The sequence below is a fragment of the Calonectris borealis genome, chromosome 31 (assembly GCF_964195595.1).
Source record: "Calonectris borealis chromosome 31, bCalBor7.hap1.2, whole genome shotgun sequence".
Taxonomy (NCBI): Eukaryota; Metazoa; Chordata; class Aves; order Procellariiformes; family Procellariidae; genus Calonectris; species Calonectris borealis.
In genome coordinates, this window is record NC_134342.1 from 912736 (window position 1) to 979536 (window position 66801).

Consider the following 66801-nt stretch of genomic DNA (forward strand, 5'->3'; position numbering starts at 1 on the left):
GATGCCGCAGACACGGGGGACCCCCCGGGGAGGGCTGGGCTGCGCCGTCGGTGCCGCGGGGCCTGGCTGGCACCCAGCCATAGCCAGTAATGCCGGGACGGGGCGGGGGGGGCCATGATTTGGGGCGACGTCCTTCGTCATGAGAAAACCCCTGCGGTAGCCGGAGCCTTCCCGTTGTGGGACACCCTGTTTGGGGGGGTCGTGGCGAGAAATCCCGCCGAGGCGGGTGCTTCTGGCTATTGCCAGCGCCGATCGCGGTTGTGGGGGGTGGTGGTGGTGGTGGGGGATGATCCCGGTTTGGGGGGTGTTCGAGGAAGGAGCTGGCACAGCCCGTCTGGGTCTCGCCACCGTGTCGCCCCCGGCAGCGCCCACCCCGGCCCCCCCGGAGCCACCGGCAGAGCCGTTGGGGGCTCACCGGCCTGCTCCCCCCACCTAAACCAAGTCCCAGCCATGAGAGTCTTTCCCCGCAGCCCTCGACCCATTCCATTGGGATCCCTAGGGATCCTTTTCGGGATACCATTCCCAGCCGGGCTTCTGCGGAGGATGAGCGCGGTGGCCTTCGTCGCTGCAGCCCTGCGCGTGGCGGTGGGGTCTCACCGGGCACCACCAAACAGGCAATCATGTTGCAGGGTAATTAGCGGCGCTCGGGGGTAAAGCAGGCGCTGCTCTACGATAATTGGCTAATCATTAGTCACTCTTTGGTGTTCGTTGTAAAAATCATTAATCAGCGGGAAGGAGCGCGGCCAATGCAGCTGTAACGGGCTGGTGCCACCGCCCGCGGCAGCCGCCGGAACGGCGTGCCGGACCGTGGGGTGCGCAGGGCCGCCGGCGCGGCCGTGGCGGGGAGCTGACGCCCTGGGTGCGGAGCTGATCTCCCGCCTGGGTTTAGCAAGTCAACGCTTTTCTCCTGGGTGCTGAAATGAGCCGGGCTTACCCAAAAACTGGTGCTCGCCTCGGTTCTGGGCACGGTGATGCCCGGCACGGCCTTTCGCCGTTGTTCGGGGACTCTCGAAGCCCCTTTCTAGAAAACAGCGGTCGCTTTTCCGCTCCGAGCTCCAGAGCCGGCTTCACCCAGCCCAGACCCGGGTGCTCCCGTCAGCCCGGCCCCGTGGGACGCCGGCTCTTGGGGACGCCGTCGCTGCGGATCCCGGCGCTGGAGCAGGCAACGGCTCTTGACTTGCCGTGGAGGAGCGGCACCGCGCTCCGGCCGGTGCTGGGGAGAGACCGGAGCGTCCTCTGCAGCGGCTCCATCGCCTGCCCCGGCGCGGTCCCGCTCCAGAAAGAGGGGGCACAGACACGGAGGGGCTCTTGCCTTTACCGCCCGTGCCGATTCGGGGTGTCCTGGCTTCGAGGGGCGCTTGGTCAGACCCCCACACCCCCGGCCTGAGGCAAGGGGCCGAGTGGGCTGCTTGGGGACCCCCGTGTCACCCATGAGAGGGGTCGGGGTGCTCTGAGAGCCCCCCGATTCCACCAGGCACCGGCTCCCTGGCAGCTCTGCACCGCGGCCGAGGGCGTCAGCAGTTTCTCCTCTCCCGAGCCGCGAGCCGGCAGCTTTCCCGGGGAGCTCTAATTAATAACCCGGTGACAGATTGCACAGCCTGCGTTTAACCTAATAACACGGCCGGCAGCAGCCGCCGCCTCCAGGCCCCCGAGCCGCAGTGGGCAGGCGCGGGCAGGGCTGCCCTCCACCTCCATCCCTGGGGGTTATCCGCAGGGAAGGGGCTGGATACAACCGGGGAGCTGCATCTTCCCGGTAGCTGGGCTCTCATCCACGGATGCTCGCCCGCATCCCGGGGCTCCTGGGGATGGACCCCAGGGTTTCTGCCGCCCAATCTGGCAGGCGGAGGAGCTCTGCCAGCCTTCAGAGCGATGGTTCTGAGCGCTGCCTGCCCGCATCCTGCCCGCCCCAGGCTGCTGCCTGGCGTTAATTATGCATTAGCCCTCTATAAAGTATTTACGTCTGCCTGCCGCTCGGCCGCGGCCAGAAGGGTCCCGGGTAACGGGAAATGGTTCCTCGGTGACTGCGGATGCTCTGCCCGGGTTTGCTTCGGGCTCTTTCATTTCAGTAGCTTTTTTTTTTTGGGAGGGGGGGGAAGAAATGAAGCTTTTGGTGCAGTGGGTGCTCCCCGGGTGGGAGATGCCAGCCCTGTGCCATGGCCGGAGCAGCTGGGGGGGACCCCTCCTGCCACGGGGACCCCAGTTTCGGTGGGTAGGGGCACACAACGCCGTGCGTTAAGTCTTTCTTTATGTCTGTCTGATAATTGTTCATCGCATTAATTCACCTGCCGTAGCAGCGAGCCGCCGGCACGACGCCGTCCGCCGGCGCTTTCCTACGGACTCGTTATCCCGCGATGCGGCTCGTCACCAGCCGGGGCTGCCGAGGGCTCCCGGCCCCCCGCGCCGACCGGGCTCCATCTCCGCTGCCTTGGGAGCTGGGCTGGATAAATCCTTTATTCACCTCCCCCTGCGATAACTCAGGGATTTCCTCGGTTAAGGGCGAGTTTTACCCCGCCGTCGGTGAATTCATTCTCGTTGCGCTGGAGGTTAGAGAACGGCGTTTAGCCACCGCCGCGTCCAATAAATCCCTTCCGATGTGAAACATGAAGTTAAAACCGCGGCGTGTAAAGTAAAGTATCGTCCCCGGCTTGTTACAGGGAACGGGTCATTTATCTTCGCCCGCCTCGGTGCAGAAGGCGCTTGGAGAGCGATGAGTTTGCTCTTGATTTTCATAATTAATAATTATGAATTACCCATGAAATGCTAAATGGCCCAGCGCAAAAACGCCGGGTTATGGCCTGAATAAAGCAGGCAAAAGAGAAGAGGGCGGGGGGGGGGGGTGGATGTTGCTCCGCTTGGTTTTCGGGGACGAGCGTGGTGGGACCCAGCCAAAAACGGGGGGAGAGCGGGAGCCCGCGGTGCTCACCCCCGTCCTCGGCTGTGGTGGGAGACCAAAACCAAAACCCCGAGCCTGGAGCCGCTTGGAAAAGCTGCAGCTGGATGGAAAAATCCCGAAAAAGCAGCAGGGCTTGGTGGGATGCTTGGCTGGCCGGGGATGCTCGGGTGCCCGCCTGGGTGCCCGCCTGGGTGCCCACCTGGGTGCCCACCCGGGTGCCCGCCCGGGCAGGGGGATGCGCTGGTGTTTCCCTGTCGCTGTCGAAGGGATTTGAAATTCAAAGGGAAGGAATTAGCGATTTGTACTCGTAGCTCCGCTCCCCTCCAGGGGCGAGGCGGCCGCGGCGGAGGAAACCCCTGCCTCGTTCAACTCCGTTGGTGGGAAATAACACCCAGGGCTGGGTCTGCGGGAGGAAGAGGAGGGACTGCGGAGCGCTGAAGAGCGTTTCCTCATCGTTCCCTCCCATCCCCATCGGCGGGACCCGCCGGGAAGCTGAAATCTCTGTGTTTGGAGCAGATCGCTGCGGCGAAATGAGTCTTGGAAAGGGGGGGCGGAATAAAAAATTAAATGACCTGGATAAAAAACCTAAAAGGAGGGGGAAAAAAATGCAAAGCGGCTCCAATCCACCGGGATGAGGACGGGATTTGGAGGAGCCGCGTGGGAGGCAGGGCAGGACCGCGGGGTTGTGCTGCCGTGGGATGCGCTCGGCACCGGGCTTTGCCGGCGCCGCGGGGGGATGGTGACGGTTTGGCGGGCTCCTCCCGGCGCCGGGACGTGGCTCCCTCGCCGCCTCGTCCCCAGCGTGACGGCGAGAGGGGAGGATGCTCCGGTGTCTTGCCACGCCGCTGCCAGCCCTGCCCCAACCCCTGCGGTTTTGGGGAGCCCGGGCGAGCGGCTCCGGCGCCCTTCGGGGCTCTGACATCTCCTCCTCTCTCCCGCAGACCCTTTTCCAGAGCCCCGACGAGGGCTGGCAGGTTTATACCTCGGCGCAAGCCCCCGACGGCAAATGCCTCTGCACGGCCGTCATCCCCGTCCAGGGCACGTGCTCCCGCGACCTGCGCAGCCACCAGCTCCGGCAGCTCATGGAGAAGGTGAGCGTTGGGCCGCCCGGCTAACGAAGCCGTTAATCGCCGGGTTGGGAGGATTGCAGAGCCTTGCCCAGTGGCGTGGAGCTCCCTCCTTCCCCGCAGCTCCCTCCTTCCCCGCCTCGTATCCCAAGCTGCGGTTTGCCGCTCCGAGCATCCTTCCCCTTCCCGCATCCCGCTGCACGGGGGAGCGTTCCCATCCTCCGGCGTTGGCCATCGGGTTTGCTGGAAGGGCGTCACCAGCGTCGGCCGCGCCACCAGCGCGCGGCGATGCCCTCGCCGCGCGAACCGAGTCCGCCGCGTGGCCGCAGAGACGAAATCAGCCCGGAGATAAATCCCAAGAATTTAGCTTGCAGCTCCCAAATGACGCGTAACGGAGCCCGGGCGGTTTTCCCGTAGGGAGCGGGGGACGGGTGCTTTCCCCCGGAGGGTTCCCGGCCCCTTCCCCCTGGGGTCTGCAGAACCGCGGGCAGAAGCCGTCAGCCCTCCCCCCGCCGCGGCGGGGAGCCGGGCAGAGCTCATTTCATTTCCCCCTGGTTTTTCCCCGTCCAGACGGGTGGGCGCACCGCAAACCCGATTAAAATTTTATCCTAACGCGCTGCAAAAACACCTCTTAAGCAGCTCCCTTCCGAGGCGGCGGCACCGTAAATACCAGTGGGGCTGGAGCTAATAAATAAATAAGCGTTTGAGGAACACGGCCACGTTCACGTCCTTTGAAAGCGCGGAAATAAAATAACTTTGCCGGCTGCGGCAGATGAAATTAAAGAATGAAAGCCGACGGAGCAGGCTGGGAAATGTGCGCTCGGGTGGTTTAAAGAAAAAAAAAAAAACAAATAGCAGCTGAAGCGGGATGAGTAAAAGGCGTTATTTGATACATTAAAGCTGCAGGGGGAAGAGTTTTCTTGCAAGCGTTTACGCAAACGCCGGCGCGGGGAGCTGCTCGTCCCGGGGGACGGGGACACCGGGGGCTGCGTCCCCACCAGCACCCGCTGACCTTGAGCTGGTCCTGGGGGCTGCTCTCCCTTCCCCGTCGCCTCTCGCCCCGCGTTTCCCCGGCTCAAACCTCTTCGTTAGCAGCAGAGATGGGGCGGGGGGCTGCGTTAATTAGAGCGAGGGTTTTCTCACCCCCCGCCGTCCCACCACGCAGGTGCAGAACATCTCCCAGTCGATGGAGGTGCTGGACCTCCGGACCTACCGGGACCTCCAGTACGTGCGCAACACCGAGGCCCTGATGAAGGGCTTGGACTCCCGGCTGAAGGTGGCCGCTGAGAGCCAGAAAAGCCTCAACGCCAAGAGCTTCCAGGTGAGCCCCCGGCCCCGCCGCCGCTCGCACCCCGTGGGACCGGCAGCGGTGCTGCGTGGTGCCACCGCACGGGTGGGCACCCTGGGAAGGGTCCTGCTTTCGGCGGTTTGGGTGGGCGAGCACCCCTGGGGTGGTCCCGGGGCCGAGCACCCCTGGGGTGGTCCCGGGGCCGAGCATTCCTGGGGTGGTCCCGGGGCCGAGCACCCCTGGGGTGGTCCCGGGGCCGAGCATCCCTGGGGTGGTCCCGGGGCTGAGCACCCCTGGGGTGGTCCCAGAGCTGAGCACCCCTGGGGTGGTCCCGGGGCCGAGCACCCTGGGGTGGTCCCGGGGTCGAGCACCCTGGGGTGGTCCTGATGCCCTGGGGTGGTCCCAGGGCCAAGCACCCCTGGGGTGGTCCCAGAGCTGAGCACCCCTGGGGTGGTCCTGGGGCCGAGCACCCCTGGGGTGGTCCCAGAGCTGAGCACCCCTGGGGTGGTCCGGGTGGTTGAGCATCCCTGGGGTGGTCCCGGGGCCGAGCATCCCTGTGGTAGCCCAGGGGCTGAGCACCCCTGGGGTGGTCCCAGGGCCGAGCATCCCTGTGGTAGCCCAGGGGCTGAGCACCCCTGGGGTGGTCCCGGGGCCGAGCATCCCTGTGGTAGCCCAGGGGCTGAGCACCCCTGTGTCACCTCAGAGCGCAGGGTGGGTGCAGTGCAGGAGCAGGAGAGGGTGCCCAGCCGCGGTGGGCGCCCAGCCAAAGGCGCAAAGGGCAAACCGACGGGGGGGGGGCCACATCCTGCCGCCTCCCCGGGTGCCGCCGGGGGAGCTGTGCCAGCGACGGGACGGCAGAGAGGGCCAATTCCCAGCCCATCTGGCTGCGGATCGACACCTTTAATTAAACGAAACGGGGCTCTTCCCCGGCGCAGCCACCATTTCCATCTGACGGGTGGCAGCCGCCAGCGCCCGGCGCTGACCGATGCGGCCTGCGAGTCAACGCTGCCCGTGCCGCAGCGGCTCTGCACCCCCCAGAAATCCCATTACCCACCCCCCCCCCCCCCGCCGGGGTACGGGTTTATTTTGGGAGCCTCAGGGCTTCATCCTGACAAGCAAAGAGCGGTGCTGTCGCGGGAGCGGTTGCACCGAAAGGGGCCGGGGGGTGCTCGGGTGGGTGCTGGATGCTGATGGGTGCAGAGAGGCGACTTTGAACACCGGAGCTGCAGCAAAAGGCTGGGGTGGTTTAATCCCGGCAGGAGGTGCTGAGCCCCACGAGCAGGATGCAATCCCGCCGCTGGGGTAACGCCGCCCCGAAATGAAAGGCAAAGCGGGAGGAAAGGTGCTGGCGTTCCCGGGAGCACCCGCTGAGCCGGGGGGCGGCCAGCGGGGCCGGGGCTCCGGAGGCGCCGGCGGGGGGTTCGCGGGGTCCTTGGGCGGAGGAGGCTGGGTGGGCCGGCAGCCAGGGCCGCCCCCCGCCGCGCTTCCCCCGCGCCGCTGCCCCGTGCCGTGCCCGTGCGGGGGCTGGCACGAGGCCGGCGGGATCCTGCGGGGCTCCCGGGGCGAGGATCCCTGCGGGCTCCTGGGCCAAGGATCCCTGTGGGTTCCCGGGGCCGAGGATCCCTGCGGGGCTCCCGGGCCAAGGATCCCTGTGGGTTCCCGGGGCCGAGGATCCCTGCGGGGCTCCTGGAGCCGAGGATCCCTGCGGGTTCCTGGGGCCGAGGATCCCTGTGGGCTCCAAGGGCCGAGGATCCCTGCGGGCTCCTGGGCCAAGGATCCCTGTGGGTTCCCAGGGCCGAGGATCCCTGCGGGGCTCCTGGGGCCCAGGATCCCTGTGGGCTCCCAGGGCTGAGCATCCCTGCGGTGGTCCCAAGGCCGAGGATCCCTGCGGGGCTCCCAGGGCCGAGGATCCCTGCGGGGCTCCCGGGGCCAAGGATCCCTGTGGGCTCCCAGGGCTGAGCATCCCTGCGGTGGTCCCAAGGCCGAGGATCCCTGCGGGGCTCCCAGGATGGAGCATCCCTGCGGCCATCCCAGAGCTGAGCATCCCTGCGGCATGCAGGGTGCTGGGTGCCCCCCTTGCCTGGAGCCGTCACCCACCCCCAGCACCCTCTCCCACCCCATACGTGCACCCTGTTCCCACGGTGGCGGTCGGGGACCTGCTCAGCCTTCGCCTGCCGGGCGGCTGAAGCCTCTCCTGGGCGCTGGTCCCAAAGTCAAAATCTCTCTTTAACCTTCTCCTTGCGCTAAAATAAACGGAGAGTTTTAAACCCTGGACCTGGCGTCGAACCCTGCCTGGTGCTTTTATTCCCCCAGCACCCTCCTGCACCCCTCCGTGCCCTCCCCGCTCTCCCGGCTGGCCGGGGACGGGGGCGGGGGGGGGATGTCACCCGTGCACCCACAGCAGGGTCCCATCCTGCCTCGGTTCCCGCGCTGCAGAGCGAGGCGATCGCGTCGGCTGCGGGTGATTCATTAGAAGATGCGAAGCCGCGTAATTGTTATTAATTACCAACCCAGGGAATAGGGCTCGTTAACGAGGTGGCTCCTGGGCCCCCCCCCACGGGGACGGACAGACAGGGTGGTGACAAGGGCTTAATTTAAGGGGGGGGGTGTGGGGTTTTTTCCCCCCTTGCACCCCTTGAACAGGAGCTCAAGGACAAGATGACGGAGCTGCTGCCGCTGCTGCCCGTCCTGGATCAGTACAAGGCGGACACGAGGCTGATCGTGCACCTGAAGGAGGAGGTGAGGAACCTCTCCGGGAGCCTGCTGGCCATCCAGGAGGAGATGGGTGCCTACGACTACGAGGAGCTGCAGCAGCGGGTGCTGGTGCTGGAGGCACGGCTGCACGCCTGCATGCAAAAACTGGGTACGATACCCGCCCCCCCCGCCACGGCCCCCGCGTGGGTGGGCACCCAGGACCCCCACCCCACCCCTGCCACGGCTCCGGCATGGGTGGGCACCAAGGACCCCCCCCACCCCACCCCTGCCACGGCTCCGGCATGGGTGGGCACCCAGGAAGCCCCCTCACCCACCCCTTCCACAGCTCTGGTGTGGGTGGGCACCCAGGACCCCCACCCCATCCCACCCCTGCCATGGCTCCGGTGTGAGTGGGCACCCAGGACCTGTCCCCACCCCTGCCACGGCTCCGGCATGGGTGGGCACCCAGGACACCCCCCCCCCACACCACCCCTGCCACGGCTCCGGCATGGGTGGGCACCCAGGACACCCCCCCCACACACCACCCCTGCCATGGCTCCGGCGTGGGTGGGCACCCAGGAAGCCCCCTCACCCACCCCTTCCACAGCTCTGGTCTGGGTGGGCACCCAGGACCCCCACCCCATCCCTGCCACAGCTCTGGCATAGGTGGGCACCCAGGACCCCTCCACACCCCACCCCTGCCACGGCTCCGGCATGGGTGGGCACCCAGGACCCCCCACCCCCCCCCCACCCCTGCCACAGCTCCAGCATGGGTGGGCACCCAGGACCCCCGCAGAGGCAGGGAAGCCCGGGGTCCCTGCCCGTGCAGGCAGGGTTCAGAGAACCCCGACCCCCGCTGCTGCCTGCGGCTGCCCGTGCGCGCCGCTCCTGGTTTGCTGCCGATACCTTCCGAAGAATAATAATAATAATAATAATAATAATAATAATAATAATACCGGCAACCCAGCGTCCTCCAGTATGTGCCGACGGGGTGTTTACTGGTGCAGCTGGGTCCCAGCTCCGTGCAGGAGCCGCCTTTCCTCCCTCGGGAGCCCAGCGGTGCCCTTCCCCATCCCGCTGCCCCGTCCCCCGAGACCCCTGGGGGGTCCCTGGGGTGAAGGGGAGCCCCGGTTCCTCCCCGCTCGGCGCGTGATGCCCACGGGACGGGGGGGGAGCTGGTGGTCCAGGACGTGTCCCCCCCTAATTCCGAACTCTTTTTTGCCCCCCTCCCAGGCTGCGGGAAGCTGACGGGCGTCAGCAATCCCATCACCATCCGAGCATCCGGCTCCCGCTTCGGCTCCTGGATGACCGACACGATGACACCCAGCGCCGACAGCCGGGTGAGTGGGGTGGCCACCCGTGGGGATGGGGTGGGGGGGACACAGCCCTGCCTGGGCTTCCCGCGGCTCCTACGTGGGTTTTTTCTGGGTATTTTTTCCCCAAAACCCTCCCAGGCCCAAGCAGAGGTGAATTTTGCAGGGGCGCAGCTCCTTTCTTAGCAGACCTGGCTCTGAATTTTTGCAAAAGCCCAGCACTGCATGGGCACCGCATCCCCTGCAACCCGCCGGGCTCGCGCTGCTGCATCCCTCCTGCCTGTGCCTCCACGTCCCCGGGCTGCGCGCTGCCTGGGCTGCATGCGCCCTGGAGCATGCTCCGAGGGATCCCTGCACCTCGGTGCATGCTCCCCGGGGTGCATGCTGCCCATGCACACTGCCAGGGGGCCATGCACCTCGGTGCATGCTCCCAGGGGTCCCTGCACCTCGGTGCATGCTCCCTGGGGTGCGTGCTGCCCATGCACACTGCCAGGGGGCCATGCACCTCGGTGCATGCTGCCAGGGGTCCCTGCACCTTGGTGCATGCTCCCCGGGGTGCATGCTGCCCATGCACACTGCCAGGGGGCCATGCACCTCAGTGCATGCTCTTTGGGCTGCACGCTGCCGGTGCATGCTCTCTGGGCTCCATGCATCTTGGTGCATGCTCTTTGGGGTGCATGGTGCCCGTGCATGCTTGCCAGGGGTCCTTGCACCTCGGTGCATTCTCCCTGGGGTGCATGCTGCCCATGCACGCTGCCTGGGGCCCATGCATCTTGGTGCATGCTGCCCATACACGATCCCTGGGGTGCATGCAGCCCGTGCATGCTGCCTGGGGTCCATGCACCTTGGTGCACGCTGCCCATGCATGCTCCCTGAGGTGCACGCTGCCCGTGCATGCTGCCTGGGGTCCATGCACGTTGGTGCATGCTGCCTGGGGTCCATGCACGTTGGTGCATGCTGCCTGGGGTCCATGCACGTTGGTGCATGCTGCCTGGGGTCCTTGCATGTTGGTGCATGCTGCCTGGGGTCCATGCACGTTGGTGCATGCTGCCGGGGGTCCATGCGCCTTGGTGCGCGCTGCCCATACACAATCCCTGGGGTCCATGCACGTTGGTGCACGCTGCCCATGCACGCTCCCTGCGTTGCACGCTGCCCATGCACGCTGCCCGGGCTGCAGGCACCGCGGTGCAACGCTCTCTGGCGTGCACGCTGCCCGTGCACCCGGGGTACAGACCGCCTGGGGTGCCCGCTCGCCGGGCTGCAAACCCTCCGCTCCCTTGCACGTGGGGCACGCGCTGCCTCCGCAGAGCTGCGCCAAGTGCAAACGAAGGAAACTGGGCTGCGGCGGTGGGAGGCTGGGCAGGAGCCTCCTCGCAGGCTCTGCAGGCTGGGAACTCAATCACGCGGGGTCTTTCTAACGACGCGCGCCCTCTGATTAAAAATTAGCCAAGCATTTCATCTGCAGAAAGAGCAGAAAAGACGTTTAACGGGGGGGGGGGGGAAGCCGGAAAAAAAATGCGTGGCCCGGTACGCGGCAGCAGCGTAAATGGCTGCATGTGCTGCGCGTGGGTCGTGTCCGTCTGTCCTGGGAGCCAGTCTTGGGGCGGGGGGAGCCCCGTTTTGGCCGGGTATCCCTGACCTGAGCCCGCTGCAGGTCTGGTACATGGACGGTTACTACAAAGGCCGCCGCGTTTTGGAATTTCGGACCATGAACGACTTCGTGACGGGACAAAACTTCGTGCAGCACCTCCTGCCGCATCCCTGGGCCGGCACCGGCCACGTGGTCTTCAACGGGTCCCTCTACTACAACAAATACCAGAGCAACATCGCGGTGAAGTACCACTTCCGCTCCCGCAGCGTCCTGGTGCAACGCAGCCTGGCCGGCGCCGGCTACAACAACACCTTCCCTTATTCTTGGGGTGGTTTCTCCGACATCGACTTCATGGTGGACGAGAACGGGTTGTGGGCCGTCTACACCACCAACCAAAACGCCGGTAACATCGTGGTGAGCAGGATGGACCCCCAGACGCTGGAGGTCCTGCGTAGCTGGGACACGGGTTACCCCAAACGAAGCGCCGGGGAGTCCTTCATGATCTGCGGCACGCTCTACGTCACCAACTCCCATCTCGCCGGCGCCAAGATCTATTTTGCCTACTACACAAACACTTCCAGCTACGAATACACGGATATTCCCTTCCACAACCAGTATTCCCATATATCCATGCTGGACTACAACCCGCGGGAGAGGGTGCTCTACACCTGGAACAACGGTCACCAGGTCATCTACAACGTCACGCTCTTCCACGTCATAAAGACGTCGGGGGAGCTGTGACCCCGCGCCGGACTCCTCCGCTCTCCCTCCCCCAGCGCGTTATTTTTCTAGACTTCAGCCTCAGCCATTCTCTCTAGGGGACGGGGCCTTCCTCCTCCTCCTCCTCCTCCTCCTCCTCCTCTTTGATTTTTTTTTATTTTCTTCTCTTTCTTTGGTTTCTTCCCGCGGTTCCTGGCGCATGGATCTCCTCTGCCTTCATTTCAGCTGACCTCGGTTCTTGTTTTGTTCGGGTTTTTTTTGGTTTTTTTTTTTTTTTCAATTTACATCTTTATTTTGACGGCAAATAAAAACGGTCTCTTTGACGTTTGATGGGGCTCGTGCTGATCTTTTCTTTTCTTTTTTTTCCCCCCCCGATCTTTTTAAAAATTATTGTTATTCTTTGTCACTCGAGGGCTTGGTCCCCCCCTTTTCCTGCACCTACAGCTCTCTCCCCCAGATGTGCGCCGGCAGCCAGCGACGTTGTTTATGGCCGTGTTTAATGCATGCGGGTGCGGCGCTGGGGAAATCGCAGCAGAGCTGGGAAATGATGGTGCAGCCGCGGCAAGGAGACCCTGCGAGGGGGGAGCAGCCCCTGCGTGGGGGGCTCCCCCAAAATGAGCAGCCAACGAGGCCGGGGCAGCAGGATCTCGGCGCTGGGGGAGAGCAGGAACCAGAGGTGAGGAGGGATGGAGGAGGTGTGGGGGTGGAGGAGATGGAAGGGGTGGAGGAGAAGTGGAGGGGATGGAGGAGATGGAAGGGGTGGAGGAGCTGTGGAGGGGGTGGAGGAGATGGAAGGGGTGGAGGAGATGTGGAGGGGATGGAGGAGAAGTGGAGGGGATGGAGGAGATGTGGAGGGGGTGGAGATGTGGAGGGGATGGAGGAGATGTGGAGGGGGTGGAGATGTGGAGGGGGTGGAGATGTGGAGGGGATGGAGGAGATGTGGAGGGGGTGGAGGAGATGGAAGGGGTGGAGGAGAAGTGGAGAGGGTGGAGGAGATGTGGAGGGGATGGAAGGGATAGAGAAGTGGAGGGGGTGGAGATGTGGAGGGGATGGAGGAGATGGAAGGGACGGAGAAGCTGTGGAGGGGATGGAGGAGAAGTGGAGGGGATGGAGATGTGGAGGGGGTGGAGGAGATGGAAGGGGTGGAGGAGAAGTGGAGGGGGTGGAGGAGAAGTGGAGGGGATGGAGGAGAAGTGGAGGGGATGGAGGAGATGGAAGGGGTGGAGGAGATGGAAGGGGTGGAGGAGAAGTGGAGGGGGTGGAGGAGAAGTGGAGGGGATGGAGGGGATGGAAGGGATGGAGGAGATGGAAGGGGTGGAGGAGAAGTGGAGGGGGTGGAGGAGATGGAAGGGGTGGAGGAGATGTGGAAGGGGTGGAGGAGATGTGGAGGGGGTGGAGGAGCTGTGGAGGGGATGGAGGGGATGTGGAGGGGGTGGAGATGTGGAGGAGATGTGGAGGGGATGGAGGAGAAGTGGAGGGGATGGAGGAGAAGTGGAGGGGATGGAGGAGAAGTGATGGGGGTGGAGGAGATGGAAGGGATGGAGGATGTGGAGGGGATGGAGAAGCTGTGGAGGGGGTGGAGATGTGGAGGGGGTGGAGGAGATGGAAGGGATGGAGGAGATGTGGAGGGGATGGAGAAGCTGTGGAGGGGCTGGAGATGTGGAGGGGCTGGAGATGTGGAGGGGGTGGAGGAGATGGAAGGGATGGAGGAGATGGGGTGGGAGAGGCCAAAGGGCTGGAGAGGACGCAGGGCTGGAGGAGGCAGAGGGGCTCGGCAGGCAGCCTCCCCCCTCGGGCAAACCTCCCGTGGGCACGGTCGGGTGTGAGAAAGCTGAAAATGGTCCTGGCAAATGGAGTTGCGGAGCCGTGCTCCCCAGGGCCACGGGGCTGCCCGCACCCTGCGGGATGCTTTGTGTCCCCCCCCCAAACCTGGCCAGAGAGCTGCGTGGGGACGCTGGCAGGATGGGGACAGGGACGGCGACAGGGACAGGGGGTGTTAAAGCCCACGGAGGTCACATCGTTCCCCCCACGGAGGTCACATCGTTCCCCATCGCAGCCCCGGGACCTTCACAGGCTTTGGGCAGGGAAAAAAGCTGGGGGGGGGGGGTGGGGGAACTGGTCCAGCCCTGGAACCCCATCCCTGCCCCGAGGACGGCACCACGGTGCCGGTGCCTGGGTGGAGAGCGTAAAATCCAGGCTGGAAGCACCCTGTCGGGTTTATCCCCCTCTTGAGAGAGGAGGGGGGGACAAGAGGATAATCCCCGCCGAGCCCATCAGCCCCTTGCGTGCAGGAGGAGCGGGTTCGGAGGGCGGCAGCGATGCTGGAGCTCGGCAGCCCCCCCCCCCACCCCGTGGTGCTGTGTTTTGGGGTGCTGGGAAGCTCGGCTCACCCCCCCGACCATGCCGATGGGCTCGTTGGGGGGGGGACCATCGGTAAGTCCTGGGGGAGGAGAAGACCCGTGTGTGCCCCTTCTGCAGAGCATCGTAGGGGAAGCACCTTGGTGGCGGCTGGGTGATGGGGACACATCAGGGTGCTGCTGGGTTCAGGTGCTGGGCTGCGCGGGCAGCGTCGGCTGAAGCACATCCCGGCTTTTCCAGCTTCGTTCCCGCATTCCGGCTGGGCTGCGACCCCGGGAAGGCGATCGACCCCACGGCGAAGCATCCCCGCCCCAGCCCCCGCGAGCGGGACGTGAAGGGTGGCTCGGCCAAGCCCCCGCCGGCCGCTTTTCACACCGTGGCTTGGGGCTCGCTCATGCGGGGAATTTAATTTGCTGTCGGAAGCACGTGCGGGCGGGCGGCCAAGAGCAGGCTCGGCTCCGGCGCCCGGCTTGGCGGGGCGAGGAGGGTTATTGAGCAGAGCCAGGCGAGGAGGAGGAGGATGGAGGCCTTTGCACCGTGCAAGGTGTAGCCACACGGCTCCGGGGAGCGGCTGGCAACCCCCCCGCCGCGGCTCTTCAGCCATCGGTGCCCGAGCAAGGCTCCCCGCCTCGGCGGAGGCTGTGTCCAAGCGACCTGTGGACCGGGATGTTGATGGGGGCTCAGCCCGCAGCACGGCTGCTGCTCGCCTGCGAGAAGCGCCCGTTTCTCACCCCGTGGCTTCCAGCAAAGCGAGGGTGGGTTGGTTTTTCCCCCCCCCCCCGACGGTGCCCACGGCAGGAGCACGCAGTGGGGTGCTGCTGCTGCGGTGCAAAGAGAGCAGGGAGCAGCAAGGGGCTGGCAGCGGGAGTGCACGCCGCCTCCTCACCCCCATCCTGTCCCCATCCCCATGCCATTCCATCCCTGTCCCCATCCCTGTCCCCATCCCGTCCCCATCCCCATCCCCGTTCCCATCCCATCCCCATCCCCATCCCCATCCCCGTTCCCATCCCATCCCCATCCCCATCCCCATCCCGTCCCCATCCCGTCCACATCTCATCCCCATCCCATCCCCATCCCCATCCCATCCCCATCCCCATCCCATCCCGTCCCCATCCCATCCCATTCCCATCCCCATCCCATCCCCATCCCCTCCTATCCAATCCCATCCCATCCCATCCCCATCCCCATCCCCATCCCCATCCCATCCCCGTCCCCGTCCCCATCCCTGTCCCCATCCCCGTCCCCGTCCCCATCCCCGTCCCCATCCCATTCCCATCCCCATCCCCGTTCCCATCCCATCCCCATCCCCATCCCCATCCCGTCCCCTTCCCTTCCCCGTCCCCATCCCCTTCCCCATCCCGTCCCCATCCCATCCCCATCCCCATCCCATCCCCATCCCCATCCCCATCCCGTCCCCGTCCCCATCCCCGTCCCCATCCCCGTCCCCATCCCGTCCCCATCCCGTCCCCATCCCATCCCCATCCCCATCCCCATCCCCATCCCGTCCCCATCCCATCCCCATCCCGTCCCCATCCCATCCCCATCCCCGTCCCCATCCCGTCCCCATCCCATCCCCATCCCCATCCCCATCCCGTCCCCATCCCATCCCATCCCCATCCCCATCCCCATCCCGTCCCCATCCCATCCCCATCCCATCCCCGTCCCCATCCTGTCCCCATCCCATCCCCATCCCCATCCCCATCCCGTTCCCTTCCCGTCCCCATCCCATCCCATCCCATCCCACCCCTTCCCACCCCACCCCACCATCCCCCGCGCAGCGAGCCCCGCCGCTGTCCCATGGGCACGGCTCTGGCCACCACAGAGGGTCTCCGGACCTCGGCAGCTCCGCGCAGGAGGCCCCCGTCCCGCCCTTAGGCATTCCCGGTGCCGGCGATGCTCCGTCCCGGAGCCGCAGGGGCGGCCATCCGCAGCCACCCCCCCCCGGCAGCATCTCTCCGAGCTTCTCCCCGCTTCTCCCCCTCCCCTGGTGCTCCCCCACCTTCAAACCCCGGCTGGATTCATCTCCCAAAATGCCACCGAGCTCGGTAACGAAGATTGATGGAGCCGAGATAACGCTTTGGGGAGGGGAGCAGGGACAAGGACGATGCCACCGGAGGGACTTTGGTCACCTTCCCCCCCCATCCCTCCAACCTTGGGTGTCCTTAGAGGGGGACCTTGGGGGGGGGGACACCCCCGCCGCGGCGATGCAGCGAGTGCTGCAGTGCAGCCGCTCTCCCGGGCACGTTCGGTCGGTGCCTACGGCCGGGCTTAAAAAAAAAAAAAAGAACCAAAAAAAAAGAAACACCCCCCCCACCAACCAACCCAACATCTTTTTCCTTTGCGCCGCTATTTATTAGGCTACAAAAAGGGGAAAAAAAAAAAAAAAAAAAAAGACAAAATAAATAACCCAGGGCACTTAATAACCTTACAGATGTAGAAACTCTTCTGGAAAAGAGGCTTTCTCCCTGCCCGCCATCGCTCATCCTGCGGGCTGGGTTTTTCCAGCTTATTGTAATTCCGGCGAAGGCTCAGCCCTAACGGGAGGCGAATTCGTTATTCAGCGCCGATCCCGGCTGGGGATGGAGTCGGATGGGGGGGGGGGAATGCAGCGCCCGAGCGGGGGGGGTTGGCTGCGGTTCCTTCGGATGGCGTTAAAAAAAGAGTTTCTAAAATATTGCGGGTTTTGAGAAACCCCCCCCCAAAAGGGTTACGATGGACCCCGTGGCTGGGTGCCCCCCCCCCACCCAAAACCCCGCGCTCGCCAGGCACCGGCCCTCCCGTTAATAACTTGCTTCGTCATTAAGCGTCAGCAAATCCACCCCCGCGCCGGGATACGGCACCGATCGCGTTTACCGCAGAGCCCCCGCCGCCGCCGCCGCCGCCCGCCGGGGACTCCCCCCCCCCAACGAAAAAGCAGCGGGAGCTCGTTAATTGGGGCTGATTTATGGGAGGGGAGCGGGGAGCGAGCCGCCGCCGCCGCCGAAACAGGGCCCCGGAAAAGCAAAAAGGCGTCATCGGTCCCTCGGCCCCCGGCGCTGGGGACCCCCCGACCCCTACGGGGGGTTCAGGGCCCCTCGCCGGGGAGAATGGGGGGGGGGGGCTCCCCCCGGGGTCAGATCGCTGCTGCTGGGGGAAGGCGTTGGGGCGTCCCCGGGGAGGGAGATGCCTGCTCTATAGATAGAGGTATATCTATAGTGTACCCGGCAATCTTGTCTGTAATAGATGGAGACAGCATCCGTAATGTGTCCAGGAGTCCTAGCTGTAACATACACAGAGCAGCTATGATGTACAGAAATCTTACCGATAATATATACGTATTAGCTATGATGTACAGAAATCTTATCTGTAATATATACGTATAGCTATAATCTACAGAAATCTTATCTATAATATATACGTATAGCTATAATCTACAGAAATCTTATCTGTAATATATACGTATAGCTATAATCTACAGAAATCTTATCTATAATATATATATTAGCTATAATGCATCTAGAAATCTTATCTATAATTCATAGAGATAGTATCTATAATGTATCTAGCAATCTTATTGACAATATATACGTATTAGCTATAATATACAGAAATCTTACCGATAATATATACATATTAGCTATGATGTACAGAAATCTTACCTATAATACATATTTAGCTATAATGTACCTAGAAATCTTATCTATAATATATACATATTAGCTATGATGTACAGAAATCTTACCTATAATATATATATTAGCTATAATGTACCTAGAAATCTTACCTATAATACATATTTAGCTATAATGTATCTAGAAATCTTATCTATAATATATACATATTAGCTATGATGTACAGAAATCTTACCTATAATATATATATTAGCTATAATGTACCTAGAAATCTTACCTATAATATATACGTATTAGCTATAATATACAGAAATCTTACCGATAATATATACATATTACTTATAAGGTACAGAAATCTTACTTATAATATATACGTTAGCTATAATATACAGAAATCTTACCTATAATATATACGTTAGCTATAATATACAGAAATCCTACCTATAATATATACGTTAGCTATAATATACAGAAATCTTACCTATAATATATACGTTAGCTATAATATACAGAAATCCTACCTATAATATATACGTTAGCTATAATATACAGAAATCTTACCTATAATATATAGGTTAGCTATAATATACAGAAATCCTACCTATAATATATACGTTTCAGCTATAACATACAGAAATCGTCTCTAATACATACATATCAGCGATAACACATAGAAATCTTATCTATATACATACCAGCTATAACATACAGCAATCTTGTCTCTAACGTATGCCTATCAGCTATAACGTATCCCGATATCTGGAACACCTCGAGGTACGATATATGTCTCAGCCATACGTCTACAGGGAAGCGCTGAAACCCCGGGGCGGGCGGGGGGCAGGGCTGAGCATCCCTCCCCCCGCGCAGAAGGGGAACGGGGACCCCCGCGAGAGCCCCCCCAAACCCCCCCCCCTCCCCCCGGCCCCGGGGCGGCTGAGGTCCCACTTGGGTATTTCGCGTGAGATGAAATCTAGGGGGATTTTTAAATTATTTTACTTACATCATTTTATTTATTTTATATTTGCGTGCGTCACAAAGCGAACAAGACTTGAGGCGCGCAGCGCGGGCCGGGTGACGCTCCCGCGGCCCCGGGAGCACCGCCGAGACCCCGCTTCCCGCAGGCCAAGCCGGCGGCGGGGGAAGCCGCGGGGATAAATTTGACCTCCCGTATCCCAGTTCTTTATTATTTTATTTTCTCTTTTTTGGATTATCCCAGCAATATTTACTCTCCAAGGGAATTAATCTCGGGGGGGGGGGGGGGTCCTTACGGAGGCGCCTGCTCCACGCCAGGCTCGGCTTTGGCAAACACAAACCCTGCGGCAGAGGGGCCGAGGCCAGGGGCAAAGCACGGGTGGGAAAAAACCTGCCCCCCCCCCTCCCCAAATCAAGGAAACCAATTTTCCTTCATCTTTAATTAATTAGCTCATGCTAATGAAAGCATCCCATTTCCATGACGACCCAGGATTCCCAGCCCAGTACCGCAGCAATAGTTGGAAATTAAACCAATAAATAATAGATGCTCCCCGTTAATGAACTGATTTAAAATGGAGATTTTAATTTTTTTTTATTTTTTTTATTTTTTTTAACTGCACAACTTTTCCCGCTCCCAGCAAAGCCGTTAGCACTTGCCTGGAAGCAGAATTAAGTCAGAGAACAGTAATCGATTCCTTTTATTAGCAAATCGAGAGGCGCTTTAATATTTATCAGCTTATTGTCAAGAAATCACCTGGGAGGAAAAGGCCCCCTCCCCCTCCTCCGCAAAACTCCACTTCGAATCCCACGCAAACTTCCCAGAATTAAATTTATTAGGGGTATAAATTTATAACGCCTTAACACGGCTGGAATATCTATTGCTAACGTCATTTCCCAAACCAGTGATGAGCGCGTCCGAGGGCTTTTTCTCTCTTTTTTGTTTTTTTTTTTTAATGGCAAAGTAACACAGACCAACGCCTCGCACGATGGCGAAATACATTAAATCTGTAGATGAACCACCAGAAAAAAATAAAATAGGTGTTTTGTTACACCCCGGGGGCTGAGGTGCTCGGTGGGGAGAAATCCAGCCGGGATTTCTCCGAGGATAACGGCGAGGTGCTTCCCCTCCCGAAGGCGGCATCTCCTCCGGAGCCCAACCGGAGCGGCCCAACAGGGCTCGTTACGCCCAAGGCTTTATTTAAACGAGGCTCATTTCAGTCTTCGGCACGGCGCGATGAGCGGGGTTGGCTTCGCCTCCTCCCTTTTCAGAGGCGGCGGAGGGCTGGGAGCCCCTGGAACACGCGTGAGCGGCCCCGGAAGCAAAAATGAAAGGGGGGGGGAAAAAGAAAAAAAATAATTAAAAAAAAAAAAAAAGACAAATGGGGTCTAATTGGCGTAATGGGGTCTAATTTGTTTTCAAAAGCCGTCATCTCTCTCTCTCCTGACCCAGGGAATTGGCACTGCGTGAAAAATACCTGCAGCGCGCAACGGAGCCCGGCTTCTCGGCAGCTTTATGGATCCCACCTGACACAAGCCCCTCGTTAAATCAAAACGGAGATAGCGCAGGAATTAAACTGTCAGGATAACGCATGCCGATAGGCGCCGGCTAGCGCCAGCGCCCGCAGCCGGATCCCGCTCCGGGTGGGATTGATGTGCCGGGGCAGGGCGTTATCCGAGAGGGATGGGGCAGGGGGGCAACCCCCCCCCCCCATAACTCCATCAGCAGCCACTTGCTGAGCGGAGAATTATTGCCGGCTGCCACAACCGCCTCGGCTCATCAATTATTATCTAATCCCCAGCGCAGCTTCATGGCTGGGAATCGTCCGCCCGGGTTCTGCGGGAGGCCGGGGTCCTTACCCAGGGGCTTATCAAATAAAAGAACGGAGGAAATAAAAGCGGCTTTGCAGCCTGCCGGGGCTCACGGAGGGGACGCTGGGCTGGCGCCGGTTCCGCCGGTTCACGAAGGTGAATCCGCCGTCGTTAAGCACAGCACCGGGCTGGTGGGGAAATGAAGGACTCGAAATCGCGGGTGCCTTCTGATGGGACCGGGCTTCAGCCTCACGTCCCGCTGGTGCCAGGCACCCAACGGCACCCACGGGCATGAGGTTGGGTGCTAGGGCATGGCCAGCTGCTCCCCAAAATGTCTGTAAGGAGCAAACCCCCAGCTCTGCTCCTCTTCTCTTCTCTTCTCTTCTTTTCTCTTCTCTCTTCTCTTCTCTTCTTCTCTTCTCCTTTTCTTTTCTCTTCTCCTTCTCCTTCTCTTCTTCACCTTCTCCTCTCTTCTCTTCTCTTTTCTTTTCTCCTTCTCTTTTCTCTTCTCTTCTCCTTCTCTTCTCTTTTCTCCTCTTCTCCTTTCTCTTCTCCTTCTCCTTCTCTTCTCCTTCTCTTCTCTTTTCTCCTTCTCTTTCTCCTTCTCTTCTCCTTCTCCTTCTCTTCTCCTTCTCTTCTCCTTCTCCTTCTCTTCTCTTTTCTCCTTCTCTTCTCCTTCTCTTCTCCTTTCTCTTCTCCTTCTCCTCTTCTCCTTTCTTTTCTCCTTCTCCTTCTCTTCTCTTTTTTCCTTCTCTTCTCCTTCTCTTTCTCCTTCTCTTCTCCTTCTCCTTTCTCTTCTCCTTTCTCTTCTCCTTCTCCTCTTCTCCTTTCTCTTCTCCTTTCTCTTCTCCTTCTCCTCTCCTCTCCTCTCCATCCCTCCCACCCTGCTGAGCATCCCAGCTCCTCCTAATCCCCAGCCCAGCTGGGGCAGGATGAGCCTATATTAGGAGCTCTGCCAGCAGCAGCTGCCCACGGCAGGGCTCAGGGAACAGATCCTGCCTGCACCTCGAGCTTCCTCCTCCTCTTCCTCCTCCCTTCTGGAAGATGCACCCAGGCGACAGCAGCTCTCGCCCGTTCAAGCAAAGGAAAAGCCTCGGTAGTTGACTGGGGACGAGGGGAGCAGCAGAGCAGGGACACGGCACTTATTGCTCCTTCTTTTCTCTCCCACAGCCACCAGGATGCACGAAGTGACGGAGATCCGGATAAAATATCCCAACAAGATCCCGGTAAGGGCTGCGCCCCGCTCGCTTTGGGGCCAGCTGAAAGAGGAGCTGTGAGAGCCTTTGCTCAAGACTTGAGGGCTCCACGCTGAAGACCACGGCTCTGCTCCTCTGGGTTCCCCCTGCGAGAGGGGTCCCAAGGTCTCCCAGTCCCTCTCTCCCCCTCCAGCATCTTCTCCCCGCTGCAGGTGGTTGTGGAGCGCTACCAGAAGGAGAAGACCTTACCCCCCTTGAACAGGACCAAGTTCCTGGTCTCCCAGGACCTGCCCCTGTCCCAGTTTGCTGTCACCCTGCGGTAAGCGGTTAACGACACAGAGCCAAGGCTGGCTTGGGGAAAGGTGGGGGTTCCACAGCCCTGGACCAGTACGAAAACCCAGTCTAGATGCAGCTGGTCCTGTGAAACAACTTGGCTTGGAAGCCACTTTGGCTGCTTTAGTGGGCAAAAGTGGTGTTTAGTGGGCAAGTGTTTAGAGTTAACCTAATGCAATTAGCCTTTGCAATTAGCCTTTGCAATTAGCCAAGAGCACGGGGGTGCCCCATAGCACCATTCCTCCAGCCTTGCTGGGATGAAAGGTGCCCATTAGCTCTTTTCCCGGGGCCCTGCAGCAGAGGTGAATTGCTAATTGGGGAGAGGTGATTAGCAGCCCTGCAAACGAGCCGCCCCCTTGCAGCCGATTTGAAACCTTTGTGCTCCCTCCCAAGGCCCAACACCTCCTGGGAGCACAGCTCGGGACGGATGGAGCTGAGAGCTCGTGGCTGGGGCTTGGCTCTTACAGAGGTTTTGGGGAGTGCCCTAGCACCCACCTTCGTGCCTGTGGGTGCTGGTGGGTGGCTGGCACCGGAGGGAGGTGATGCTGAAGCCCGGTCCCTTTGGCAGGGACCGCAAGCACCCTGTCCCCGCGGATGGGGAGAGATCCGTGATTGCCGCGCTGGGCAACGCTCACCCGCACGCCGCCTTCATCTTCCTCTCGGCAGGACGCGGCTCTGCCTGGCCTCCTCCCAGACCTTCTACCTGCTGGCGAACAACAAAGGGCTGCCGAACATGGCCGTCACCATGCAGGAGCTGTACCGCGACAACAAGGACGAGGATGGTTTTCTCTACCTCACCTACGCCTCCCAGGAGATGTTCGGCAGCTCTTCTGCCAGCCAGCCAGCGGCTGCTTGACCGCAAAACCTTCTGCCCCCACCGTCTCCTCGTGGCCGCTCGTCTCAGGACTCCGACGTTGGTGAGGTTGGGGACGTATCTCTCCAAACTTGGCTTAAAATCTGCGGGGAGCTGCAAATTGTGGCTGGACCCAAGCTCATCTCCTCTCTGGCTGCGGTTTGACAGGCTCGGCTTTGTAACGGTCTTAAAAACTACGCCTAACGTCTCCTTAATCTTGCGGCTTTAGTCACAAATTCTTCTCCGGACAGAGAAGATGGTGCTGGTTTAGTCTTGATCCAGGGGAAGGTTGTTCTTCTAATGGGCTCTTCTAAAGGGCTTCACAGCCTGCCACCCTGCCCAGGAGACTTAGGCTCCTCCTAAACGCCTCTCCTAACAGGATCGGGTTTTGGGGGGGTTTCATGGTTTGTGCAGGTTTTTGTTTAAGCTGCTGCTTAGAGCATCCGTGCTCTTGAAACGTGGAATAAAGAAAATTTGGCTGGGGCTTCCGAAGGCAGCGCGTCCCTCGGACGTGAAGCCAAGCTTAACCTCGGGGGCTTTGTCCCTGGCTTTGCTGGGCTGCCGGCAGCCGAGCTGGGGGAGCAGAAGCGCAGAGAAAGGCGAGAACCTTTGCTCCCACCCTTGCAAAAGCAGCCTGGGAGATTCCCTCCCGCAGAAAAGCAACTCCCCGGCTCGCTCCCCTCTGCAGAATAGGGGGGTTCACCCCCCAGCACCCCGAGGACGGGGTACGTAGCTAAAAGCCGCAGCGAAGATGAGCTGAGCTCGCATGGTAGCGGCGGGCTGTGAGTCAGGCGTAAACGCTTCCTGCCACTGATACTGCAAAACGCCTCTTAAATATTTAAGGCTTCCCTTGCCATAAAATGTATTGTCACCCTGGGTGAATATTTCATGCACGGTTCGTGTTAAAATGTTAATAAATAAGCTCTAAAATTAGCTGCCGCAACAGCAGGAGCCGGGGCCCTGATGCGCCGGGGGGAGTTGAGACAAGTCCCCCCCCTGCGGAGGGAGGGGGAGGGGGAGCTGGGCTCTCTGCTGTACCCCCTGCCTGGATGCACCCCCCAAATTTGGCAGCAGCAAATTTCTTCCCGAGCCTTTGGGCTGGCTCAAGGCTGAGCTGGGGCACCAGAGGTATTTTTTTTTGGGGGGGGATGACAGCTCCGGTGGCTGGAGATAAGGGGTGAACCCCGGCTTGGCACCTCGGGGTGCAGCTCATGCTCCGCTCCCGATGACCTGGCAGGGAAAACCAGGCAGGAGCACGGGGGGGGGCTGCTGGAAACCCTCCCGGCTGCTACGAAACCCCCCCCCGGAGCTGCAACCCTTAAAGCAAAGAGCGGGGACGGGGCAGAGCGTAGCAGATTCATAGCTCCTGAGGAAAGGAGCTCCAAAACCCCCCCAAAAAATTGCTGAGCTCCCGGCCCTCCTTAGCTGGTGCTGGGGGGGATGTTTTTGCCCGTGGGGGGAGCGTGCCCGAGCTCCATCCCCCCCCCCCAGCCTTTTTCCCCCTCTATCCCAACTCCAGCTTTTACCTCTGCAATTGCCGGAGCTTCCCGGGCGGACTCGCTCCCTGCGCAGCCACCTTCCTGCTTGGTGGGGTTTTTTGGTGGGTTTTTCCTCCTTTTTACAAACATATATTTAACTCGTCAGCCTGCAGCTTATACCTGAACCCGTCTCCCTCCCCGCCGAACAGGGAAGGGGCTGGAACGCCTCGCGGTGTTTGCAGACACGCACAGAGAACCTCCCCGCTCGGGTACCTCTCGGCACCCTGTAATTAAAACCGTGAGCTCTTTTGGGGGCCAGGACTCTCTGTTTTAGGTCTGTGTATTATTTATTAGGGTTCCCGCAGTCCTTTGAGCCGCCTGGATGTTCAATCCCCTTCCGTGCTGAATTGCCTTGATGCATGCGGGTGTACACGCGTTATTTTTCCCCGAGCGTCCCTCGGATACCTGAAAACTGCCTGGAAGCCCCACAAGCAAAATCAGAGAAGCAACGCGCGTTGTAGTAGGGAGGGGGGACGGGGGAGACCTCCCTCAATCCATCCTCGCCCGTCCCGAGCTCGCGTCAGAGCAGGATGGATGGGGCTGGCATTTGTTAGATGAAAACCTATTTTTTTCAAGAATTGCTTTTTCAGAAAAGCTGCTGCATTCAAAGAGCGGGGTTGAAAGCAAGAAGAGCCCCATCAGGCTCCTCCTGAAAGCTCTCAGAGCATCACCTCCACCCCGGGGTGGGGTGGCTTGCCCTGCCAGTAAAAAAAAAAAACCAGTCTTAATTAGAAGTTGAATTACTGGAAGGCTCCCAGAGCTGTGAGATGTGGCACCTCCTGGGTTCAGAGCAGGTTCAACTCCCAAGTTATGGAATAACAAAGGGGTCTGGGGCAGAGGGGGGGTTAAAGAAGGAGGAGTGCAGCCCCCTGACCTCCGGTGGGAAAGATCTTTTCTCACATATCTGATCCACTTTTCCTGCCTTTTTCCCGTTTCCCCTCATCACAAGGAGGAAGGGAAAGCCCAAAAAGCTGTTTCCTTGCAGATCTCGGGGTTTATTCCATGAGGATGAATCCTATGGGGAAGGCCGCACTCAAGCACCAAGCTGAAGGGTTTCCCACCCCCCAGCCCTCGTGGGACGAAGGACCCATGCGGGCATCGGGGCAAAAACCCCGGGATGCTCTGGAAGGGCTTTGCCGAGGCTCGCAAGGGACCCTGCTGCCTTCCAGAGTCATTGTTGAACCAATTCTGAAGCCTCGGAGTCCTCAGTAACGCTGGGCAAAAACAAAAATGCAGAAGAGGGAGGAGGAATCCCAGACTTTTGGCTTTTCCCCCACCCCAAATCCCCCCGCGGAGGCAGCTGGGGCAGGGCACAGCAGCGCAGATTGCTGGGGAATTTCCATCCAGCTCCCTCAGGATCCCACTTTGGGAAAGAGAGGAGACCAGGACCACACGCAGCCTGGGCTGGGCAGAGCAGGAGCACCTCTTCCCCCAGGCAGATGCGAGGATGAGGATGCTGGCGGACGGTCTTCCACGTGTTTCATTGCTTCTGGTAAATCGGGTAAAAAGAAAAAGCCAAGCAGCATTTTAGGGGACGCCGATGGACTTTTCGCTGGTTCATTTATTTTGCTAAACGCCATTCGTAATCGCAAGCCGCCCGTCCTAGTGCAAATATAATTACATATTTATTGCCAATATAATTCTGAGTTAATTATACGGCAACTAATTTCCTCAGCAGGGGTTTGCAATATTTGGGTGTAAAGGAGACAGCTGTAATTCTGAGCACTTTTCTCCCCCATTTCTTTAACGGACCATGCGGTGTTGCTCCATTATTCCCTAGAAGCACCAAAGGGGACCAAGCCGGCGTGCAGCGGGCGCAGGAGAAGTCTTCTTTCCAGATGCTGCCCAGCACTGAGATTCCCTGACGTGCGCTGCTGGACAGGAATTTCACCTCCTCGCTCCTCATTAAGATTCCCTTCGCAGCCCTTTTATGTGTTCATTAGCGGGTAAATATCTATTGTTGGACTCTTTATCAGTTGGAAGAATTGCCATGCCTTTGTTTTGGAAATTGTTCTTTCATCTCTGAAGATGCTGTTTGTGTGGGAAACACTGCTCCTGATTACACTCAGTTCCTTTTGTCTAGCCCCTCAATAGATGTTTTCCACGAGAGCCAGAATGACGAAGCCATCTCCAGATGATAAAGCTTCCTCTGGCTGCTTTTCGTCCCCATCTGAAATTTGGTGGCTTGTCAAATGAAGTGTCCGGCTTTTATTTTATTCCCGTTTTGCTTCTCCTGCAGCTGGAGGCTTCACGACGGTCGCTTGGATCCTATGTGATGAAGAAGGTAACCTAAACGGTTTCAACTCTTTGCTTCCCGGCTTCGGGTCCTTTGTGAGATGCTCTTACGCTCTCCACCTCCCTCAAAACCTTCCCCGACCATTGCAATGTTTTTTCTGCACCTTGTTGCTATAATTGGAGTTTGGGCGGTCCCGGTTGGTGCTTCAAAATAGCCCAAAATGGAAAACAAGAGGTTGGCTTGCTCAAGGTGCTTCCCGACCTTGCAAGTCCAGGAGCTCTTGGAAGTCAACGGAGCCCGAGCCCAGTCAGGCAGGACCTTACCCTCTGCCTCCACCGAGCCCAGGCGGACGCCACGAGCATCGGCCCGATGGCCAACGGCGCGGAGGTCCAGCCCCCGGGCCACCTTGCAGCACGACGCAGCTAATAAAGGCGTATTTTGAATCTTTTTAGGGGCAGGCGCTCAGCTGCTGCCCTTCAGAGGGTCCGACTACTCACAGAAATGGCAGCCAGAGCAGCAGAGCGCCTTTGCCTTGATCTGGGAGGCCAGCCTTGACGTTATCTCCTCTTCGGAGCCATTTGTTCACCTTTATTTATCCTGGGATCCCCCAAGGCTGTTTCATTTCAGAGTTAAATCCAGGTTGATCCAGCAGCAGTGATATTTCCTGCCTGCGTTCCTCCTCTTCTCATTACTTTATATTAAAAGTGATTTCACTTGCAGTCACATCTCGCGCTATTTATAACCCCCGAGAGGGAATATTTTATAGCAGAGCCGGTACCCGGCAGCTCTGACTCCAGCCGGGCTGCTCTGCCTGCGCCTGCACCAGGGCCAGGCGGGTCTGGGGCCACCGTGTCACCGAACCCTAGAATGGTTTGGGTGGGAAGGGACCTTCACAGGTCACCCAGTCCAAGCCCCTGCCGTGGGCAGGGACATCTCCAACCAGAGCAGGGTGCCCAGAGCCCCGTTCAACCTGACCCTGGGTGTCCCCAGTGGCCGGCTTTTCGTCCCCCCCCCCCGAGTCCTTCTCCACGGGGCTGCTCTCCATCCCTTCACCCCCAGCCTGGACGGATACCGGGGGCTGCCCCGACCCAGGCGCAGGACCCTGCGCTTGGCCTGGTTGAACCTCAGGAGGTTCACATGGACCCACTTCTCCAGCTTGGCCAGGTCCCTCTGTGCCAAGGGATGTCCCGGAGCGTCACCGCTGGAAAGGGACTCACCCTTCCACCGTGAGGGGCTGGGAGCAAGCACACGCCTTTGTGTGCGGACCCCCACCCACCCGGGCTCGCCCACCCTCCAACCGCATCCCGGCAGCGTGGAAAAAGCAGGATTTTGTTTCGGCTGGTGCTGGTTCCCTGGTCAAATGAGTAAGGAACAGCTCGGGAATGACTCCCCTTCCCTATGGGGCAATTAGCACCAGCTAATGAGCTGTCCTGTCTCTCGCCGGGCAGAGGTAAGATACATATTTAAAGAGCTCACGGAAATAAAAACACTAAACCCCCCTGCCACATCGCAGGATATTTTTAAAACGCAGCTTAATTATCGGGATGGACGGTGCCGGGATGAAGGGAGTTGGGGGGCCAGCAGGACCCCCCCCCCATTCCCAGCATCCAGGGAGGAGCAGGGCTAACGGTGGCCAGAGCAGACGAGCGACCCCGCTGAAGCTACCGGCCCCTCCGAAAGCATCCTGGCCCCTGTCAGAAGTCTAATCGACGCTCGTTATGAATAGAAACCTTCTAGGAATCCAGCATCATCTCCGGCTGGTTTATTAACGATTAAATGGCAGGTTGCCTTTCGAAATAAAGGCTTTAGATGTGATTTGGGGGGGGGGGGAACGCACCCCCTCAACTCACTGGGTTGTTTTGCTGCTGCAAGTGAGAAATGAGAGAGAGGTGACAAAAAAAGCCACGGCACAGGAGGGCACAGCAGAAGGGGAGCGGCTCCAAATTGCTCCGTTAACGCTGCTGCTAATTGCGTTCCTGCTGTTCGGCACAACAGCAGCCAAAAAAAAAAAAAAAAAGAAGTTAAAAAATTGTTATTTCAATCTGCAATCCCAGGCAGCGAAGCGCAGCCGCTTCAGGAGGATTCAGAGCGCGCCAAAGCCGAAGCCATCGCAGTATCGGGGACGGGGGGCACGGAGCAAACCCAGCAGCGGAAACGGGCGGCGGGAAGCGGGTCGGAAGCAAGGACCATCGAGAACGATGCCTGCGGAGAAGGGTAGACGGGGACAGCGTGGGAAGGAGGCAGGGAGAAGGAATGAGGAGAGGCTGAGCTCTGCCCGTCCATCCGCCCGCCCCGTGCCCACCCGCGGCGGGACACGGAGGAGAGCTCCAGCTGCCGCGCCGGGACACGAGGAGGACAGAGCTGGGAAGGACGTTCCTCTGGCTGCAAACCTGGCTTTATCCCTCCCTTTGCCCTGCAGACCCCATCGCTCCTTCACATCCACCCAGTCGGGTCAGCGGGGACCTCGGGGGCTCCCTTCGCCGCTTGATGAAAAGTTTGAAGAGCTCGAGAGCTCTGCAGAGGCTGAATAAGATCCCTGATGGTGAGGACCGTAAATCATCCGGTAGCTTCTACATCCAGCCCTGTTACACCAGAATGAACGAGACAGCCCCTGCTCCAGACGTAGCCGATCCAAAAGGAGACCACAGGCTGGAGCAAGGGCGTAAGGTCCCAAGTCCTCTTGAGGACACCCACGTAAACCCGGTGGGTCGCCTCGAAGTGCCGCTTTCTCTCCCCTGATGCCCAAGGGGTTGGGACGGCCAGCTCCAACGCAGCACAGAGAGATAAACCCCGGCTGGAAGGGCGTCTCCATCTGGTCCATCTGCTCCTCGGGTGCTCTCCGGTGGCCCTGGATAATGTTCATCCCGAGAGCAGCCCCGAACAACCAAGATGGAAAGTCGCGTCCCTGAGCGGGACCCGATCGATGGCAGATGCTTCTGCTCGGCCCGAATGCGCTTTCCTTCGCCGCAAGCTCCTGGCAAACAGGAGCAGATGCTTCCGTGAAGATAAAAGGGAGCAAGAACAGACAGACGCAGTCCCAGGAAAGACCTCACAGCACCAAGGATGCTCCAGACAAGATGAAGTTGGAGAGGAAGAAGAGCTTGTGTGTCGCAGAAGATGTAAACTCCACCCGGCCCTGAAGCTTCCAGGGAATTCCCAGGTTTCCCTGTCCATCCCCAGAAATCATCAGAGCTGCTTTGTTCAAATTAAGATTTCCCCGAGGGCCACAACCTGGCTCCTGCTTTGCAAATTTAAAACTGCTGGAGAAGGATTAAAAAAAACCACCAATGGTTTTTTTGCCGGCAAGTGTTCCCGGTGGGAAGCCTTGATGTCTGGGTAATTTTGTTATCCGTGCGCGAGGGGCCCCTTCCTTCTGCTCTGGCTCTTTCAGCACTTTGCATAATAAATAAGCAGAAAAAAGCAAAGGATTTTCAGCCCCTTCATTCAGTCGAAAACTACTGAGGCTCGGATGCCTCCACTGAACAGCCCAGAGCGAGGTGGGAAGGGGGTGCCCTACCCAAGAACCCACTAGAGATGCTGGGTAGGGAGGAACGGACCCAAAACAACCTGGGGATCACAAAACCTGCCACCTTCTCCTCCGAAAGCAACCCCTGCCTCTCAAACATCCGCAAGCAAACCACCAAGAGCAACCCGAGCTAAGTTGGAGATGTCCCTGCCCATGGACCAGGGGACCTTTAAAGGTTCCTTCCAACCCGAACCATTCTACGATTCTAAGATAAAACACCCCCTTGCACCACAGCTCGCCCTCCCAAGAGGAGATGCGAGGAAGCAGAAGCCTCATAAGCAACGTCACCCCTGCCCAAATCCGGCAAATCCATCTACCAGCTCAACGGAGGCAGCCACTGGATTAACGGAGAAGGAAGGTCATGGACCTGGGCGGGCTGGGTCCAGGGGCCCAGGCCAACGTGTGAGGGCCAACAAGGCCAAGTGCCGGGTCCTGCACTTGGGCCACCACAACCCCACAACGCTGCAGGTGGGGGAAGAGCGGCTGGGAAGGACCAGAGGAAAAGGACCTGGGGTGCTGGTCGGCAGCCGGACAGGAGCCGGCCGCGTGCCCAGGTGGCCAAGGGCATCCTGGCCTGTGTCAGCAGTCGTGTGGCCAGCAGGAGCAGGGAGGTGACCGTGCCCCTGTGCTGGGCACTGGTGAGGCCGCACCTCGAATCCTGGGTTCAGTTCTGGGCCCCTCACCACAAGAAGGACATGGAGGTGCTGGAGCGTGTCCAGAGGAGGGCAACGGAGCTGGAGAAGGGCCTGGAGCACAAGTCTGATGGGGAGCGGCTGAGGGACTGGGGGTGCTCAGCCTGGAGAAGAGGAGGTGAGGGGAGACCTCATCGCTCTACAACTCCCTGGAAGGAGGTTGGAGCGAGGGGGGGTCGGTCTCTTCCCAAGGAACAGCGATGGGACGAGAGGAAACGGCCTCAAGTTGCGTTGGGGAGGTTTAGGTTGGACATTGGGAAAAATTCCTTCACCCAAAGGGTCGTCAAGCCCTGGAAGAGGCTGCCCAGGGCAGGGGTCGAGTCCCCATCCCTGGAGGTATTTAACAGCCATGTGGATGAGGCGCTTGGGGACACGGTGTGGTGGACGTGGGGGTTGGGTTGACGGTTGGACACGATGATCTCAGAGGTCTTTTCCAACCTTAACGATTCTCTGACTTTTTCTACCCCGTCTACGCCTTCGTGGTTGTCGATACAATCACATCATGGCCCCGACCAACGGCCCAAGCTGAAAACACGCCTCTGGCATTGCTGAAAATTCATTAAATTCAGGCAAAAGCAGGGGACAAGGGGAGAGGCAACGACACCTGCCCAAATTCAAAGCCACGCTGCTTTTGCCCACCCAGGGCCTCATCCTGACGGAGCCAGCACGTTCATTCGGCATTAGCAGCACATTCCCTGGAAGTAATAAAAGCCCCTCAGGTCATTAATATGGAAATGTATTCCCACTCCACGGCAGCGCGATGTTTGCGCAGATTGGAAGCAGCTTGCTGAGATTTGCTTCTGAATGCGCGGACATTAAAGCCTCCCCTTACAATGTTGATGATTTCTTCCCTTTTGATGAATAGCCTGCCATAAATAGGCTCTGATTAATTGCGGCTGCAACTTGGAGGGCTGGAAATGCATCATTTGCTGCTATGGATGGGGATAATGGTCATCATCTGCCTTTGAGAGCCATTCAGCAGGAGAGGGGCTCGGCTCTGCCTGCGAAGCCAGGTGGCCGGTTTCGAGTTTTTGCGCCAAACAGAGCCTTGTTCGCAGAGGCAGCTCCGAATAAAGGGCTCGGGAGCCTCGCCGCGAGCGAATCGCCAGCTTTTTCTTAGTCATCGTCTCCGGCGAGGGGCAGAAGAGCCGGGAGGAAGCAGAGATGGGTCAAGCATCCTTGGGACCGGTGGGTTTAGAGGGGAGGAATGAGACGTGTCCAAAATCACCCCACGCTCGCACGCTCGAATACGCACAAGTACCCGGGCGAACGAATGCAAAAGGCACGGCACCGCGCCACGTCATAGAACCATAGAATCATTTAGACCTTTGAGATCATCAAGTCCAACCACAGAGGTGCCAAGTCTGCCTCTAAACCACAGAATCGGGGAACCGAATCATAGAACCGTTAAGGTTGGACGCCCCGGTCCCTGCAGCCTCCAGCCGGGGACCTTTGGATATCCTCGAGCATCGCATCCTCGTGACGCACAAGCACGGCAACCAAAATCCCCTCGTCCACCTTCCCGGAGGGCTGTCCCCAGTTGCACAGAATATAAAAATAATATATAAAAGGGGGCTTAGAAGAAAGGTGGGGACAAACTTTTTAGCAGGGCCTGTTGCGACAGGACGAGGGGGAACGGTTTTAAACTAAAAGAGGGGAGATTCAGACCAGATCTAAGGAAATTCTTCACGCTGAGGGTGGTGAGACCCTGGCGCAGGTTGCCCAGGGGGGTGGTGGATGCCCCGTCCCTGGGGACACCCGAGGTCAGGTTGGACGGGGCTCTGGGCACCCTGCTCTGGTTGGAGATGTCCCTGCCCACGGCAGGGGCTTGGACTGGGTGGCCTTGAAAGGTCCCTTCCCACCCAAAATATTCTATCATTCTATTCTATTATTCTATTCTATGATTCTATAAATAGAATAAATATAATTATATTTATTATATGAATATTTATGTCTTAAAACAGAATGTTATCTATATAAATATATATTCATATAATACGTATTTTTTTATATATAGAGCGAGACACAGACGTGTTTGGGTATGTTGCCTGAGCACAGGCAGGGCAGGCAGAGGAGGCAACGCTGCGCAGGGCCCCCCAGCTCTCCGCCGCAGCAGCAGCAGCAACGTGGATGCTCGGGGAGTTGCCATGGAAACCTCGGAGCCTTGGGATGCAGCTGAGCATCAGCGAGGGCTACAGCCGGGGCGGGACGGTGCCAGGCTGCGCTGGGTGCTATCGGGGCTCGGAGGGCTGCGTCCCTCTGCTCAAAGCCTGGCACCTTTGCTCCCAGTCCAAAACCGTTTCCCACTTCCCGCGCCACCGGCTTGGTTTACTCTTCGCTCGTTAAGGGGGCTGAAACGCTCCGCGCTAATTTTGCGGGATTTGCTTATTAATTACATCTCCGCATCCCTGGGAAGCTGTGCCAGGACACCAGGAAAATGCTGGTGGTCCCAGACCCGATGACCAGCCCCAGGAGGGCACCCGTAGCCACAGCGGGGCACGGGGGGGGACGGGAACGCAGGCACACGGACGGGAATAATAGGATTTTCAAGCTCTACCGGCTGAGCGGAGGCAAATGAGGTCTCAGTGATTAAAGCACGTAAGAAAATTACGGCAAGAGGGCTCTGCTGTCAGGGAAGGAGCTGAGAGAGCAGCGGGAGGGCAGGGCCGGCCACAGAGCCGCGGGGTGGCGTGGGGAGCGGGGACTGCAAACACGACCCAAAGGTCCTGAGCAGCCGAGCACCTCCCCTTGTCCTGCCCAACCCCACACCATCGACGCAACCCTGAGCTGTCCAAAGCATCGCTTGCAGTTCAGTTTTAGGGACGTGGTTTAGTGGGCGTGGGGGTGTCGGACTCGGTGATCTTAGAGCTCTTTTCCAACCTTAATGATTCTCTGATTCATTTTTGGGGAAGAAAATGAGGGTGAAACGGATTTCCAACCAGCGAAGCAGCAAACAACCCGGGACGATGCCTGCATCCGAGAGCCATGAAGCGCGTCTAGGCAGAAAGCCCCGCTCCAGCAGCCCCGCGCCGTTAACCCAAGGAAGGAAAAAACCCAGCCCACCAGACCGGGTTTTCTGGAGCAAAACCAGCTGAGGGCAAGATCCCGCTGCTGGTCTCTAAGGGAGGAGAAGCAGAGGGTTTAAACGGCTCCTTGCAGAGCGGCTCCTCCGTTACCTCCCCGAGGATCAGCAGGGTGCAAGGCTCCGGGCGGTTCCCTGGACTTCAAAGCCAGCAGATGCCACCACATCTCCCTGCTCCAGCACCGTCCCAGCGCAATTCCCCAGCCGCTGGCTGAGCTGGGATGGATATTGGAGAAGGAGACACCCAGCTCTAAGGCACGGAAGACCCTCCTCGCCTTTCGGCCAGCCGTTCCTACGGTTCGTTACTCCTACGATGTAAAAATAAAAAATATTCACCCCTTATTTCTGGTCTCAGTTTGTCTAACACCAGACCGGGGCACAGCCAGTGAACCTCACCCCACGCAAACCATTTCCACGTCGCATTTCTCTTGCTTAGAGCTTCCAGTCCTTGCATCTCCCCCTGGCCTTTCCTTGCATCTCCCCCTGGCTTTTCCTTGCATCTCCCCCTGGCTTTTCCTTGCATCTCCCCCTGGCTTTTCCTTGCATCTCCCCCTGGCTTTTCCTTGCATCTCCCCCTGGCTTTTCCTTGCATCTCCCCCTGGCTTTTCCCTACCGGGCTCAGAGCCGCGGCCCCCCTCGCAGAAGGGTTTCACACCAGGCAGACAGGCAGGAGAAGTCTCCAACCCCCCCCCAAAACCAAGAGAAAGACCCTTCCCAGTGTGTTTTTCCAATGCTGTAAATTTGGAAATACTTGTTTGAAGGGAGGAGGTTTAACGGGCCAAGCGAAAACCATAAAGCCAGGCACTAATTGGCTCAGTGGAAAAGCAAAAGGGGCTGAGCTCCGACTCTGGACCTTCTGCAGCTCCCATCACTCTCGTCAACCCGCTGGGGCTGACGGAGGAGCGGAACGTGCGGAGCAAGCGGTGATTAATCGGTACAGCCGGCGCTTTAAGACTAAAGAAAAATAAGCAAACGACCCACCAGGAAAAATCTGCTGGAAGCTGGAAAAAATGGAGAACTTCTCCGGACTGAAGAGGACCGTCTCGTTCCGTGCCGCGGAGGGGAAGAGCAGCTCCCTTCCCCGACGCCTCCCCGCTGGCCCTGCCTCCGAGGGCTTTCCCCGCTGATTCCAGGAGGGAACCCGGAGCGGCTCCCACCAGGACCAGGACGCAGGGACGGGCAGAGCGCGTACGGAAGCCAAACCTTCAGGACAGGATCCACCCTCTGGAAGAAAAGGGTTTAACTGGGGTGGCCCGGCCCTGCCTTCCCTCCGCACCAGCACCCGGGGCTGCTCCACAGGGACGGAGCGCGGGAGCCGGGCAGCGCTCGTCCTCCGGCACCCAACCTCGGGAGCAGCTTCCCTGGCCTCCCCTCCCGCCCAGTGCCTCCCCTTCAGCCCAGTGCCTCCCCTCCAGCCCAGTGCCTCCCCTCCAGCCCAGTGCCTTCCTCCTCCAGCCCAGTGCCTCCCCTCCAGCCCAGTGCCTTCCTCCTCCAGCCCAGTGCCTCCCCTCCAGCCCAGTGCCTCCCCTCCAGCCCAGTGCCTCCCCCTCCAGCCCAGTGCCTTCCCTCCATCCCAGTGCCTCCCTCCTCCAGCCCAGTGCCTCCCTCCTCCAGCCCAGTGCCTCCCCTCCCGCCCAGTGCCTTCCTCCTCCAGCCCAGTGCCTCCCCTCCAGCCCAGTGCCTCCCCTCCAGCCCAGTGCCTTCCCTCCAGCCCAGTGCCTCCCCTCCATCCCAGTGCCTCCCCTCCAGCCCAGTGCCTCCCCTCCAGCCCAATGCATTCCTCCTCCAGCCCAGTGCCTCCCCTCCATCCCAGTGCCTTCCTCCTCCATCCCAGTGCCTTCCTCCTCCTGCCCAGTGCCTCCCCTCCATCCCAGTGCCTCCCCTCCCGCCCAGTGCCTTCCTCCTCCAGCCCAGTGCCTCCCCCTCCAGCCCAGTGCCTCCCCCTCCAGCCCAGTGCCTTCCTCCTCCAGCCCAGTGCCTTCCTCCTCCATCCCAGTGCCTTCCCTCCTGCCCAGTGCCTTCCTCCTCCAGCCCAGTGCCTCCCCTCCATCCCAGTGCCTCCCCTCCCGCCCAGTGCCTCCCCTCCATCCCAGTGCCTCCTCTCTCCACCCCACTGCCTCCCCTCTCCACGCCAGTGCCTCCCCTCTCCACCCCAGCACAAGCACTGGGTCCTGCCATACCTGGGAGCCTGGTTTCCAACACCGCGTCGGGATTCACCATCACCACAGCCGGACAGACCTGTCCCAGCACCTCCCCGCTTCGGTAACAGCCTCCACCGGCGTGGAGTTGGGGCTCGATGGCCGGAGAAGGGCTGGAGATGGAGGCCATCCCCACCAGGCGAGATCCGAGCCTAACTGGGAGCAGCACGGGGCCCGTGGAAGGCGTACGCCCGCTGCCCTTCCTTCTCCCCCCACTAAAGCAATGGGGGGTGGAGGTGGGAGGCTGGATCCGAAGAATTAGGGTAACGATCACCCATCGGAATTTCCCCGCTTGTGTCCCGTTGGAAGCAGAACTACGTGCAGAAAGGCAATGCATTTGGGAAAGAAAAGCAGCTGCTTGAAAATAATAATAATAATAATGATAATAATGATAATAATGATAATAATGATAATAATGATAATGATAATAAATAATAATAATAACAATAATAATAATAATAACAAATAATAATAATAATAACAACAAAAAATAATAATAACAACAAGAACAACAACATTTAAAAGCAAAGCCGGCAAGTTTTGTGACCTAGCAAGAACAAAAGGCACTTTATAATCACCCGTGGGGGCTGCTGCCAGGACAGGGACTGCCAACCCACGAGCTGGACGTGCCCGACTTTCCGATGAAGAGGGAAAGGCAGGAGCAGCAATGGGGGGGGGGGACAAGGAGACCTCGCTCAGCTGAAGCGAAGGCCATCGGAGTCTTTGTCACATTTAAATGTTCTTTGAGACCTTTCATGGAAATAATGACCTAAATACCAGCCGGTGCTGGTGAACATGAATAAATCCCGTTCCCCCATCTATGATAGAGCAGCCGGGAGGCACACGGCACCCCAGGCTCCCCGCGCCGGTGCCACCCCGCTGCTCGCGTGGGCGAAGATCCGAGGTGGCAGACGCCCGGAGGAATTTGGCCTCAGCTGTATCGCCAAGCCGAAATTTCTCTTCCTTGCTTTGGTCTCCAAGCAGACGGGAGCTCCCACAACTTGTTCGCTCTCTAATAATTCACCAGCGCGGAAGAACGGAAAGCGCCCGAGCGCAGCCCGGCCTCACCGCCGCCGTTTTGTTAAAAAGCTGCAGCGTCGAGACAAACCTCCCCGAGACATGGGGCAGCTCGCTGAAAGCAGCGGAGAATCGGGGGGGGGGAAAAACAAAAAAGAGAAGCAAAGTCAGGAAGGGAAGGGACCCTCCGTGTTCTGGGACCCCGACCACGGGGTCGTTCTGCATTTCAGAGCTGTAAAAGCAAAGTGCTCCAAGTCCTCCTCCTGGATGCAAAACCTGCCGGGCGCTGCAGCGGAGGGGAGCTGTGAGGTTCGTGCCCTCGGTGGGTGCAGCACCCGCAAAGAGCCTGGGCGGGTTGAAGGCAAACCCAGCAGCTCAGAAACATCGGGGTCCAGCACCCCAACACCTCTCACCACGCGCGGGGGCTTTGCAGCAGCACCTCTGCCTTGCCTCCGCGGCTCCTGACCCCGCAGCAGGAGTTTGCAAACACACTAGCACCCTTCCGAGCCCCGTAAAAGCACTTTATGCTAAAATACAGGGGGGGAAAAACCAAAAATCCTTGTTCTCTCCCTCCCCCCTCCGAGGCAGAACCTCGCACAAATCATCGCCCCCCTCCCCGAACCCTCCAGGCTGCACCGCGGCCAGCGCAGTCCTGCACCGTGGAGACGCAGCAGCCCAGCCTCTTCCAGCCAGGCCACGGCAGGGAACGATGGCTCTTATTTAAACTGGGAGTGCCTAAAAATGCTTAGCAGGAAAAGTTCATTACAGCGAAGCTAAATGCTCCAGCCTCGGCCTCGGGAGCTGCCAGCAGCTACCCCGCAGCTGGCAGCGGCGGGGACGCCGCTCGCTTGCCCAGACCCGTAATGAAACACGGGGCGGGGGAAAAAAACCTCGGCAAATTAGATCCAGTTGATGATCCAATTAAGGTTATGTTTGCAGAACTATTGGAGGCAAAAGACAATCCCTGGGCAGATGCCACGCCGAGAGGCAGCTCGCACAAAATGGCCCTGCAGGGAGCGCGGAGGGGGGGGTGCTGGGGAGATGCGTCTGGTTCCAGCTTTGTACAACAGCTCAAGAGCTACATCTAGAGGTCCAGGCACCTTCCCAGCTGACACCGAGGGATATCGCTCCTTCCTGGAATATTCGCAATCTGAGCAACCGCGTTCCTTCAGCTCACGTAAAAGCACCGAGACGCCTTTTTACGCAGCGTCTGTCCCGCCAGCCACCGCCTCCGCCGGGCTCCCCGAGCCTCCCCCAAAACTCCTTCTGTGCCATCGCCTCTGTCAGGGTAAGCGATAAAAGTGTTTGGTGCCAGGAGAGAGTAAGCAGCAATCTTAAAATAAGGGATTAGTTAGGCAACTTAGCAGGAACGTTAATTGAATGCAAAGTGACATCGGGGCGGCGTGAGGGAGGGGCGGAGCGGGCTTCCACGGATGCAAAGCTAGGGCTGCGCCAACGGGATTTTGCTGCACTTGTTACTTCCCCGGGGAGAAGGAGCTGAAGGATCAAGAAATTCAGTAACAGGGATTAGATGGAGCCCAAAAACATAATCGCATTGCCCAGCAGAGTCACCGAGTGCTCCCTCGCTTTTTGACAGGTAGAAACGGCAGCGTTAAACGAACCCGCTCCGGCGTTTCCACGTGCCCTTCTGGATCCCAGCTCCTAATGCCTGGAGGAGAACCGTGACATGTCCCGCGGAAGGCGGAGAGGCTGCGCCTGCAAGCAAACGGCAAGGAAGAGAAAACTCAGGGATGCTCCCAGGGTGGTGCTGGCTGGCTGCCGTCCGGCACGGAGACACCAAAGCAATCCCCAGAGCGCTTCCATGGGCAAGGGAGCGGCTGCAATTCATCCGGAGCGAAGGGAAAGAGACCACCACAAAGCTCCCGAGGCACGGATGGGACCTGACTTGGGTGCTTGGTCCGTGGAGACCCCGCTCCTTCCAGGAGCAGGGAGGGACCTTCAGCCACGCAACGGCTGCTTCTCCATCGGTGCCCCCTCTGGGTCTCATCAAGAGACTTCCTTGAGCGGACCGTGGGTAATTTCTATTGCATTTTCCAGAAAACACAATTTTCTTTGTAAAAACTAACACGTCGGGATTGAACCACTCGGTAACACGCCCAACAAACACCGCTTCAACCCCCCCGCCCTTCACGCAAACACCAGAACCTCGTCCCACCTCGACCGTTCGATTTAATCCCACCGAGACTTCGGTCTGTTCCCCAGAACATCGCTCACCGCTCCGCAGCGCACCTCGGAAGCTTTTTCCTCCCACACCCCCCCCCCAAAAAAATCTTCTGATTTCTTCTGGGGCAGAAACCGTGAGCACCCTCTGTGTCCTTCGGAGCACAACAGAGCTGCTCAGCTTTCCAGGTGGGGCCCCAGCGGCTTCCCCGCAGCCCCTAAAGAGCCGGCTGTGCATACGAGCTCCCCTACATCCACCAGTATATACCTGTCCATAGGTGCCTTTTTAATGGGACCCTGACATGGCTCCAGTTCCCTTCCCAAGCCCTTTTCCAGGGCTGGAATTGGGGAATCTGCTGCACCACCAGCCTGAGGACAGGAGTCCGGAGTCTCGCAGCCCCGCTTTAATAACGGCGCTCGACAGAGATGGATGCGATCCCCCGCCGCACGGCCATAGCCAGCCAGCGCGGGCCGCCCTCTCCGCAGGCGCGCAAAACGCACGGCGGGTTTGGCGAGCAGAAAATAAGTCTTGGGGTAGCAGCAGGGGCAGGGGGGCTGCTCCTTCCCCGCCTGCCTCTTGCCTTCAGCCTCCTCGATATCGCACAACTCCGGGCTGAGGGAGCTGGAGAAAAGCATCCTTCTCTCCGCGACAGCCCCGGACCTGCCTCCAACCTGGCTTCTGATCTCCTGGGATGCGACAGCTTCTTCCTCAGACCCTGGAGAGAAACCAGAAGAAATCCTTTAAACGATCCTTCTGGAGAAATGAAGGCTTCAAACACGATACAGTCAGAAGCGGTTACTGTTAATGTCACCGCTCCAGTGACGGAGTCCAAGGGTCGGCAGGCGTTTGGAGTAGCGAGCCAGGGTCCCCTGCGGGAACGGGGCTGGACGGAGCCGTGCCGCTCCGTATCTCACCCAGGAAGGGACCCGAATCCAGGCCGGGACAGCACAAATCAGGTTACTCCATCACCGACGCTCGCGGAGGGCTGCGACCAGCGCGCGTTCCCCAGGGAAAGGGCAGGAGACCGAAGCAGCTCCCGGTTTAGGATCTCTGCAAAGAGATAAACGGGACCCAGGACGACGCGCGCTGGTTCCTGAACCCAAATCCTAGGACAACCGCCACCAAAGCCGCGAGCGGAGCCTCGGGAGCAGCTCCCATCCTCCCCGCGCCCACGCTCACTCTGCCGAGCGTTTCAGCAAGGTCTCGCTGCCGGGAAATGGAAGGGCCAAATCCCAAACGGCGTCGCTGGATGAAGCGCCGGCTAACGATACGCCGCTGCCCGGCACCACAGAATGGTTCTCGTCGGCACCGTGCAGGGCTGGATACGGCCAGTTCACAACAGCGCTGAGAACTGGGAGCCATTAAACCCCCTTCCTGTGCAGTTTCCACCTGGAGCAACACCGGCAGGGTATCCCAAGGGCATTGGGACTTGGACCCCAATGTATAGCAGAGCCCCAGCAGCCTCACGCTTTAGGGCAGTAAATACCCTAACCAACATCCCCAGCTGCCAACGAGCACTTTTTAAAAGGCAGCGCCTTCTCTCGCCACCCCACAGCTTGCTGCTGCGAGGTCTTCACCCGGCACGAACCTGCTGGCAGTAAAAGAAAGCCCTCGGTAGCATCTTAACCCCCACTCCCAACATTCTCCACCTTCTCTTTTTTCCACGGCCACCTCATCAACCTTTTTACTTGTGGCCAGGGGCGATCCCACGCGCGTTTCCCACCTCCCGATGAGGATCTGAAGGCGGCAGAGGGATCGCCCGGCCGCAGCAGGGACGACAGCTGGAAAACAAAACCGCCGCAGCCACAGAAGGACACTGGGCTGCCGCTGCTTTTATTGCATTACCACATTTCCAGAGGGATGACATCTCTGCTCGCCTTCATTTACCTTTGATCCTGCGTTCGTGATACCGCACAGTTATTTGAGGTAATTTTTCTTTTTGAAGTTCTCACCTTCTTGTCACCCTGAGATGGATATTTTTCTTCTTTTTTTTTTTTTTTTTAATCCACGCGTAGCTATGGAAACCCACTTTTAGCCGATGCGCAAGAGCCTTCCATCTCCCCGGCATAACCAGCAAAGAGCAGAACGGCAAGCGAAATTCAGACGTTTGGTTTTGGTGATCACAGTAATTGGACAGAGTACGCAGGAGATGTTGCCTTTCCCCAGCTCTAAGACGGGAGTTTTTAAAAAAAAAAACAAACCCAACACACCGAGGAGCCCCTCTCCGTAACGGCTGATTTCATACCACGGGTGGAACACCTAGATTTGCAGAACCGAGGAGAGGTAGGAAGCGGTTATTAAATTGCACTGGAAGCACTGTTTTTACCTGATCTGGAGCAACACCTTATACCAGGATTTAAAGTTCTTACGAAATAAGACATCGACTCAACGCAAAGCAGAAGAACCCAACGGCAACAGAGAATAAAGAATATTAGCTTATAGCTTAAGACAAATCTGGAGAAGTTTTTCTTAATACCATGCAAGCCGCATTTCCATTGTAAGATTTAAAAAAAACCAACCCCACCAACAGCAAGAGCCAACTCAGCACATATTGCAGAGGTTTTTGTTTGTTCTAATAGAAGCAACGAGATCTCTACAGGCAAAGGAGGAGAAATAATCAATACCAGAGCTCTTGAAATGTTTAATTGGAGAGGGCTTTATTTTCTGCTTAAGAGAACTGGAACTATACAGCTGGTTTGCATTGGACCAAAGCTGGGATTTATGGTGGTTTTTTTTTTTCGTTTTTATTTCGCTAAACATAAGCAATGCAGTGTAACTGGAAAATAATGACTTACAGTGTTTAAACCACAAGTGGATTGAGAGGAGCTTGAGAAAACAAAAACAACAGCCTCCTAGCTAAAACCGAAAATCCACAACAGAGTCCGCCCTACGGCATGGCACTCTCTGTCTAAATGATGGAGTGACTTCAGGCCGGCACGGGAAGCAGACAGCATCCTACGTACCGCTACGCAGCCCGGGCTGGCTACCGCCCTTCCTGCAGCGGCAACTACTGGCCGTTAGCCTCTCTCGTTTGCCTTCGGAACCAAAAGGCATCTTCGAGTTGCAATAAAGCAACGGCGGGGGCAGAGAGAGCTCCCGGTGCCACCGCGTGACGGGACAGAGGGACGATCCTCGCCGAGCTGCGTTAAGGGAAGCTACGGACGGAGACCGAGGGACGGGTGCCCCATGCTAAGCTGGCTCATCGTTTGCTATCTTACGGTCAATTTATGAATGGCTTTAGTAAATCAGTTCTACAAACCAACAGACCGGGCTGCAGAGCAAATACCATTCTTTCGGGTTAAAATGCGTTTAAACAAACATGCAGAGGGTTGGGGAGTTCATTCCGTCATAGCACCAGAGTTCACAAGTCAGCTTCGCCATCATCAGCGCTGCGCTGCAATAAATACTCTGCGTCTCTAACGGGGTGGATGCGGGAAGCCCTGAAGTGTGACCTTTAGCGTTGACAGTTCCTCGGCTTAGGAGACGTGTCAATATAACTCAAGCAGCTGTGGCATGCCAGAAATGTTGTTTTTAACATTCTCTCTGCTCATGAAAGATGCTACTGTCTTAGTTTGATTGTGTTCTCCCACCCTTGGCTAACCATGCATCTCTGCAGGTGAAAAATATCGCGTCAGGTGCCACAGAAGATATTGAGATATGAAATGAGCTTTTTTTTTTTTTTTAACTGGATATGAAGTTCATTTGGGAGAGTGCAGGGTTGGAGTAGGTTTTGTTTTGTTTTTTTTTTTTTCCTTTCTTCCCCTCGCCCTTTCCTTTCTACGTGTCACCAAGGCACTTCACTCTGTGCGTAGGATGATGTGGATCCCTGATTCTGTGAAAACTGGTCCGCTCATCTCACCAGCCCTCAGCGCAAATGAGGCATCTTCAAAAGGTTTCTGCATCTGACCTGCAGAGAGCAGACACCAGAAAGTTCAATTAAGCTCAGCAACGAATGGAGGATCTTTCTGAGCAAGCAAGCCTCAAATGAAGACAGCTTCCAGGCAAACAACAAAGCCACCAATTAATAACTTGCAGGGGGGTGTTTGTTTTCATCTCCTCCCAGAAGATGATTCAAAACAACTCATTCACACATGCATGTACAGAGACTTTTTTTTTCAGCTGGGGGTTTTGTTCAGATCCTACAGACATCACTGCAGCAAGGAAAGGTACTCGGAGAGCTGCGGACCCAAAAGGCAGAGGAAATCTGTTCTGCAGACTCACTGGCACGAGCGGATGTTCGTCTTCCAGCCTCATGTGCCCTCCAGGTACACAGGGGGGAACGGACGTGGTGTGCATTACAAGCTGCGCTAAATAATTTACAAGGCACACGTGGATAATGTCACGACCTAGATAAGAACCGCTCTTGAGGCGCCACTCTCCAAGTCACTGAGTTTCTGGAGGTTTAGTAATCCCGGCTCAGGAAAGCCAGAGGCGCTCAGAGGAAGGACCCCGGGTGGGGATTCACGAGCAGAACTACTGCAGCTCTGCAGGGCGGCAGAAGGAATAAGCAGCACAGAATAATTCAAGCCAAGAGGAGAGACACCAGCCTGCTACAGGGGGGTTCAAGGGGGACACTATTTTTTGCCCGGTTTCCTGTGACAGAAGTTAGAGCAGAGAAACTGCCCGCCCCAGCCAAAATAATGAGGTTTTACTGTTACCAACAGGTCAAAGTCTCACCGGGGGACTCTCAACAAAAGCTTCAGCAGAAGAACAAGATGCCTGCGAGGGGAGGCCACGAGGCGACGGTCCCCCAGGCACAGAGGGAACACTTAATCTCTGCTCTTCGCACTGACCGTGCTTGCAGAGCTTGCCTCGAGATGCCCGAGGAGATGCACAGACCAGCGTCTTGCCAAAACCGCAACATAAATCTCCTGCAAGTCTACGACGCTCGTCTCCAAGCTCCGAGGCGGTGCTGTAGCTTTGGACTCCACAGCACGTTAGGAGGAGGCTGCAGAGAGCAGCCTGACAGCCGGATCACCAGCAGACATTGCAGCGATACACCGATCTCTTTGCCAACTAAACCTTCCCGACCCCTTCAAAGACCACGCTTTGCATCTCCAGAATTTCTCTTTTATTTCAGGACCTCCATCCATCCGTACCCCTTCCTCTAGCAAGGCAGCTAGACGCCGCGAAAAGATGCTCAATTCCTCCCTTTTAGGATTAGCAATAGCTTCAGCTATTTTCCCCTTCCAAAAAAAAGTGTTTTATTACTGAAGTGACCTGATGCATATGGCTTTCCAGAGCTTCGCTTCTCCCATTTCAGCCTTTAGATTAATCGCTAGGAGGGGCAAGCAGCTTGCCTGGCTCACAAGCTCCAGTTACAAAGCCAGTGTCGCTCACTGCCAGGCAGACCTGCCTTGTCACCTGAATTTTTTGGTTATTTTCCACTAGGACCTGAAATCTTTACTTCAGATGAGGTAACGGCCTCCCTGCTACACCACAGTGGTCCTCCTCGAGCAGAAACGTGACTCATTTGAAGGGTTTCAGGAAGACAAATTGAAATGTTTTAATAACTTCACCTCCGAAGTAACCAGTGCTCCAAGTTCTAACAAATTGCATTTTCAGCCCAGGAAAAAAACAAACAAACAAAAAACAGAGGCAGGGAGGGGGATGGAGTGACAGCGCAGGGGTTTGGCCGCCACGTATGGTTCCAATGCCATCTAGTGGAAACGGGCTCTTGCAACATTTCTTTACGTTTTGGTGCAGCCAGGGGGAAAAGAAAGGGGAAAAAAAAAATAATAATAATAAAAAAAAAATCAATCTCTTTCCGTACATCTCCAAAGAGCACAGTGAGCTGAGCTTCCGCTGAACCCAAAATAGCAGACACAGCACCCCAGGATTAATGTTTCATTATATACGATAAAATATCACTGTTTAGCCCTGCCTGAAAGGATCTATTTGAGGAAGGAACTGTTGCTCAACTGTAGCAACACTGCACCCTAAAAAGGAAGAGTGATTAAAAAACAGTATTTTGGTGGTGGAGGGGGGAAAAAAACCCCCAAACCACATTCCTGAATACAGTTTAACGTGCCAAAGCTGGGTGGGCTTCAGCTAGCAGGGGCTGAAAGAGTGACTGGGGAGACCCTTCCACGGTTGCGCCTGCAGCAGCAGCGAGCCCACCAGCGTTTTAAATATTCCTGGGACATGCGAAGAGGGGTAACAGCCTGGCACGATGAGGCAGCTGTGCAAAATGGCCTGGAAAATCTGTGTATTTGCTGCAGGGTACCAGCCCCAGACGAGCTTCTGAATGCTTCGGTCCACAAACCCCGCGCGTGAGCTTAGGGGAAAGACTTCCACTAAGACGACATGCCGCACTGCTGCTCACCGTTACGACAGACCTTGCTCTGGGATCGCTGCAAGTCCCTATGACCCTGGGGCACAGATTCTAACAATAAATACAGCATTCCCTCTCCCTGGCAGGCACCCTTCTTGACCCCTTTCAAATAAAATATGCATGGACACTCTCGCTATAAAGAGATTTGGGGTTGTTCTTTGAATATTGTAGCTGTACTCATGACATCATTGCTTTATATTTTCCTCCTTGTGGAAATTACTGCAAAAAGCATTCGTAAGACAAAGCAAAAGAGGTTTCAATGTTACACTTTCTCATCCCAGAGATTCTTCCTCCCACACCAGCAAATCTCATTAATGAGGAAGCATCCACGAGCTTTTTGTTGTCGCTCCCTCACTGCACCGATCAATAATCCTGTAACAAAATCTCTCGCCGGCAACATCATTTCAGTGGGCTGTGAATTGTTCTTATTTCCACAATTTGTTAACAGCTTTCTCATTGAAGATTAGAATGCCAAATCATTTATCTGGCATGCCGTTAGCAGGACTTATCCACTTCTTCCTTATTCATGGCTCATTACGCTGTGCAACTGGATTTCCATTCAGTGTAGCCGGAAAAATCCTTTTCCAGAGGGAAAAGCCAATTTCATGAAGGGCGTTTGCACAACATCATCTCTCTGCCTAGAATAATATTATGGTTGCATTCCTAATTGGTTTAACTTCTAGGCATCAAACTACATTTCCCGCACAGCAGGCTGCCTAGCATATAAATCCATTTTCATGTTCGTTCCCCCAGCAGCGGGGTGCATTATTAAACCCCACCCCCTGCCAAGACGATCAGCATCAACCCTGTAATCTTGATCTGGCGTTCAGGCTGCCAGGCTGAGCTCGACTTACCTCTTCCAAACGCACCCAGATCGCCTCCTGCTTTTGCCGAGCTGCAGTCGCTAAACTGGGAAGCGAGAGATTCAAAATCCTCTTCTCCCGATTTTATCTTCTGGATGTAGCCTGGAAATACAGGGAATAATTCCGTCAGGAGAAGGAAAAATGGAGAAAGAAAAAAAAAAACCCGCCCCAAACCCCCACCTTAAGCATCACATCCCCCAGCAAGAAGGGCACAAACAGCCACGTACGCACACCACGTACACGAAACGAGGTTTTCAAACCTCCTGAATGAAGACAGAGCCAGAACTAAACTTTCCTAACACCCCAAAAGCACTTGTTTTTTTTTTTCCAAGCACGTTTCCATCTTTGCACTGTGGCCCGTTTCCATTTAAGCTCCTATTAAATAAAAAAAGGTGATTCTGCCTATTACTACCCCTGAAGCATGGGAATTTATTATTGGGCTTCAGAATAGATGAGCTTTTGATTTCAGAAGAGCTCACCTCGGTAGAAGAACGAGCATGAACAATCCCCGAGGAGTGAATTATTTGTCAAGAGAGCTTTTAAAAAGGTCAGTTAAGAAATATTCGTAGTCTTAACCGAGAGCTCTGCCTCACTGTTCCACATCTTTCTGGACCAGCAGAAACCCCTCCTGCTAGCTCATAACAAGAAAACCTGGGAGACAGATCATATTTTCCAGTCAACAGCTTGATAACATGATTGGGGAGCCACTAATTACAGATACCGACTGCTCTCGGAGATGAGCACAGCACAAGTGCCACCGACACATCCCTTAACACCCCGGGAGGCAGATTTTTTACAGATTCTCGAGACAACAAGAAAATCCTGCGTAGTTTCACGCAACTCAACCAGCTTCAGCTCCTCCGTTCAAAGGAGCATAACCACTCATCAAAATCCCAAGCCGTCGCTGGTCTGACTTGCAGCCACCCCCCACCAAAACGCAATTTATACCAGTTGCAAGAAACGTTTCCGCACGAGCACAGTCGCGCAAGCTGGACTCGAAGCCTGCGAACAGCAGCTCTATCTGCCGTAGGTTAACCCTCCACCTTCCCAAAGCAGCCCGCTCCTGCCAGAGGGGCTTGCCTTCTACAAGTGATAAATTAAAGACTAAATTACGTTGCAAAAATCATTCAGCCGTGTATTTTAAGCAAGGGAGCGTCTCCCAGAGCAATCCATCTTCGTGCCCTGAAGCGCAGAGGAACAGCCCCAAACCAGTGCTCCAGCTTCCAACCCAAAGCAACTCTCCGTACCAGGTGGAATCCAGCTAAACTTATTTCTCACTAGAGATTTGTTTAATTTTTAAATCCCTCTTTCCAGAAACCTCCCGTCAGCTTTTGAAAGAATCGGCAAAGCCTGTCTTCCATTTTAGACCTAAGCAGTCCTCCGCTTTCAAAAAGAAATACTGAGAAGCAGCTGATTTTCTTCAACAGAGAAATTAAGAGAAAAGAAATGTCGTTCTACCCCTCGAAGCTATGTTTATCTCCTGGTTTTGATAACCAAACTTTCTATTTCAGGTCACTCCCATGTAAGCCCTGTAGCCTGCATGTATAAAGAGTCTGCACTTTGCTAGATAAACCTCTCTAAAAAAAAAATTAAAAAAAAAAAAAATTGGGCTGGGCGTCGTTTATTCCAACCACAAGCAGTGGAAGATCCTACCTGAAAAAGGGTCATGCACGTAATTCAAGGGCTAGGCTTTATTATTTGGAGGGATGCTCTCTCGAAAGGAAAAGGGCAGTTTCTGATGCAAAAGGATGAGGAAGCAAGTATTTTCCAGCTCATTTTAATGCTATATACTTGTATACACCTGAGGAAATATCTGTGAGGGCTGGGGACAGGTAAGAAAATATTCCTTAATGAGCGAATGGAGGTCGCCTCTTAGGAGTTGAGGTATCCAGCAGCAACTGAAAAAGCAGGCTATTAATTTTTGAATGAACCCCTTTATTACAGTTTAATGCTTGCAAGACCAAAACGAAGGGATTTTAAGCCTTCCGATTAGTCTTCTAGCCTACAGCCCATTTTTCCTCCCCAATTCATTCGTCTCTTTAAATCAGCTGCCACTAGCCTAAACCTTTGGGATTCAGCGAGGTGTTCAGGACAGCTAGGTTTGCTTTTCCAGCTGGACGGGCCAGGAGGAAGAGCTACCAAAAAAATTGGAAGAGGAGATTGATTATCTCTTGTTCTAGAATTTTTTTTTTTTTTAAACAGGTGTCCTTTTAAATTCAAAAGCTGTAGAAAGTGATCTTAATTCCTAAAGTGCATAACCTGCTTTAACAGAAAACACCAGCACCAGTTTTGTCACCTAAGTGAGATTATACGCATTTATCCTACCTGCTGCTTAGAGTGCACGCGTACAGGAGGAGAAAGTCTAACATCAAAGTCTGAAACTCTACAAAACTTAAGACAACAGCTATTTATCCTGCATTAAAAAGAGAAAAAGGATTATTTATCTGGGTGGAAGGCAGTTCACAGCAGTCATACGTTTTAGGAAAGAAACTGATACTGGTTCATCCTGTTAAACTAAGCTGCTTGAGCATAAACAGCCCACTTGCTGACAAAACAGAGTTTATCCTAAAAATATGTATTTACCACCATAAATACGTATCTGATTGCACACAGCCGCCAGTCCCCAGCAAGTCCCCGTCACACATCACACCCAGAAGTGTCAGGAATTACAGCTTTAAGATGTATACTCAGGTTAAAGTAATAAAGCATCCAAATTAGGGATCAGAGTGTTTACGTTTATATCCAAAATTGCCTGCCCTGGTCACATCAGCAGGTCCCGAGGGGTAAAGAGGGTTTCACCAGCTTGTGCAGAAAACCAGCCAACTACATATTGAAAGAGAATTTAGTTATTAAAACCTCCTAATTTTATGCTGGTGACCAACTTGAGAGCAAAATCTGCCTGTCAACTAGATGAGGGTTTTCCTGGATAAAACCTAAGGCTTTTTTTAAAGCTAAGGTGGTTGTTTCAAGCCACCTCTACCAGAACAAGACACCTGCACCTCGTGTCTAAACGTTGGCTCTGCGAAGTGGGATTAATGGGCCTTGTCCCCAGATGATCTCAGCCGTTTAGAACAACTTATGCAGATGAGGTACCGTCCAGGTTTTAATAAACTACCCCTAAAACTCTCCAGGTGTAAGTGAAATGGAATAATGCAAAAAGAGCAAGATGAAGAACGGCAACGGATTGTGCTGAAATGGGGAGTATTGAGGAAGAGAAGCTTTCGGGGACTGAACCTTGGGATGAATCCTGGCTGATTCTGCAACAAGAAACAGAGGTAAGCTAACGAAACACGCAAATAACGAGCTGGAGGGTGGGGAAGCAGTCAGCAGAAAGGAGGATCGGAATATTAAACGTGACCTGAACGACCACGCAAGATCCAGCGACACCAAGCGAACTCACAGACCTATTTACAAACGCAACAATAAAAAAAAAAAATCTGCTGTACGCAGAGAGCTCGGTCAGCAGAGGAGGACCCGAGTGCGGAATTACAAATAACTCCAAAACAGGCAGTATGACTTTAAAAGCAAGAAATACAGCACTCAAGTCATGGTATCCTCAACAGAGAGAAGGGCAGCAGTAAATGCCACGGTAGAAGGCACCGCCAAGAGCTAATCTGGAATATTGTGTACCACAATGAACCCACGCTCAAGAAAGATTAATCAAAACTGAAGTGCAAAGGAGGGCTAAGAGTAGAAACAGCAGAAGGGATGACCTACATTACCAGAAACTAAAAGCCTGGTTGGCTCAGCGTGCAAAAACAGGCTGGTAAAGAGCAGGGCTCTCTAAATCCACTGAGAGGTCAACATCAGGAAGAAATTAAATTTAATTAAGTAATTAAACAACACTAATGCAAGAAATACCAGATAGATACTGATCATAAGCAGTATTTAGCTGGAAACCGGGTTTCTACACGTCCGAGCAAAGATGGTCTGGAATAACCTTCACAGCAAATTCAGCCAGAGCCCTAACTGCCTCTGACACGGCGCTCGGTAAAGCTTGCAGAGGGGACTAAGAGGTTTCGCCACCTTTAATATCAGGGTCAGGCTCAAATCTGAAATTTCTTTCTAGTCCCACGTTCCCTACGCTGTTATCACCCATCAGAAAAGCGCCTGGTGAGCCAAGTCCTCCACAATGGGAGAGCTAACCTACATTTAATTCTCCACTGCAACTTTCTTAATGGATTAAAAATCATCCACGGACGACGCACCCCTCCAGCTCTCTCGACTCTCCTCCCTTATTATGGGAGAAAAAGCCCTCAAATGGAATATTTGACATCAGTCAAGTTCACCTGCCGCAAACATTTATCTTTAGTATTGTCCCCTCTCCTGTGGGAACAAAGAGCTCCCTGATCAAATCTCTTTCTCGGATTTTTATTGCATAAAGCGTTAACACCACCAGAGGTAGATTCAGAGGGAGATCTCAGACATAACCGATCTCCAAACAAAACACGAAGATGTGTGGTACGGTGCCTGTCAAACCAATTCCTCCCCAGAGACCTACTTAGACGACCCTACGCTATAATTACATGCACCAGGTAAGTACGTCTGTTCGGAGAAGCTCACTGATGCCTGACTGCCAGGAGCCGAAGCGGAGCTAAGCCCTGCATCCTCCCAATAAGTTTCGGCTGTTCTAGAAACTTAACCTACAGTAATTTTCAAGAAGCCACCGCAAGATAATTAATCATAAGCTGATGTTGCCTATGCCCTTCCCAGGAATAGTGTTTATCGGGGACAAATGTGGACAGAAAGGTGGTTAGGGGCTGTTTTTTGTGACGCTGGTATTCCCATCATAGGAATTAATTCCCTAATGGCCTTTACCAAGAACACAAGCAGGGCATTTACACAAAGTAAGTTTTAATCACGACTCTTTCCTCTTCGGACACCACAGAGAGATTACGAAACGTAAGAGTTATGTGATAGTGAGAGGGCTCTGACGCTGTCAAGCTTAATCTCATTCTTTCGAGCTAGGGAAAGTTTAAGCTGTTTCTTTCCATCACTTTACCGGGTAGCAAAGAACTGGGGCATCTCAAAGAAAAGCACCCAAACAAAGTAAGGATGATGACAACCGTTGAGTCCAAATAATGTTATCCAGGCTCCTAAAGACAACCAGTTTACAGAACGCCTAGTATCAAAAAGCCTACCTGGTCACAAGCTCCTGAAATACCTCTTTAGAGATACGAAGAGAACTTTCCCTTCTAAGAATGTAAATGATTCCCTCTTACAAAGATCCAAGTTCACCAATGCCTGCTTAAAACACGCCAGCATCCTGCATCGTTTAACCTCTGATCTGTAAAAAGCTCTGCTTTTTGATGAACATCACTCCAAGAGATGGGTCTACCACAGTTTTCTTCTTTAAAAAGAAAAAATGAAAGAGAACAGAGAGACAGACAAGAGAATCTGCAGCTCGGCTGAAATATTTCAATCTATTTATCTTTACACCAGTCTCAACTCCCTTGGCACAGATCGCCACAGCAGGCGTGCATCCGGCTTTATTGCCCCCGGTCACGCTTTCTCGGCCACCCTAACCCGAAGGAGACAATTCCCTAAGAAAATTCCCATCTGTGCCAGTTAATTTAACCTCCCCTTCCAAAAGGCGGTGAGCAGATACCACCTGCTGGTCACTGCCTCGTTGCTTCAAGTTATTCGGCAACGATATTTCCCCTCCCAGGGCTTTCAAATGAGAAAGTCTTCAAATTTATTGTTGGTTAGGATCAAGGCAATAGCCAAAACACCCTCGCTATCTTTCCTCCCTCATTGCTGAAGCCATAAAAGATAAGACAGTCCCAGTACCGCGGACCATATCTGTGCGCTCGCGGCGCATCAGCCAGCCTTCGCAACTGCCAGAAAAGACAAAGCTGCCCACTAAAGAGCGTGCTCTCAGTTTCATCAATTAATCAGTGGGACTGATTTAATCCTCACCCCCAAATTCCTTCTCCTAAGAGGTAAAAGCCAGGACTAACAGCTAGACTTTGAACTCCCTTCCGTAAGATCAAAAACCTCGACGCTGAAGAAACACGACATCAATTCTACCGCCAGAGCTGCAAGGAAAAATCTAGGCTGCAAAGATGAACAGCACCTATTGCGGGAGGCACGCGGCGCCCTCGCTCCTGGACCAGATCGCAAGCCAGAACACTTTGGGGAAAAACCCGAGCCGATCAGGTCATCCGTACAGCCCCGTGCAAGGTTGATTGCCTCCTACAAGCAACTTGATTTCAAGCAGAGGTTAATTAGAACTTACTCTAAGTTGCTATTAGGGCAAGGAGTCAAGTGACATTAAATAAAAAGAAATGTTTAAAGAACATTTGTTTTAGCTTTAAATCATTTTATTTTTAATGTAAAAATACACATTTACAAAGAAAATACAAACAAACCTCTGAAATAACATTACAAAAAAAAACACAAAGGGGAAGACACACGGGCTGGGGCCTATCTTTACGTCGTTTAATCATACAGCAAAATTGTTTCTCCAAGTGGCCGGGCCACACGAAAGTCCATGTTCAAACCACTTGGCTTAAAAAACTTTGCTTTAGCAAGTTCACGACACACTGAACCACTCATCTCGGGGTCCAATTCTAGCCTTAAAATGACTTTTCCCCTCCAACAGTATCATATTCTCTCTCTCTCTCCTGCATTTACTTGCCATTTATAAGCTCCAGTGCCTCATCTTTGGTCCGCGTGATCTTTTCCTGCCTCCACGACGAGGGTCTTCTGGACTGGTTGTGTTTCACCAAGAGATGCGAACATCGCACTTTGCTAGGCTCCCCTTGGCCGTTCTTCCCGCTGCCGCTGGGCCGTTCCCACTGGCTGGCATTTGTGATGTGGTTGAAGTAATAAACACGGCCTGCGGACAGAGAGAGGGGGCTGGGGTTAAAAAAAAAGCTCCGGGCAGACCCCAAGAATCAGCTTCTTGACCCCAACAGTCAGTTTCTGACCCCAAGAATCAGCTTCTTGACCCCAAGAATCAGCTTCTTGACCCCAAGAATCAGAAGACTAGATTTCTGTGAGTGCTCGGCCACATCCACGCGATCAACTGAAACACACGAGGTAGGAAACAAGACTTTACAACTCCACGTAATTTCCTAGGCAAGCGTTTCCACCGGGAAGCGCCCTTTAGTCAAAGCAACGGCCCCACGCGGAAACAGGCTCCAGCTGCCTTTCCAATTCACGACGCTCGCACAGATCGGCGACAAAACACCCACTGACACAGTCAGAAACCACAAACACCCCCCAGGGCAACACCCCGCCGAGAAGGTGGACGGTGCCGGGTTTCTGGGATAAGATTGCGTTTCACTCCAGCCCTGTTTACAAGGGCAAAACAGCGTAAAGCCTCTCTGTTAAGCACATCCCGCACTGTCAGCAAAGATCACATCTTTGCATCGCACAGACCCTTCCTTCGATCGAGACGATTTCTGCTTTCTTCCAGCAAATCATTCATCCCAAAGCTCTCCACTGAAGCTAGACTAGGCTCGAAAAAAAAGCCAAGCAAACCGAAGTGAAGGATTGCAACAGCAGAGCTGTGCGGCGGGAAGCTACGACCTCATAGCAAAGGACCCAAATTCCCGGTTGCAATCCCAACCAACAGCCTAGACCTGCTAACTCCAGGCAGCCACGCAGCTCCCTCCCCGCAGGACGCTTCAACCACGGTAGTTCTGCCCAAGAAGGGTTCACAGGGGCCCCTCTTCTCTCTCAGCCTCCCTAGACCTCAAACAAAGGAGCAGAGCAGCCAAGCTGATGAACACGACCTCCCGGGAACTGCTTTTGAGCCACTAAGTGTAAAAAGCTCTCGCCGCAAAGGCCAAAATCCGGCTGAAAGCACCGTCCCGACCCACACCTTCCCTCCCCCAGCCCCGCCGAGGGCAAAGCGCCCTAACCCGGCCTTTATAGAGCCTTCTCTCGGCTCCCCCACCCTGCCCCGCTTCCCTCCACCTTACCCCAGCCGGAGCAACCCCCCGCCCCGGCCGACCTGGCATCGCTCCCCTGGCAGACGACGGTCCCAGGAGCCGCTTCGCCCCCCCCACCCCCGCCAAGGCCACCCCCCCCGCCCCAGGGGCACGACGCCCCCCCGGGCACGGCAGCCCCGGAGCCAGGCACCCCGCAGAGCCCCACCCGGGCGCTCGGGCCCACCCCGAGCCCAGCTCTCCACACTCCGCCGCCATCAGGCCCCGGGCACCGCTCGCAGCCCCTCAGACCCCGCCGACCGGGCCACACCTCCGCCGGGGACCAGGCCGATACCCCGAGAGGCCCGGCCCGCTGCCCCGGGAGCGGGCACCCCCCCAGCCCCTCACGCTCCCGTCGCCGCCGCCCGTACCGGAGCTGCGGCTCATGCGCTTCTCCCAACCCGCGGGCAGCTTCTCCTCCTCCGCCATCTTCCCTCGGCTGCGCCTCCCGCACCGCGCCCGGCCCCATTGGCGCGGGGAGGAGCGAGGTGATCCCGCCCCCTCCCTGCTTCCATTGGCCCGAGGGAAGGCAGCGCCCAACCTTCTCGCCTTGCCATTGGCGGAAGCGCCCGCCCTTCTGGGAGGCCGCATTGAGCCCGGAAGCGGTCCTGGGCACGTGATGCGGGAGCGGACAGTGGCCGCGGGTGGACAAAAGAAGTAGGAACGCGCGCGCGTAGAAAAACGGCACCGCGCCGTTCCACTCCCCCTCCCTCCACTCGGTTCGGCGGCTCCCGGTGCCCCGTCCCCGCCGCCACACAGCAACGAGAGATTCGAGAAACACGTTTATTACAAACCACTTCAACACCTCAGGGCAACTACAGCAGGTTTGGAGCCTCAACATGGCTCCAGCTCGGCCATACCGGGAACGGGGCGGGGGGGGGTGGGTTTAACGGGGATGGGGGGTATCCCACGGAGAGCACCGGGGGCGGGGGGAACCGGGAAGGGATGAGAGCCGCTACTGGTAGTAGAGCTCCAGGTTCATGCCATCGTGGATCTCATCTGGAGGATGGAATTAAGGAGAAGGGCGGAGATCGATGGGGACACCCCCCCACCCCCTCCATTAACACCCGCCCGCAGAAGGATACAGTCGCCCAGCGTGACGTGATCCTTGAAGATGGTGTACCTGCGGGGACGGAAAACACAGCTATCCGGTGGCCGGGACCGTCTCCACCGCCCCGGGATGGCGGGGGGGGGTGGCCCCGACGGGCCCCCCCCCCCCGCCATCCCGGGGCAAAAGCTGTTTCAACCCCCCCCCGTCCCCACTCACCACTTTTTAAGGACGATTTTGTCCCAGCGTGTCCCGGTTTGCGCCGCGATCAACTTCTTCAGGTCGCGGATAGAGTCCTCGGTGCTGGCGGGGCCGTTAAGGAAAACCGGGGGAGGGTGGGAGACACCGGGAGGACCCCCCCACCCATCCCACCCCACCCCACCCCACCCCACCCAGTCCCGGTTCCCGGGGATACTTGCATTTCACCCGCACCTTCTTGCCCAAACGATCGTTGCAGACGACTTCGATCATCGTTGCTTAACGCGGGACACGATATGAGATACCGGGGGTTAACGGGGAGGAGAGAAAAAGCACCGGGAGGGGGGAAAAGAGGCACCGCGAGGGGGTTGTCGGTAAGGAAGGGGGTTAAATAGGGAGGTCCCGACCCCCCGAGCCCCCCCGGTACCCACCGAGCTCTGCGTCACTCCGCCACAGCCGCTACCGCGTCGGAACCGGAAGCTACCGGGAGCTAAGCCGGAAGCGGAAGTGACGCACGCAACGCTCGCCGTATTGTCGTGAAGCAGCCAAGATGGCGGAGGCGGTTGGAGGGGAGCTGCCGGTGTTGCCCGATTCGGTGCTGCTGCAGGTCCTGGCGCTGCTGCCGCTGCGGGACCGGCTGCGGGCGGCCAGGTGGGACCCCCCCGCCCCCCGACCGGCACCGGCCGCCTCCCCGCCCGGGCCCCGGCGCTGATCGCCTCCCGCCTCCCCGCAGGGTCTGCCGGCGGTGGCAGCGGCTGGCGTTGGACCGGACGGTCTGGAGACATGTGGATCTGAGCCCGCACCGGGTACGGGCCGCCCGACAGCCTTCCCGAACCGGGCGGCGGGGGAGGGCATCGCTTCGCTGAGGGCAGGGGGCTGGGGGGGGGGGGGGGGCTGATATGGAGGGGATCACCCCACTTTGGGCAGGGGGCTGAGGTGGAGGGGGGGCGGGGATCACCCCACTGCAGGCAGGGAGCTGACATTGGGGGGGGGGATCACCCCACTGCGGGCAGGGGGCTGACATTGGGGGGGGCTCACCCCACTTTGGGCAGGGGGCTGAGGTGGGGGGGGGGGAATCACCCCACTGCGGGCAGGGGGCTGAGGTGGGGGGCTCACCCCACTGCAGACAGGGGGCTGACGTGGGGAGGGGGGGCTCACCCCACTGCAGACAGGGGGCTGACGTGGGGAGGGGGGGCTCACCCCACTGCAGACAGGGGGCTGACGTGGGGAGGGGGGGGCTCACCCCACTGCAGACAGGGGACTGACGTGGGGAGGGGGGGGCTCACCCCACTGCAGACAGGGGACTGACGTGGGGGGGGAGATCACTCCACTTTGGGCAGGGGGCTGAGGTGGGGGGGGGATCACCCCACTGCGGGCAGGGGGCTGACACTGGGGGGGGGATCACCCCACTGCAGACAGGGGGCTGACGTGGGGAGGGGGGGGCTCACCCCACTTTGGGTAGGGGGCTGAGATGGGGGAGGGGGATCACCCCACTGCGGGCAGGGGGCTGACGTGCCGGGGGGGGGGGATCACCCCACTGCGGGCAGGGGTCTGAGGTGGGGGGGGGGGGATCACCCCACTGCGGGCAGGGGGCTGACATTGGGGGGGGGGGATCACCCCACTGCGGGCAGGGGGCTGACATTGGGGGGGGGATCACCCCACTGCGGGCAGGGGGCTGACATTGGGGAGGGGGGATCACCCCCCTGTCGGCAGGGGGCTGACGTGGCGCGGAGGGAATCACCCCACTGCGGGCGGGGGAGCTGACGTGGCGGGGGGGGGGGGGGAAATCACCCCACTTTGGGCAGGGGGCTGACGGGGGGGGGGGGATCACCCCACTGTGGGCAGGGGGCTGAGGTGGAGGGGGAGGGGGGATCACCCCCCTGTCGGCAGGGGGCTGAGGTGGGGGGGGAGGGGGGATCACCCCACTGCGGGCAGGGGGCTGACATTGGGGGGGGGATCACCCCACTGCGGGCAGGGGGCTGACACTGGGGGGGGGGGGGGGGATCACCCCACTGTGGGCAGGGGGCTGACACTGGGGGGGGGGGGGATCACCCCACTGCGGGCAGGGGGCTGACATTGGGGGGGGGATCACCCCACTGCGGGCAGGGGGCTGACACTGGGGGGGGATCACCCCACTGCGGGCAGGGGGCTGACACTGGGGGGGGGGGGGGATCACCCCACTGCGGGCAGGGGGCTGACACTGGGGGGGGGGGGGGGGATCACCCCACTTCGGGTGGGGAGCTGACGTGGGGGGAGGGGGGATCACCCCCCTGTCGGCAGGGGGCTGACGTGGCGGGGAGGGAATCACCCCACTGCGGGCGGGGAGCTGACATGGCGGGGGGGGCGGAATCACCCCACTTCGGGCAGGGGGCTGACGGGGGGGGGGATCACCCCACTGTGGGCAGGGGGCTGAGGTGGGGGGGGAGGGAGGATCACCCCCCTGTCAGCAGGGGGCTGACGGGGAGGGGAGGGGGGATCACCCCCCTGTAGGCAGGGGGCTGACGTGGGGAGGGGGGGATCACCCCACTGTGGGCAGGGGGCTCACCCCTGCCCGCCCCCTGGGAACGTGCCGTTTTCTTTCTCCCCCCTAGATCAACTCCCGGACCCTGTGGCACCTTGTGCGGCGGCGGCTCCACGACAGCCTGCGGACGCTGCGGGTGCGGGGCACCCTCCGCTCCGGCGGCAAGGACCGGCTCCTCTCCCCCGCGCTGCTGGCCGCCCTCGGGAAGCGGTGCCCCCGGCTCCACCGGCTGTGCCTGGCAGAGACCGACCTCCGCCCCGTCCCCTACGGGAGCCTCCCCCCTTCCCTCACGACGCTGGAGCTGAGTCGCTGCGAAATCCCCATCGCCTGGTTCTGCGGCGCCGCCGCGAGGGCCCTGCCCCAGCTGCAGCACCTCGTTGTCCGCAACGTCCCCGCCTTTTCCGATCGCCATCTGCTGAACGTCTCCTCCCAGAGCCGCCTGAAAACGCTGAGCCTTTCTGGCACCTACCGCGTAACAGATACGGGGGTTCAGAGAGCGGCTCCGCGCCTGGAGGAGCTGGAGTGCCTGGTGCTGCGCCACTGCGTCGTCGGTGACTCCGCCGTGGACTTCGTCGGGCGCCACATGAAACATCTCCGGTTCCTGGAGATCAGCAACGCTTACGCCCTGACGAACGCGGGTCTGGCTTGTTTGGCCTCCCTGCGGCGCCTGGAGACGCTGTGCCTTAACCTCTGCGATAAGATTTCCCCCGGTGCCGTTATTGCTTTGTGCCAAGCGCTGCCTCAGCTGAGGAACCTCAAATTAGGCGGGGCTTGCTTGGAAGACGAAGTAATCGATAAAATTCAGGCGAGTTTGCCCCGCTGTAGTTTTTCACGTACTCCTTGACACGCAGCCTGAAGCAGCAGGGCTTTTGTCATTCGTTACCACGCCTCAAGTGCTCCTGTGGGGGTAAAATCTCTTTTCCTGGGAGCTGCTCTACGTATTTTTGGGACAGACTTTTTGTTGGGGCTAAACCAGCAAGCGTGTCATGTAAAATGGTTTTTCGGGAGCTTGCTTTTGGTAGGATCAGGGGGATAGGAAAGCCGGGGAGCACCCGGCCTTTGGGAACCCCTCGGATGAGCTGCCCAAAGACTGGCTGAGGTTACAAGTTTAACCTCTGCCCGCTCCTCTTCCCCCGCCGCTAAACATCCGGCAGCAGCTTAACGAGCGCAGAATTCAAGGAACAAAAGTGAGGCGCCCTCCTGCCGCCGAAAAAAAGATCTGGCAGCCCAAATCCCAGACTTCCAGTTAATATCTAACTCCGATTGCTTAACCGCCCTGCACGTACACTCCAAACTCTGCCGGGGAAGAAATACCTCAGCCACACGTGCCAGAGCTGCTCTTTTCTTGGAAGAGCTCAGGCGATCCGCCCAGGCGGCGAGCGTTTTCCATCCAGGATATCATCTTGCTTTTTCCTTTCCTTCAAATTCAGTTCTTCAAGTTTTCAAAAAGGTTTTGGTCGCGGGGCTTCCTGAACGCCCGGTCCTAAGAGGCACACGTCGCATTTGTGCAGCAGACGGGCTGGCGCGGGCTCTCGGGCATCGCCAGGGGCTGCCGTCACCTCCCGTGCAGCGGGAGCAGCCGCGTTTCCTTGTCACTTTTTATCGTCCCCATTCTCCTCCTCCCCGCAATGTCGTAACGCCAGATAATGGACTCTGAGCGTCGCGACGTTGCTATTTTTAGGTCGTTGAGTCACCCGAGGATGTTTTTAAATCAAATATTGTATTTATTAAATAAAAATGCTTTTGATTTGTGTTTTCTCACGCCGCAATGTTTTAACTCAACTAATGTCTTTGTTAGAATAAAGAAGCCGGGCAGCTTTTGACACCGAGCAGCGTCCTCGGGTGTTAACAGCTGAGGAGCTGCTGTCCCGGGCTGAAGGGGGACGTCGATCAGCGCATCGGCCAGGCTGCGGCGAGTCCCTCGGGGAAACCCATCGATTTCTCCCGATTTAGCCAACCCTTTGATCCCAGCAGAGTTTTTCCCTTAGAGCAGGGAAACGCTTGGAATCACGGAGAGCTCAAACAAACACCCAAGTCCTGGCCCCTCTTAACGCCCCGATCCCTTCCCCGAGGGATTCTCCTGCGTTGTTCACCTCCTCCCAGATCCAGCCCGGGGGGGGATGTGAACCGATGTTTCCCGTTAGTTGCCCTTTCCTCCCCGCTGCTTGGGAGCTCGGCGAGACGCGAGCGTTCTCCCGGCAAGCGCAGCAGGAGGGTTAACGTCTCAGCGGAGCCTTTTCTGGGCTCTGCCCCGACGTTTTCACCCCTCCATGCAGCTTGTGCAACAAGCCGCCGGGTTTCGGGCAGACCTGGATGGCAGTGACCCCCCCTGTGACGAAATCCTCGTTGCCGTGCATCTTGTTAAGAGCCGGTCTTTGTGCCCTGGCCTCCTTTCTGTTCCTATACACAATCTCGGTGTAGCTTTGGGGCGAATAAACAACGGTAAAATGCCCCAGCTCTGCTTTGGAAAGCAGCCCAAGGCTGCTGGCTTAATAACCACCGCTACGTGTTTATCACAGGCCCAGAGATTTACGCTGGAGTAATTAGCGTTATTAAAACTTCAAGCGCTATCTGTCCCAGCGCTCTCTGGGCTCGGAGGGCGAAGGTAAAACAAAAGGAAAAATTAAAACCGGTAAAAATCCGTCAGTCAGTCAAGGCGCAGCTCGACGCGGCGAGAACCTAAATGTTCTCTCAATGTTTGCCGTGGGAGCCTGACGGCACAGCGCTCCGAACAGCGTCATTTAATATCCGATGGTCCCAACTCGCCAGTTTTCCGTCATCTCTGCAGGGCGCGTAATTGCTAAGCATAGCGCGGAACAGCAATTCCAAGTTTATATGGAGCAAAGCGGGCTTTTCCGGTGCGGAAGCAGGGGGGGGGAGCTGTAAATAGCGGATGACCGCGGGCAAATGACAGGAGTAAAGGACTGAAAGGGTCTTTTGGAATCATCAGTTCTGTTCCTGCCCCGGTGGAACAGCAGCTCACCCTCCTCACGCCTCGTCTCGCATCTACGGAAGCTCTTGGAGGGCTGTTCCAGACCCTCATTGCTTCCAATTTCCAAATCCAGGGGGTTTCTGCTCTGTTTATCTCCATTTCATCTTTTCCCAACCTTTAACTCAAACGGTTCTTCCCCCAACCCCACCTGCCAGCTTACATCATGACGTCAAAACCCAACTTTTTTAAAAATACGGAATAAAAGACCGACAGAGAGCCGGCTAAACCCTCAGCGAAGCCGGGGCACGAAACAGCTCTCAGAGTCCTATCAGGGCTGAGAGGAGCAAAAGTCCCCGGCCACCAAAGCGAAAAGAAAACTCGGGGAGACCCTAAACCTTCTGGGTTCTCAATTCCTGCGACCCTTAATCAGCAAGCGGCTCCCGCGCCTCCCTCACACGTAGATTTATCCGGCACGTTCATACAGGCGCTTTATCAGAGCCAGATTCTCTTTTATTTTCTCGGGCGAGCGCATCCGTCGGGGCACTGCTCGCGCCTTCAGCTTCGGTTTCCAAACCAAAGACCATTTCCTATTTTCCAGACCCTTTCGTTTCCACATTTGGAGGACAACACTTTCAGAAACTTGAGAATTTGCCCTTTTTTTAATCCAAAGGGATGGGGAAGAATTACGAACAAAAAGGGCGCCCAGCTTGGCCGAAGGAAAAAACCTCCGGAGAGGTGAATTATTGGAAGTGGACGCGATCCAAGCTGCTATTTTCACAGGACAAACCAATAGGACGCAGCAGAAAAACTGCTGGTTAAATTACAACCTCCGGAGCGAACATCCCTGGGGGTATTTCAAGTCCTCTTTTCCAGAGATCCCGGTGAAAAAACTTCTGCTTCCGTGGTCCTAAGCCGCATCCCCCCCCCCACCCAGCTCCCAGCCGGAGCTTACCGGGATGGAGGAGGAACATCTTCACGATGACCTGCAGGTTTTTAAAGGTAAACTTCAGCCGCGCCAGCCCTTCGACCTCCACCTCGAGGAGGTGGGCAGGAGCGAAGAGGCTCTGTCTTGTAGCATGGTCTTTCCCCACCAAGGTGCTTGGTTGCTGAGGGAGAGGAAGGGCCGTGCTCTCCTTCTTCTTCTTCTGCTTGGGCAACTTTGGCTAATTAGCTCTAACGGGGTTGATTGATTGAGGAGGGGGGGTGATGAGCTTGTCCCTGGGGTGGAGGCTCAGATGGAAGATGAGGGAGAGGGCTGTGGGCGATGAAGGTCTGTTGGTGTTGTCAAGCTGATGGTCCCCAACCAGCAACACCTGAGAGGGTTCAGCCTTGGAAGTCTCCAGCACCGGACTAAAATTAGGCTTTTCCTGGAGCCTTCCTAAGTCGAGCTCCCCAAACCGAGTGGCCCAGCAAACCCTTGCGAACCTCCCGAGGTTGAAGCCATGGGTATTCCCAAGGTTCAACCCCTCCGAGAAGGGCACCTGGTGCCAACTAGGGACAGCAAAGAGCCCTCCAGACCGCGGCCCGTCCCTCGGGGAACCATTTCCCTTTTGAAAAGGGTTACTGGACAGCCGGGAGGGTTTTAAAACCATAGCACAGCCCAAAATACATGGCGTGGGCTTATCGTTTCTTTTTATTTCGCTTATGTGGTACCTGAGATCACCTGCCCTGCCCTTTAGCAAGGCCACTCCAGTGCTAACACAACGCACGGTGTGAGAGCCGTCCGGTTTGGGGTGCCTTCAGCCCCCCAGGTTGGTCTGGACAGCAATTATCATCAAAATTTTGGCTTCCGTAGCAAATAGTTAACTATTCCGGGTTATTTATTAACCCTTCTCTAAATGGAACCAGAGGAGCTATGAAAAAATCCCAGTGACCCGAGGGGAATATTTTCACATCTCTTTTTTTTTTTTTTTCTTTTTTTTTGGCTTTTAAAGACAGAAACTTCTTCCAGCAGAAGCTGAGATCCTTTATTACGGTGTACTTCCTACTGGCCCTCTCCTTCTTGCTGATCATCATTCTCTTCGCTGTGTCGTTCTCCAGAGGTACTGGGACATCTTTGAACTAATTAATTAGGCAGGTAGGACCAAGAGGTAGATGAGGTAGGACCAAGAGGTAGATGAGGTAGGACCAAGAGATAGAGACCACGCTCTAGAGGACTCCAGAGGTCCTAATTCCACAGGACAGGATGACCAGAGGAGCTCCCAGGCTGTCCCATGTAGTGACCGCTGACGTCCACGCTACCGTCTGTATATAAAATATATAGAAATATATAGAATCAGAGCATCATTAAGGTTGGAAAAGACCTCTGAGATCATCGAGTCCAACCATCAACCCAACCCCCCCGTGCCCACCACACCATGTCCCCAAGCGCCTCATCCACACGGCTGTTAAATACCTCCAGGGATGGGGACTCGACCCCTGCCCTGGGCAGCCTGGTCCAAGGCCTGACCACTCTTTTTTTGGAAATTTTTCCCAATGTCCAACCTAAACCTCCCTGGGCGCAACTTGAGGCCGTTTCGTCTCATCCCATCGCTGTTACTTGGGAGAAGAGACCATTTCTCTATAGAAATATATAGAAATCTATAAACATAAATCTATAAATCTATAAAAATCTATTAAAATCTCTCTATATATAAAAAATACTGGCTAATCCAAGCTATAAGCCAGTATTTTAAGTTTCCTGGGATTTCTTTGCCCCGTAGGCTGCTGGAAAAGCACATCCCCAGCAGAATAAAGAAGCCAGAACAAAACCCATCTCCAGCCTGGCCGGGGCGAGGAGCTTGGGGAGAACCCGCGGGTGGGAACCCAGCCGATAACCCGCCCTCCCTCCCTCTCTCTTTCGAATAGTTTCAGCCATTTCTTCGAAACTCAACGAGGTGCACCCGGAGCAGAAACAGAACTTTTCTGGCAGGGATTTTCTGCGTAAGTCCTGGCTGCTGCCCAAACCCACAAGTTTTTCTTTCCCTCTGAAGTTTCCCTAAATTATCCCCAAAGTGGTCCCGCTCTGCATCGTTTCGCTAAGGCGGTGCAGGGCGTCCGTCCCTGTCTGGCTCTGCCAGCAGCAAACACTTTTATATTTTAGAAAAAAAACCCAAATTTTCCTTACGGTAGAGGCTTTTTTGGGTGCCCGTTGCCGCCTTCGTGGCAATCCAGTACACAGCAAGCTTCGGGGCTGTGCCGTTGGATCTGTACCAGTTTGGCACTGGAGCGTTGCTGGGAAAACCCTTTTGCTGGGACGAGCCCAGCGAGGATCCTGACTCTCCCCTCCTCCTTTTTTTCCCCAGTGTTTCCCTGCGGCCCCGGATCCAGGGAATGGGAATACTTTGATGGAAAATGTTACTACTTCTCCCTAACCAGAACGAGCTGGTACAAGGCGAAGGCTCAGTGCGAGGAGATGCACTCGCACTTGGTGGTCGTTAACAGCTACGCCAAGCAGGTAAAGCCCCCCCGCTCCAGGCACGGAAAGCCCGGGCTTGCCCAAATCCTGCCCGCAGCCCCAGCACCTCCCCGCTGCCATCCTGCACGCCCCAACTTTGCTGGGCAGCTGAGCGCTGGTGCTTGTTATCCTTTGCATCAGCCAGCAGAGAGCAGGCAGGACCTGCTCTGCCTGCCCGCTGCCTGCAGCCTCTTCTATACGGGCGGGATGCTTAGACACAGCACCAGCACCTATCCTGCTCCTCCACGTTGTAAATAAAGAGCCAAGTGCAGAATTCGACCTCTCCGCCTTCTCCACGCTGCAAACGCGGAGCTGAGGGCGGCTGGAGGAGCCGTTTCCTGGTGCTTTTCCCTCCTGATCCCTCTCCCCGCTGCAGAATTTTGTCATGTTCAGGACAAGGAATGAGCGTTTCTGGATCGGGCTCACGGATGAGAACTCGGAAGGGGAATGGGAATGGATCGACGGGACCGACTATAAAACCACGTTCACGTGAGTGCCGGCCTGCCCTGCTTTTTCCTGCCCATCGCCCCAAACCAGCAGCAGCTTCCCCGCCCGCGCGCCCCTGTTCCAGCCACCAGACCGGGTTCCTTCGCCCTGCCCTGCGACGGGCGCTCGTACGCAGCAGCAGAAGCAAGAATTAGCATCTAAACCCATCTAAAACCAGCCAGGTTTAGCTAGTCCCTGCCTTTCTCCCAACCCCGGGGAAAGCTGCTCCCCTCGGCCGCCCGCCCCTCTCTCAGTTTAATCCTTCTCCGCTCAGGTTTTGGAAGGAGGGAGAGCCCAACAACAGCGGCCACAACGAGGATTGTGCCCACATGTGGACCTCGGGGCAGTGGAACGACGTCTACTGCACCTACGAGTGCTACTACGTCTGCGAAAAGCCTCTGCCCAACTGAGCGAAACCCCGCGCCGAGGCACCGGCCCATGCTCTGGCACCGCAAATGTTCCTTTTCCGTCTTAATTTATACTCTCCGAGTGCCCGCTCCCCGCTCTTCCTCTCCACCGCGCTGTCCCGAGGAAGAGCAGGGATGGATTTTGATGGTCCTAAGCAATATCCGCAGGAATCTGGGTTCTCCGTGGGGAGCTCAGCTTAATAAAGGACGATTATTGCTCTGGTTAACGAAGCTTCTCCGTTTCTAGGCGCGCGTGTGAAGGGGGGGGGTGAGCTGGGGCTGCAGACGGACGTCGTGCGGGTCAGCAGCAACGCCGGGAACTGGGGACAAATGGGACAGAAGATGGGATTTACCTGCCCAACGCAGCATCCCGGGAGCAGGGATGGGGGCATCTCCCGCGGTGGCATCAGGGAGGGGAGACTTGGATGGACGATAGCAGAGCTGAGCCACGTCCGGGAGGATTTGGTGCCTCCGCCGTCAGCGTTCCCGCTCCCCAAGGGGTTCGGTGCTAAGGGGAGGTCGGCGTCTCTAAGAGCAGCCCCTCTGCCTGCCGGCTCCTGCCTGCAGTCGGGGCTGCCTGTACCCGCTCCTCCCGGCTCGAGTCCCTGCCGCCGAGCAGAGGATCCCAGTCAAACGGCCATGGGACACCAGTAAACACCATTTCCGAGGTGGAAATGAGGTTTGGTTTTCCTACCGAGGGGAAAAAAAAAAAACAACCCCATCGTTTTCATAACTTTGTTGTTGTTGTTGTTGTTTCAGTGTGGGTTCCACACGACAAAATGGCCCGGGACTTGTTGGTTATAACGTGAAACACGATCGTGGCTCAGCTCTGCGACACTTCGGTCACCGCCGGGGTCCTCGGGCCACGGTGGGGGCTCCAGGACCCCGCAGGGATCGGGCTCCCTCCCACATTTTCCATCCTTCTCCAAAAAAAAAGCTCATTTTGGGCCGGATCGGGGAACCTCGAGCTGCCACGCTGGGGGCAGGACGCTGCTCACCCTCCCCGTGAAGAGCCGCGATGGCAGCCAGATCCGGCAGGGTGCCAGCGGGCGGGCGGGCACGGGCGTGTGCGCACTGCGAGGCGCGCGGGTGATGCGTGCCCAGGCGGGTGTGCACGCTGCAAGGCGCGCGGGTGTGTGCACGGGCGTGTGCACGCTGCACGGCGCGCGTGATGCGTGCGGGAGTGTGTGTGCTGCAGGGAGCGGGTGTGCACAGACGGGTGTGCACGCTGCAAGGCATGCGTGTGCGCTGCTGGGAGCGGGTGTGCACAGACGGGTGTGCATGCTGCAAGGCATGCGTGTGCGCTGCAGGGAGCGGGTGTGCACAGATGGGTGTGCACGCTGCAAGGCATGCGTGTGCGCTGCAGGGAGCGGGTGTGCACAGATGGGTGTGCATGCTGCAAGGCATGCGTGTGCGCTGCAGGGAGCAGGTGTGCACACACGCGTGTGCACGCTGCAAGGCATGCGTGTG

The 66801-nt window shown here is 56.9% G+C and overlaps 6 protein-coding genes across 9 annotated transcripts in view; 4 read left to right on the forward strand and 2 right to left on the reverse strand.

Annotated features, from left to right (window-relative positions):
* OLFM2 (olfactomedin 2) overlaps positions 1-11896 on the forward strand; it is a 13090-nt gene extending 1194 nt beyond the window's left edge. The window contains exons 2-6 of the mRNA XM_075134292.1: positions 3835-3984; positions 5126-5281; positions 7892-8111; positions 9176-9282; positions 10910-11896. Of these exons, the coding sequence (XP_074990393.1) occupies positions 3835-3984; positions 5126-5281; positions 7892-8111; positions 9176-9282; positions 10910-11587 (1311 nt within the window). The 3' untranslated portion in view covers positions 11588-11896. The remainder of the gene's footprint in view (positions 1-3834; positions 3985-5125; positions 5282-7891; positions 8112-9175; positions 9283-10909) is intronic.
* A 9464-nt stretch (positions 11897-21360) lies between these two features.
* Positions 21361-22705, forward strand: LOC142073975 (microtubule-associated protein 1 light chain 3 gamma-like). The gene is made up of 4 exons (XM_075134319.1): positions 21361-21412; positions 21487-21542; positions 21725-21831; positions 22512-22705. The coding sequence occupies exons 1-4, from the start codon at positions 21361-21363 to the stop codon at positions 22699-22701; spliced, it is 405 nt and encodes a 134-aa protein (XP_074990420.1). The 3' UTR covers positions 22702-22705.
* A 16625-nt stretch (positions 22706-39330) lies between these two features.
* PIN1 (peptidylprolyl cis/trans isomerase, NIMA-interacting 1) lies at positions 39331-54816 on the reverse strand. Of its 3 annotated transcripts, none has more exons than XM_075134300.1 (4): positions 54675-54816; positions 53007-53207; positions 46358-46468; positions 39331-39884 (listed from the first exon to the last, which is right to left on the reverse strand). In XM_075134300.1, exons 1-4 carry the CDS (start codon positions 54730-54732, stop codon positions 39346-39348), a joined length of 909 nt encoding a protein of 302 aa, XP_074990401.1. In that variant the 5' UTR covers positions 54733-54816; the 3' UTR covers positions 39331-39345. The 3 variants fall into 3 exon arrangements, with proteins under 3 accessions (XP_074990401.1, XP_074990402.1, XP_074990403.1); XM_075134301.1 differs by lacking the exon at positions 39331-39884 and adding an exon at positions 42896-43076; XM_075134302.1 differs by lacking the exon at positions 39331-39884 and adding an exon at positions 43083-46141.
* Positions 54817-55072: 256 nt separating this feature from the next.
* On the reverse strand, positions 55073-56070 carry UBL5 (ubiquitin like 5). Its single transcript, XM_075134318.1, has 5 exons — positions 55981-56070; positions 55767-55827; positions 55571-55654; positions 55389-55426; positions 55073-55302 (listed from the first exon to the last, which is right to left on the reverse strand). Exons 2-5 carry the CDS (start codon positions 55820-55822, stop codon positions 55259-55261), a joined length of 222 nt encoding a protein of 73 aa, XP_074990419.1. The 5' UTR covers positions 55823-55827; positions 55981-56070; the 3' UTR covers positions 55073-55258.
* FBXL12 (F-box and leucine rich repeat protein 12) lies at positions 56035-59831 on the forward strand. The gene is made up of 3 exons (XM_075134309.1): positions 56035-56200; positions 56283-56355; positions 58141-59831. Exons 1-3 carry the CDS (start codon positions 56100-56102, stop codon positions 58912-58914), a joined length of 948 nt encoding a protein of 315 aa, XP_074990410.1. The 5' UTR covers positions 56035-56099; the 3' UTR covers positions 58915-59831.
* A 2070-nt stretch (positions 59832-61901) lies between these two features.
* On the forward strand, positions 61902-65365 carry LOC142073978 (hepatic lectin-like). Of its 2 annotated transcripts, none has more exons than XM_075134324.1 (6): positions 61902-62001; positions 62937-63044; positions 63850-63924; positions 64360-64438; positions 64832-64927; positions 65199-65365. In XM_075134324.1, the coding sequence occupies exons 1-6, from the start codon at positions 61959-61961 to the stop codon at positions 65332-65334; spliced, it is 537 nt and encodes a 178-aa protein (XP_074990425.1). In that variant the 5' UTR covers positions 61902-61958; the 3' UTR covers positions 65335-65365. The 2 variants fall into 2 exon arrangements, with proteins under 2 accessions (XP_074990425.1, XP_074990424.1); XM_075134323.1 differs by having other exon boundaries at positions 61903-62001; positions 64287-64438; positions 64815-64927.
* Positions 65366-66801: the final 1436 nt, after the last annotated feature.

Excerpts from the sequence above, each read along its gene's own strand:
- LOC142073975 (XM_075134319.1), top strand. The coding sequence starts at position 21,361 with ATGCACCCAGGCGACAGCAGCTCTCGCCCGTTCAAGCAAAGGAAAAGC. Across the intron at positions 21,543-21,724 it reads AATATCCCAACAAGATCCCG|GTGGTTGTGGAGCGCTACCA; the intron begins GTAAGGGCTGCG and ends TCCCCGCTGCAG. Across the intron at positions 21,832-22,511 it reads CAGTTTGCTGTCACCCTGCG|GACGCGGCTCTGCCTGGCCT; the intron begins GTAAGCGGTTAA and ends TCCTCTCGGCAG.
- PIN1 (XM_075134300.1), bottom strand. The coding sequence starts at position 54,732 with ATGGCGGAGGAGGAGAAGCTGCCCGCGGGTTGGGAGAAGCGCATGAGC. Across the intron at positions 53,208-54,674 it reads GCGCATGAGCCGCAGCTCCG|GCCGTGTTTATTACTTCAAC; the intron begins GTACGGGCGGCG and ends CTCTGTCCGCAG. Across the intron at positions 39,885-46,357 it reads TCTGGGTGCGTTTGGAAGAG|GGTCTGAGGAAGAAGCTGTC; the intron begins GTAAGTCGAGCT and ends GTTTCTCTCCAG.
- UBL5 (XM_075134318.1), bottom strand. The coding sequence starts at position 55,822 with ATGATCGAAGTCGTCTGCAACGATCGTTTGGGCAAGAAGGTGCGGGTG. Across the intron at positions 55,655-55,766 it reads AAGGTGCGGGTGAAATGCAA|CACCGAGGACTCTATCCGCG; the intron begins GTATCCCCGGGA and ends CGGCCCCGCCAG. Across the intron at positions 55,427-55,570 it reads AAAATCGTCCTTAAAAAGTG|GTACACCATCTTCAAGGATC; the intron begins GTGAGTGGGGAC and ends CCGTCCCCGCAG.
- FBXL12 (XM_075134309.1), top strand. The coding sequence starts at position 56,100 with ATGGCGGAGGCGGTTGGAGGGGAGCTGCCGGTGTTGCCCGATTCGGTG. Across the intron at positions 56,201-56,282 it reads GACCGGCTGCGGGCGGCCAG|GGTCTGCCGGCGGTGGCAGC; the intron begins GTGGGACCCCCC and ends GCCTCCCCGCAG. Across the intron at positions 56,356-58,140 it reads TGGATCTGAGCCCGCACCGG|ATCAACTCCCGGACCCTGTG; the intron begins GTACGGGCCGCC and ends TCTCCCCCCTAG.
- LOC142073978 (XM_075134323.1), top strand. The coding sequence starts at position 61,959 with ATGGAGGAGGAACATCTTCACGATGACCTGCAGGTTTTTAAAG. Across the intron at positions 64,439-64,814 it reads TTAACAGCTACGCCAAGCAG|AATTTTGTCATGTTCAGGAC; the intron begins GTAAAGCCCCCC and ends TCCCCGCTGCAG. Across the intron at positions 64,928-65,198 it reads GACTATAAAACCACGTTCAC|GTTTTGGAAGGAGGGAGAGC; the intron begins GTGAGTGCCGGC and ends TTCTCCGCTCAG.